Source organism: Saccostrea echinata, unplaced genomic scaffold (assembly GCF_033153115.1).
Source record: "Saccostrea echinata isolate AGI-Se365-2 ecotype Australia unplaced genomic scaffold, CSIRO_AGI_Sech_v1 ptg000015l, whole genome shotgun sequence".
In the NCBI taxonomy this organism is placed as follows: domain Eukaryota; kingdom Metazoa; phylum Mollusca; class Bivalvia; order Ostreida; family Ostreidae; genus Saccostrea; species Saccostrea echinata.
The window spans coordinates 16,106,308-16,178,396 of NW_026889764.1; the positions used below are offsets into that span (position 1 = coordinate 16,106,308).

General features: G+C 33.3%; 2 protein-coding genes, 1 long non-coding RNA gene and 1 pseudogene across 3 annotated transcripts in view; 1 reads left to right on the top strand and 3 right to left on the bottom strand.

Annotated features, from left to right (window-relative positions):
- Positions 1-10,122: 10,122 nt before the first annotated feature.
- LOC133187672 (uncharacterized) lies at positions 10,123-22,759 on the bottom strand (annotated as a pseudogene).
- Positions 22,760-26,064: 3,305 nt separating this feature from the next.
- Positions 26,065-31,594, top strand: LOC133187592 (uncharacterized). Its single transcript, XM_061323015.1, has 5 exons — positions 26,065-26,128; positions 27,968-28,034; positions 28,243-28,483; positions 29,955-29,969; positions 31,237-31,594. Exons 1-5 carry the CDS (start codon positions 26,100-26,102, stop codon positions 31,500-31,502), a joined length of 618 nt encoding a protein of 205 aa, XP_061178999.1. The 5' UTR covers positions 26,065-26,099; the 3' UTR covers positions 31,503-31,594.
- Positions 31,595-52,165: 20,571 nt separating this feature from the next.
- Positions 52,166-62,905, bottom strand: LOC133187586 (putative ankyrin repeat protein RF_0381). Its single transcript, XM_061323008.1, has 6 exons — positions 62,834-62,905; positions 62,322-62,482; positions 61,306-61,365; positions 58,877-58,936; positions 58,085-58,150; positions 52,166-53,526 (listed from the first exon to the last, which is right to left on the bottom strand). Exons 4-6 carry the CDS (start codon positions 58,899-58,901, stop codon positions 52,208-52,210), a joined length of 1,410 nt encoding a protein of 469 aa, XP_061178992.1. The 5' UTR covers positions 58,902-58,936; positions 61,306-61,365; positions 62,322-62,482; positions 62,834-62,905; the 3' UTR covers positions 52,166-52,207.
- A 118-nt stretch (positions 62,906-63,023) lies between these two features.
- Positions 63,024-72,089, bottom strand: part of LOC133187599 (uncharacterized) — an 11,836-nt gene continuing 2,770 nt past the window's right edge. Inside the window, exons 2-4 of the long non-coding RNA XR_009721217.1 lie at positions 64,567-64,641; positions 63,218-63,413; positions 63,024-63,125 (exon numbers count right to left, since the gene is read on the bottom strand). This is a non-coding gene — a long non-coding RNA (uncharacterized LOC133187599). The remainder of the gene's footprint in view (positions 63,126-63,217; positions 63,414-64,566; positions 64,642-72,089) is intronic.

Genomic DNA, 72,089 nt, shown 5'->3' on the forward strand with positions numbered 1-72,089 from the left:
CTTTACATGCATGTTTATAACAAAAAAATATCAACTTTTATAAAAAACAGAGAAATAAAGATACAGCTAGTACTCGTTCATGTCGTTATCATTAATGAAATAGGTGAAGATGACGAACAGTGATCGATCTAAAAAAAACATACCAACAATATAAATCTTTGAACAGGGCATAAAACGTATGTTATACCAGAGGTGAGACTAGGTTTCAAGGAAGAGTAAGCATCCACTGTCGACCAGTCACACCCGCCTTGAGCCCTATGTATTGATCAGGAAGACATTAATCCGTAATCAAATTTAGTATAAAACCAAAACCTAACACGTCAGTCAAATAACGACCCAGTGATATGTTGTATTTGTTAACAAGTTCAGTATAACTGCCATAGAATGTACTGTAATGAATATTGGAAGCTGAAAACGCAAAGAAGACCCAGATGTAAGGTTAGAATGGAATAACCTGTCCTTCCTTAAAGAAGACTAGTCCAAAGGGTATACATTAGACTGCATTGAGAGTTTATGGTCTTTTTGGGATGCAGAGCTGCAGTTAAATAGAAGCAAGAGATATTTGGGTAAGAGTAACGAATAAGAGAAAGGGTATTATAAAAGAAATAGGATTGCATCAGTGACAAGAATCCAGGGAAATTGAGGCGAGATTCTGGGGGCTGTAGATCTGAATAAGAACGAAACCCCCAGTATCCGCTATCAATAGGAACCTGGGGCAAGGTATACGGTGCTAAGTCTAACAGTTACCAAGTCATAAGAATTCATCCCACCATATATATTCTTTGATTAAAAATAATAGAAAACCCCAGATAGGTTTAAGAAAAATTATTATACTGTATATAGTCAAATAATTAGATCATAAACTCAGGTAGAGTGAGAGAAAAATTCATCCCCTGAGGATCCTACGCAGGGGTACACGTTACATTTTGGTGGCAGCGGTGGGATAGAAGTTAATAAGACAAAATTACTAGGTACCAGGTCCAGTTTAACAAAGTGACTCCCAGGAAGCCTGGGGTTTTATGCTCTATTTGCTTGGTTCGCCTTCCTTCTGAAGAAAAATGGAGAGATGCTAGCATGTTTAATGGCTGATCATAATCGAAGAAAATATGAATGCGAATTATGTGATCAAGCTTTTAGTAAGAAAATTATCTTAACCAGACATGTGAAACGCATGCATATGGAACAAGAGATCTCAGAATTACAAGAAAAGAGGCAGATTCAAGATTCGGCAGTGGAATCACCTATAGAAGAGGATTGGCTAGAAGATCCAGGAGAACTAATTTTTGCAGAATCCAACAAGGAGTTAGGTAGAACTCAGAGAAAAAGAACTGCCCCACGTTTGCCAGGTGTAAAAAGGAAAACAACAGACAAAGTGAACCAAGTATTTGAGGAAGAAATAATAAAAGACAAGGATGCGAAGAATGAAGACGAAGCAACAAATAGAAGATCAGACCAGGAGGCACCTGTGGAGAATCTGCATTGCTCTTGTTGCAATTGCAAGAAACAAGTTAAGACAGTGGAAGTAGCTACACAGGCCAACATTCATGTTGAAGAAGTAAATAAGAGAAGACATAAGAAAATCATAAGAATGATCAGAAAATATCAAGGAAATGGAGAAACCATTGAAAAATTTGAAGAAGACATTCGGTCTGATTAGAATTCCTCATGCACATCAAATTAAACTGACTATGTATTTCTTTCATTTTGTAACCAGGTGTTACTTTTACCTTTGATAAATAAATAAATAAATAATAATAAAACATACAAATATCTAAAGAGAAAACATGCGGACGCATGAAACCAGAGGCGTGGGTAATGTAATGGTTATTGGAAACTGAAAACGCAAGGAAGACCCAGATGTAAGATTAGAATGGAATAACCTGTCTTTCCTTAAAGTGGACTAGTCCAATGGGTATATATTAGACTGCATTGAGAGTTTCAGGGTCTTTCTGGAATGCAGAGCTGCAGTTACATGTATGTAGAAGCAAGAGAAATTTGGGTAAGAGTAACGAATAAGAGAAAGGGTAATATAAAAGAAATAGGATTGCATCAGTGACAAGAATCCAGGGAAATTGAGGCGAGATTCTGGAGGCTGTAGATCTGAATAAGAACGAAATTCCTAGTATCCGCTATCAATAGGAACCTAGGGAAAGGAAACGGTGCTAAGTCTAACAGTTACCAAGTTATAAGAATTCATCCCACCATATATATTCTTTGATTAAAAATAATAGAAAAACCCAGATAGGTTTAAGAAAAATTATTATACTGTATATAGTCAAATTATTAGATCATAAACTCAGGTAGAGTGAGAGAAAAATTCATCCCCTGAGAACCCCACGCAGGGGTACACGTTACAGTACGAAATGCTGACTTGAAACGAGGTTGTTTACTTCAAAAAATCTAATATTTAATAACAAAGGAATCTTTTGGGCTTAGAAATAGTACATGGATACACCACACGACATACAAGGCATATCTTAATTCTTCATTCAAATATTTAAATATTCCTTTGCTTATAATTGATAACAATAAAAATCTATGCATGACTGTTCGTATGTAATATTTGTAGATACTTCTAATTTGAGATAACCTTCAATGTGCATTGTGATTATGTTTTACTTCTCCTTTATACATGTACATAGACTCAACTTTTTATTTAAAAAAAGGAGGAAAGAAAACACATCAAAATTTAAGTAATATAATATAGAAACAGTATACATATGTATTTCGAGTATATTTTTCTACTTGCCTTTATATTAAGGAAATGAATGCACAACTGTATACTGTGTAAGGAAAAGATAATGGTAACAAAATATTTACGTAAAACAATTATTTGTAGACAAACCTTGTAGTAGGCATTAAATAAGCAAAATTAATCAAATGTACACCTATACAGTAAATTTTTCAAAGGTACTTACATACACTAAATTTTAGTTTCTCTTCTACCGTGTGTATCATGCTTTTGTTTCAATACTTACCTAACATTGCTATTTAATCTGCTGTGCACAAGGAAGCACACGGCGGATTACAGGTAATCGATATGTTGATAAGCTAACGTAAATAATGCATGTTAGATAATGTAAACATGTATATGGAAACTATCTTTCTTTTTTAAAATACAAATTACAATTACAAAAAACTATTTGTTTATAAAAACGATGTATTGGAATATTAAAGGACTAATTTGACCATGGCCATCTATTTACATAAGATTCAGACTACCGCTCTATCTTATTATAATGCAAATAAATACTGTTTTTTTTCCTTTAAAGAAATAAATTAAAAAACAAGTTTTAATCATCAATACCATTTTCAGAAGTCCAATGATCAAAGGGGAACACTCTTAAAATGCATGTTTTCCCTCCCTTTTCTGGAGTTATTTTTCTTGTTTTCCTAATAATTTTTTTGACATTTACAGTGAGTTCTGATGATGTCAAGAACTAAAAAAAAATTATGCCCATCTTCTGGACGTGACTCGCACTAAAGGCTGCTTCGTTTGATGTAATATCACAAATATCTGATTACAACACAACACAGTCTGAAGTTGAAAAAAGGTCATTTATTATTTAATGACAATTAGTAAAAAAATTACAAATATGACCTTTAGTTTGACAGGTTTACATTTTCAAAGCTTGCAGTGATACAAATATCACCACTTGCAATTACCAATTAAATTCAAACATTACTATGTAAAATGTTTACATCAAAGGTGGGGTTAGGTAAAAATGCCGTACAATACAGAAGAAGAAATGATGAAAAATACTGTTTAGTTATTTGCACCAACTGCGGAATTGTGTAGATTTCTTACAATAAAGGAGAGGTGGGAGGGCTGTTTGAAAGATAACTTGCAGCTTACACAAATAATATGGTGCTGACACCGATTCTACCCAAACTGATACTGAAGCTGTTCCAAAAAAAAAAAAAAAAAAAAAAAAACGCACAAAAATCTTAGAGTTATCTCGCTTGTCCCTCTTTAAATACACAAGAAATGGGCATAAAGTTATTTATGAACATAAATAGCATTTATGCCCATCTTCCTCACATGACTCGCGCTAAAGGTTGCTCCGTTTGATGTAATATCACAAATATTTAACAACAACACAACACAGGTTGGCGTTAAAAAGGTCATTTATTATTAAATGGCACTTTGTAAAATTATTACAAATATGAAATTAAGTTTGTCAGTTTAACATTTACAATGTTTGCAGTGATGCAAATATCACCACTTGCAACTTCAAAATAAATTCAAACATTACTACTGTATAAAATGTTTACATCAAAGGTGGGGTAAGGTAAAAATGCCATTTACTGCCAATGACAGGCAGAAATGACTGTCATTTGCAGTAATCCCCACCCAACCTTAGTGCGAGTCTAAATCTTCCTAGCCATGAAAAAGTCAAAAAGCAATTCTAAATACTAACCATGAAAAATAAGAAAATTTCAAAAATAACATCAAATTATTTTATTTCTTGTAAAACACTTCCACATAATTATGTACACAGTATTTGCTAGTTGCATAGTTACATCTAAGCTTTCACTACTTTTTTGCTGCAACCAGATGCTCCTTTCACCATGCTTGAAAATTTTTGTTTAAGCCAATGTCCTCTTTCCCAATGTACATAAAACATGTAAAAGTTGTCCATACACTTTGGCAATTGTTAGCTAGCCTCATAGTACCAATAACTCTCTAAAACTGATTTGATACTTGTTTTACAAGCAGATGCTCCTCTCACCATGATTGGGTGGATATCCATTATGTGAGAATAGTAACTAAGAAATATGATCGAAATTAACAAAAAGAAATACTTGCTATTTTATAGTAACACCACTCAGTTAACTTCACAATGTCGTGAATTCATAATCTGACTCGATGCTCCAGTCACCATGGTCATTACCTCAACCTCACCTCACTAGCAGCCAAAGTTTTACAAACGGGGATCGAATGTACATTTTGAAGACTTTTGATGACCAACGTCCCATTGCTTTCATTTTTTGCTCTGGAACTCCTTTAGTAGTGTTTAGAAAAAGCCATTGTAGCTGTTTTAATTCTAAAGCTCTGACCTTTGTGTCGATTTCAATCTACCAAACCAGTTTAATGACAAACATATTTGATCTGTAAAATGCTACCGTGACACCGGTAACTATCGTTAACTTCCCTAATTCAAGTAGTAATATTCCAACATCACCTTTATATGGTATTTATGTTTCCCAACTTATTCGATACGCAAGAGCATGCACTGAGTACAATCAATTTTAAACCGAGGCAAGAGGCTGACAAATACATTGATGTTACAAGGAATTCAATAACCCCATTTAATGTCAGTTTTGCGCAAATTCTACGCCGGTCGTTATTATGACCTTGTTTATAAATACAACCTTTTGTTGGGTCGTCTTTTGACTGATATATTTCGTACCATTATTTAAGTTATTGCTTTTATACCAAATTTGACTACAAAGTACTCCGTATACCTGATCAATACATAGGGATCACGGTGTGATCGGTCAACAGGGGATGCTTACTCCTCAGAGACACCTGATCCCACCTCTGGTGTTTTCAGTGGTCCTTGTTTTTTGCCCTGTTTACCAGCCTTTTTGTTTACTGGATCTATGAGATTGATCACTGTTCGTTATTTTCACCTTTAACACTTCACCTATTTCTTTGTATATTTCGTTAAACTCATTTCTTCATATTTTATTTCCTTGTTTACTTCTTCTATCAATAAGTGAAGTAGCATAGAGCATCACTGATTTAACTGCTAACGTATACTTAATTACATGGTATGTATATGCCATTCTTCGAAATTAAAACAATTTTTTTCTGTCCACAACGATAACCTTATATATAGAAGAAACCTTTTTCTGGTTTATAATATATGATTTTAAATTTTATTAATTTTGATTCCTGATAAATATGAATCAATCTTCCTAGTTATTATAATATACGTCAATTTTTTTCAGGAGGAAGGAAACACTTTAAATTCTGAACAATGCGGAAGAAAAGTGTAAGATTCTCAACATTTTAAAATCAAACATTGAGGAAGTTGGGAGAATGCAATCCCACTTTAAAACATGATTTGCGAAGTACAACATCTAATTAAGAATTTTTTTTACAACAATCTCCAATATGGTGTTTCAATTTCATAACATGAAGTTGAAATTGATATGAAACGTTCTAATAACAATGTTTGACCATACATGTAAGTCAAACTTTAAAACGATAAGCAAGCATTAAAGATTGCTTACTAATTATCTAGTCCATTTTAATTCCAAGCTTATTCTGTTAGAATTGTTAGAGACAACACCCAGCTCCAATTTTTTCTGGATTTCATGCATGCTTGTCCATCAAATTATTAATCAATGTCCACATGCCTTTTTTATAATTAATACTTATTAATTTATTATCCACCAATTTATTCATCAATCAAACAATCGCTTAGTCTGCAATGTACTATGTAGAGTAATCTCAATATTTCTAGGAAAAACTGAATTATCTGCGTGTCCTTTTCGCACAGGGAAGCCAGTCCCGTTTTGTTAAGGTTTTCTGCTATTTGGTGGTAGCTCGTCCTTTCATAATTTATATTAATTAATCATACTTTCTTGCAGGATTTTCAACCTGCTTTGGTCGATTCATCAATTGGTTGCTTGTTTATTTTTACTTAAATATAATGTAGATAATTGGAAGGTATTTAAGCCATTGAGATTATTGGATTTATGACGTCACTAATGCTAAAGTTTTTATCGAATATTGAATTGACATGATACTACTAACTGGAATGGAAATATATGATACAAAACCTTTATGCAGAATCTTCTGTTCGTAATTATTATTCTACAGTGTATTTTAGTAAAAGGAACTTCCATCCGTTGATTCTGTGAGAATTAAACCTGGCAATAAAATCCTACGCAACAGTTTTCGTATTGATGAGACATACGTGATGACAACTAAACAAAAGAACTATATAAGAAAAGATTTTGGTATTTAAACCTTGTTTCTGATAAAATCCATAACTAACAATTCTGGGAAATATACAGATGTTTTGTCAGAAAAGTGTATTTTTAAGGTAAAGTGGGACTTCACTACATGTTTTTAACCTTTTTTACGTAAGTTATTTAGATTTTCAGAAAATATGTTTCAGAAATGTTTAGAGAAGAAAATAAAAATTAAACTCACCGATATGCCTTGCATTTATCTAACTTTATGTAAATGCAAAATATGACACATACATGTACTTGATTACCGGATCCTCGTATTCTTAAATATAAAACAACAAATTTTATTTATAGCCACGCGTATTTCATTCTACTACACAGAATATCTACACTTAAAAAAAGAATGCAGAAATTGCTTTGGTCGAAAGACACACACTTAAACAAAAAGAAAAAAAGTAACTAATTTCTTTTTACACATATAAAAGATATCATAGATTATTTTTATTTAAACCTAAGAAAATCTATAACAGTACTAAGATTTAAAAAAAATCAAGAACTTTTTTCAATATGATGAGCCCGCCCGTCTTTCAGTTCTTAATCAGGTCTTTGATTTATTCAACTCCAGACAACAGACTATTGGTTGTTTATTTGTCCAGAACATTGTTTGTCCATAATAACATACATAATTGCATTTTATTTTACACGATATACTAATGAGAATTACTGACTTTAAAAATTATTATACATATACTTTTCAATACCAAACTATTTAAATAAAAATACAAAATCACTCATGCTAATGTGCAGCGATTAGTACGCTGTTCCTGCTATACTGCCAGGAGACTGTAGGTCACACGGGTCGAGAGTTCAACCCCAGGTTTGGGCGGAAAGGAGCGTATATATATATATATATATATATATATATATATATATATATATATATATATATATATATATATATATATATATATATATATATATATATATATACACGACATATATTTTAAACGACGACTTCGTTCAAGAAGTATCTGTTTAGTTCATTCAAAAACTTAAAATTTATATATTTAAACAACTTTAACCAGAGACAACTTGAAGGGGTTGTGTTCTTTTGATATCATAGCATATTGTTACATTAAAATCTTTAATATTTGGTTTAACTTTGTCTTCTGATTAAAAATTTATCATATACCTCAATTATCATATTTTCCTAAAGAATCTAATCCGGGGCTATAAATACATAAAAGACACCAGTCTGCGTAGCTAAGTGGTGTACGCTGAACTAGCTGCTATTGTGTTTGAGGTCTCCGGTTTAAGCCCCCCAAAATCCAGAATTTTTTTTTTTTTGCATTAATGATAGTCATAAGTACGTATTTAATTCCCTATTTTACTTAAGCTAGTGAATTTCTAATCATCATATTTCCCACATAATATACACATCAGAAACAAATATTACTGTTCAAGCCTGTCTGCTACCCAGATATATATGGATTTAACTTTACTTGACTTAATATAAAATAGGTTTTTCGACTATTTTGGAACGAAGAGATACATAAAGGAAATGTGGATTCGTTGACGACGTACTTAAGACGCAGCAGTAGTTACCGAAACGAATAGTGATGTAGACCTTTCATGATAACAAAAATCTTGAAAACAGTCAAGAACTAATCTTGATACATAATTCTGTAAAACGTCAAACGATTCAAAAATATAAAGAATATTTGATTTGATCATAGTGATATATTCATATGTGCAGAATTACTGGTTCTGAAATCATCAGAGACAAATATCTCGTATAAAGTGTTTCTCGTGAATTTATAGCCCGAACCATAACCAGTGCATAAGTTTACAGGTAAATGTTTAAAATGATTTATCCATAATTGATAATGTTCGAATTCCCCAGATTCTCAGTAAAGCATAATTCGATGCATATTCGAATAGTATGATTTTCCTCCACTCGTGTATCTTAATGTCTTTAAACCACCTGAGCCCTCCATCTTATACATATTAATACATAACACAGAAAGAAAAAGGTTATGTTGCACTTTGCCACCACTGTGACTTTATTAATTATCCCAAATTTAGATGACATATAATTACGTAGATCACATTAAATAGTTATGTAATAATAACCTTATTAAAAATTGATATACAATTATAAATATTTGATTATCTATCCAATTAATATTTTAAATCAATATTAATCAATAATTCCCATTACAGTAATTATCTAATTAATGATGTGATGACATAATTTCCAAAACATCTATTCCTTGTGGTCTGAAACCGCCATGTACTTGATTAAATCCAATCAATCAAGTTCAGACCCCAAGGAGAGAAGAAAAACAGCACCATAAAAATGAAATGAAAGTGGCAAAGTGCAGATACACCTAATAAGACCAACCTTTGCAGCGAAAGACATATGCTCTGCAAACCTCAGCCTTATCTCAAAAAATGCAACTACTATTCATGGTAGGTGAGAATACACATATGCCCCACCCAAAACATACATGTTCTATATACTTCACAATTTTAAAATAAAATGTTATCTTAACTTTATAGGTAGAACATGTATGGTAGGAATAAACATATGTCCCACCTTGATGCAATGTTATCAGGAAATATACATATGTTCCTGATGAATTCGATTTTGTATTTATTACACAAATGAAATCAAAATATAGTAACCCTTACTATAGACAAACTAAGTAGGAATAAACATATGTCCCACCTAGTTGCAATGTTATCAGGAAATATACATATGTTCCTGAGTTCACACTTTTGGATGTCCACATACCAATCACCAATGTCACGTGCACTATTAAGTTCTCCATTCGCTTGCTCACTCGGTAGAGCCTGTAAATTCCTATTGATTACTTTCTGGTAAGATGTTATTTCTCCAACCCTTAAAAACCCATAGAAAGCCAACAAGAACATTGCTTTGAACATGGCCGATTCAAATGCATTAGAAACTGTAAATGGTAAAACATCGCATATTTGATGTAAAATATTTTTGGTAATAGGTATCCTAACATCTTGTGAAGGTTTCAGTTTGCGGGTTGATAACAGTAATTTTTGTATTAAAAAGGATGAGCATGGATCCCCAAAATTGTTAAGCTTATGAATGTAACTAATAGCTGAGAGGTATGCGACATAATATACTAATATATGTTGTTTAACTGGAAGTTCAACCTAAAACCCATATTTCTTTGCAAGGTTTTTAAAAACTGTCCATGCATGGGAGTACGAAGCTATTGAGGAACGTGTGAGACTGGAATCCAGGAGTCTCTGGATGTTACTTGTTAATTCGGAAATTTTGGAAGTGGAGGCACGTTGACTGGGTTTCTGTCGGCCCATGGCACCATTAGTAAGAACTGATTTACCTTAGAACGAGAAAGACAATCACATAGTAAATTTTCTTTTGAAGTCAAATGCTTTGCTCTGAAATAAATGTTATATTGTAAGCATGTCAATACTAGTTTTCGCAAAAGAAACATAATATGTTTATCTTTAGACGTTTGCTTATTAATGACATGAACCAATGCTTGATTGTCAGTGTTAAACAAAATGAACTTATTTGTCATAAATTTAGACCAGACTTGTACTGCCAGGACTATGGGATACAATTCTAAGACTGTTATGTTTTGGTACTGCCAACTACTATTCCATTCTCCTTTAAACCACTGACTACCAAAAACTGCAGCATATGCAATGACACCTGAGGCATCAGTATATAACTTTAATTCACTTGAACTCAACTATTTATCAGGGAGAAACATTGAAGAACCATTGAAATGGCAAAGAAAATCCAACAAAACATTCAAATCCTCCTTAACTTCTTTTGTCATCCTAATTCTGTAAAAGTGCTTTTTGATTCCAATGGTCAAATCGATTAGTCTTCTTAAAAAGGCTCTGCCTGGCAATTCTACATTACAAGCTAAATTCAGTAAACCTATAACTGACTGCAGTTCTTTTAATGTGAACTTAGTTTGTTCCAAAGCAAATTGAATTTTTCTTGACACACTTGAAAATTTTGTCTTTTGGAAGTCTACATTCCATTTTAATTGAATCCAATTCATAACCCAGATGGGTTATCACCTGTTTGGGACCACATGTTTTTTCAAGTGAAATAGGCACCCCAATATCTGTACACATAGCCAAAAAAGTTTTGAGCTTGTTAACACATTTTGTCGGTGATTTGCCTACAATAATAAAGTCATCCAACACATGTGAAATGCAAGATATACCCAATTTATTTTGTGCAATCCATTGCAAAGCTGTTGAGAAGCGTTCAAATATTTTACAAGATGAACTTAGACCAAACTGCAGACAGGTATCAAAATAGTATTTGCTTTCCCATTTAAACCCGACAAACTTAAACTGTGTGTGGTGTAGATTAATTATTCTAAATGCCGACTTAATGTCTGTTTTACAACAGAATGCACCTTACCCACATTGTTTTATAAAATGAATCGCATCTAAAATTGATGAGTATTGAACAAATGACTTATCGGGTGGTATGCCATCATTGACAGATTGGTTTTCTGGGTATGATAAGTGATGAATCATTCTATATTCACCCGGCTCTTTCTTTTCAACTAAACCTAATGGTGAACATTGTAAATTAGGAATTGGCTTACTTTCAAAAGGGCTTTGGATCTACCAGCCAAAATTTCTTTTTGTATTTTTTTTATCAATAATTTCAGGTTTTGCAAGAGCAGAATTCAAATTCTTAGACTCTATTCCCGGACATTCTCCTTCGAATCCTAAATAGAACCCATTTGAAAAACCGTCAATTAAATATTTAGTTTCATCTTTATCATAACCAGATAACCAGTGAGCAAGTCTATTTACTTTGATTTGCGTTTGGCCCTTGCTTAGCAGTAGAGTTTGTTTTTGTTTGGGTATGTGACAGTATTCTATGTGTGTATAATGATTACTCCCTATCATTATTATGCATGATACAATGACACGTGTTCAATAAAAGTGGAAGCCATGCAAAAGCCATGCTTGTTGTTCCTTATGAATTCAAGAGTTGATTTATGAACAAGTACATCGTGAAACATGGTGTCAGAAGTGTTTACTGAATCCTTATGGTGAGTCAAACGTCTTGATTGTCTGTCATTTGTTTAAATTGCTCCAAATATTGAAGAATCTACCCGATTTTCCTTTGGACCGAATTTCCTCTGTTCGTAACAAACAATGCCTGAAAAGAATGAGCAAGTTGAAGCAGCTCCTGCTGCAGTACAAAATTTACACGTTTTTCCTATGAATATACCATTTCCTAAGCCCTTAGATTTGAATGGTGACCTCGCTACCAATTGGAAACATTTCAAAAGAGTGTGGGTTAAGGGAGAGAGATACCCAACTCAGATGTGCAACATTTCTCACTTGTCTAGGATCTGATGGTTCACACGTTGTTGATGGACTAAAATTTGATACAGATGACGATAAGAAAGATATTGATAAGGTTATTACGGTACTTGACACTTACTGCGTAGGTCAAACAAACGTCATATATGAGCGTTACACATTTAATTGTAGAAATCAGGAACAGTCTGAACATATAGATGCATATGTTGCAGAATTGCGTACACTAGCGAAAACATGCAAATTCGGAGACATGGAGGATGAGATGATAAGGGATCGTATCGTTATCGGAGTTCGAGATAACCATACCCGTAAAAAGTTGTTACAGGAGAAGAAACTGGACCTTCAGCGTTGCATAGATATATGCCGGTCGAATGAGAAATCTGAATCTCAACTCAGATCTATTGCAGATATTCACCATGTCAAGGTCAAACAGAAAGTGAAACAAGACAATCATGGTAAAAATGAGAAACGTAGAGACAACCGCACACAAACCATACCAACTGTTCAGTCTTGTCGTTACTGTGGGAGAACACATCCGCGCAGTCGAGAGAAATGCCCAGCGTTTGGACAGACTTGCAACTTATGTGGCGAGCAGAACCATTTTGAGAGGAAATGTCCTAAAAAAGAGCCTCCTAGAGCAAAACATCATGAAAAACGTCGTGGTACATGGAACCGCAGAAAGTCCCGAGTTCATGAGATTGAGACTCGTGAAAGTGACTCATCAGAAGAACTCGTTCTTAGTATTGAACAAGTGCACTCGCTATCATCAAAACGTCATACGGCTGTTATGAATATCCATGATAAATATGTGGAGTTTCAGTTGGACAATGGGTCTACAGCTAATATCTTGTCAGCTCATGTGTATGTACGTCTCACAGGTGACAAAGAATTCAAGAATCTCAAGAAAACTGATGTTACCCTACATATGTACAACAAATCGGAAACCAAGGCTTTGTGAACCATTAGAATGTCTGTTCGAAATCCGTGTAATGGAAAGAAGTATAATCTAGAATTCGTTATTGTGCCAGGCAAAGAGCTACATTGTATTTTGGGTAAGCGAGCTATTGAAGGAATGGAACTTATTACTGTGCATACTGACAAATTCCTCACAAAGACACAAGTTCAGAATGACGTCATTTCACAGATTGACATTAAAGAAGAAATAAATGAGAAGTATGCAAAAGTGTTCAAGGATCTAGGTAAACCGGATGGAAAGCTTCATTTGGAGGTCAAGGACAGTGTGCGACCTGTACAGTTACCGCCTAGGAAAATACCGTTAGCCTTGAAACCAAAAGTGAAAGAAGAGCTAAACCGACTGGAGAAGTTAGGTGTCATTAAACCAGTTAACACACCAACCGACTTGGTATCTGACTTAGTGGTGGCACCTTAACGCAACGGTGACATTCGCCTATGTATTGACCCGAAACCACTTAATGAGGCATTAATGCGGAACCATTACCCAACACCTACTATAGAGGATATTCTACCCGAATTGCATCAAGCTCGTATATTCTCCATTGTTGATGCAAAGGATGGTTTTTGGCACGTTGAGCTTGACAGTGATAGCAGCTACCTAACTACATTTGCTACGCCATGGGGCAAATATCGCTGGCTGAGGATGCTATTTGGTATCTCTGTCGCACCTGAGGAGTTCCAAAGGAGAATGGACGACGCCTTAAGTGGCATTCCAGGTATCAGACCTATACATGATGATGTGTTAATTTACGGATGTGGTGAGACAGATGAAGAAGCTGAAAGGGATCATGATGTGAAATTTCGAGCCCTAATGCAGAGATGTATGGAGAGAAACATAAAGCTTAACCAGAGTAAGATAAAACTTAAGCTTACATCTGTTACTTATCTTGGATATGTGATCAGCAAGGATGGGTTGAGTGTTGACCCACAAAAACTCAAGGCGATACATGAAATGCCTACCCCAGAAGACAAGGCAGGAGTTCAGAGATTATTGGGAATGACAAATTTTGTGCAACGTTTTGCACCGCAGTTGTCTGAGATCACCAGTCCACTTCAAGATCTTCTGAAAGCAGAGACTCATTTTGCATGGGATCCGGATATCCACGGACAAGCATTTGACAAGGTCAAGGACACATTGTCTCGTGCACCTGTTCTTAAATTCTTTGATGCAAAGAAGAAACTGACTTTGCAATGTGATGCTTCTTCTACTGGATTAGGCGCATACCTTATGCAAGATAATCATCCTATCGCATATGCTTCACGTTCGCTGACAGCCACAGAACAGAACTATGCACAGATAGAGAAGGAGACCTTAGCCGCAGTGTTTGGCATGGAACATTTTGAAAATTATAGATATGGACGACATGTTATGATACAGTCGGATCATAAACCCCTAGAAATCATTGTACGTAAAAAACTGCATAATGCACCCAAGCGTCTGCAGAGAATGCTATTAAGATTGCAGAAATTTGATTACAGCATTGAGTACAAAAAAGGCACAGAGATGTATTTTGCTGACACCTTAAGTAGGGCCTATCTTATCACTGACTCTGATTCATTTGAGGAGAACATGCATGACATACACAGTATCAACCACCGCACCTACTTAGCAATATCTGATGAACGATATTCACAGATAAAGGAAGCTACAGAAAAAGATGAAGCTCTACAGTTGCTGAAGAAGATCATACTTGATGGATGGCCTGACTCTTCGAAAGAAGTCCACCCTGATATACAAGTGTATTTTCCGTTTAGAGAGGAGTTAGTCCTTCAAAACGGTGTCATCTACAAGGCCGAGCGAGTTGTCGTTCCTAGATCTATCACACATAGTATAGTACAGCGTATACATAACTCTCATATTGGTATCCAAGGATGTATCCGTCGTGCCCAGGACTATGTCTACTGGCCAAATATGTCGAAGGACATTGAATCGTACATTGGTCAATGTGCTGCATGTAATACTTACCAGGATGATCAACAGAAGGAGCCTATGATCAGCCATGAGATTCCTATTCGTCCTTGGCAAACAATAGGATGTGATCTGTTTGAATGTGAAAGCAAAGATTACCTCATACTCGCAGATTACTATTCAGATTACTTTGAGGTGGAGAGATTCATAGTAAAACAGGAAGTTCAATCATTCGCATGATGAAATCACAGTTTGCACGTCATGGAATCCCAGATAGAGTAATATCGGACAACGGACCGCCATTTGGAAGTCCAGAGTTTGCAGAATTCAGTAAAAGTTATGAATTCGAGCATGTTACATCGTCCCCTAGATATGCACAATCTAATGGCAAGGTGGAGGACTCTGTAAAGATTGCCAAACGGCTTATTCATAAGTGTGCAATGGACGGTAAAGATCCATTTTTAGCGCTTCTGGATCTACGCAATACGCCTACTCAAGGAATAGGCTACTCACCTGCACAACGGATTTTTGGTAGACGCACCAAAACGCTATTACCAGTAGCTGAACATCTACTCAGACCACGTTATGCTGACCGCACCAGGGAAAAGCTTTATGAACGCAAGGAACATCAGACATACTACTATAATCGAGGAGCTAAGGAGCTGAAACCCTTAACAGAAGAAGATACCTTTCGTATTAGACCTACAGGAAATGAAAAGGGATGGAAAAAAGCATTTGTTCAGGAACAGAGTGATATACGTTCGTACAAAGTGAGAACCGAGGATGGTCGTGTATACCGACGCAATCGACGTCATCTCCGATTTAGTCGAGAACCATTCCGCCCTGATCATGAAATTTCAGAGCCTGAACTGTTGACTGAACAATCACAGTGCAATGATGACCCAGTTCCTATAATAGTCAGCAATGAACCAACACCAGCTCCACCAACATCAGAATTACGCAATACACAAGATTCCGTACCCGTTCAGCGTCCCAAGCAACCAGTATCATCAAGTCCAATGAAAACACGTAGTGGTCGTGTAGTTGTGAAACCAATGCGTTACCGTGATGTGTAGGGCAAAGGTAGATAGTGAAAGAGGTAATAATAACTCCTCGTCTACCTATTTCTAAGTTTAGCTTAGACTTCATGTAAATAATTACTTGCCTTAGTTAAAACTTACTGTTGTAGTTTAGTTTGCAAAGGAAGACTGTGTTGAGGGCATAATAATCCCTAGTCTCCTTAACAGGGCAAATAGCCTTGTATTTGCTAGTCAGTCTTGATTGTTATTAAATCTTGTTTCTCATTCTCTGACATAATATTGCATGTTGAATGTACACACTGTTTGTTTAATGTTTAATTATTATAGTGATTTGGTCATGGTTTTCAAACACTCAAATGGACAATCATTCAAGGACAGTAAAGTTTCAGTATTAGTAGAAATTTGTAAACTTAACATTTTAAAGAAAGGGGGATGTGACAGTATTCTATATATGTATAATGATTACTCCCTATCATTATTATGCATGATACAATGACTGCTCCCTTGTCACGTGTTCAATAAAAGTGGAAGCCATGCCAAATCCATGCTTGTTGTTCCTTATGAATTCAAGAGTTGATTTATGAACAAGTACATCGTGAAGGTAGACTGTTTATTTGTGTTGCCTGTTTGGTTTTGATATTTTTGCATGACACGAAAGGGGTGCGTAGTTGGTTTTGTACAGTAAATAAATGGATGAACCCCTGCACAGTTATAGCATCTATGCTGGAAACGACAGGACATTCCTGCCTGACAGTGTTCACCTGAATGATATTGGAAGCAGGCACCCTTGGGAATAGATCTATACTGTAGGTCTTTACTACCTTTGCTTGCTTTCATTATCTGGGTTGTTGCCAGTCTGGCATTGACATACAACTCCATGTGGACATCCCCCCAGGCAACTTGTCCCTGAGCAACGAGCATTCTAAAGTCTATATCATACCCTTTCCAATTGCCCTTTGCATCTGCTATCTCCCTGACTGCTTCTAAATGCTTTGCTAGTTTTGCCTGTTGATCAGTGTATTTCATGCAATAAATTGCAGAAAATCTGTTCCATGCAGTAAGCCAGTCATGCATGGAAGAGACAGATGCGTCATTTGATGAATTATTCTCCACCTGGTGGATTGTCAACTTACAAGGACTGTCGCCATCCTAAACTTGTAAAGAAAACATACCTCTCTTCTGCTTATCTTTTGAAAGAAGTTTTATGAAGTCGACATACTGGTTTGACCATATTTTGGACTTGAGTTGGTCCGATACCCTAGCATCTATTGGGGCTGATGTACAAACAAAACCACTGGGACTCTTATATTACCTGCTATTTTTTCAGTATATTTAATTACCAAGGCTTCAACAGATCATTGAATAGCTTGGTCATTGGGTGTACTTGGGGCAGTCGATTCTGACCCACAAATAACAGAATTACTTAAGCTTGGATCATTATTGACAGAAGCCCCCGAAGCATTATTACTAATACTCCCCTGACTAGTGGATGTTGTGCTGCTGGTCACATTACTTATTAACGTTGTCAACTCCTCTCTGATTGTAGCAGTGACCCGCTCGGTTACTTGTCTGGTAATGGTTTCCAGGACATCAGGGGATAGAGGCGTACAGTCCCTGAAACGTTCTACTTTCCCATTTTCCGTTCGTTCACCGTTCGTTCACCGTGCGTTCACCGTTCGCTCTCCGTTCACAGTTTTGCGTTCAGCGTTCACCGTGCGCTCGCGTTCACCGTTCACAAAGCGTTCACCGTTCGCTCTTCGTTCGTTCACTTTGCGTTCACCTTGCGTTCAGCGTTCACTTATCGTTCAGTCTTCAGTGTCATTCGGAACTCCGAAGTGAAAGGACTTATCTTTTTTTAAGTAAGGATTTACCGGTTTTGAATTTGATAAATAATATACCGTGTTTAAAGAATCATTATTTCACGGGAAAAAATATATATCTACAATATTTATTTTTATTATTCTAACATAGCTGTTAGGTTACAGTCCCTGAAACGTTCTACTTTCCCATTTTTCCGTTCGCTCACCGTTCGTTCACCGTTCGTTCAGCGTGCGTTCACCGTTCGTTCACCGTGCGTTCACCGTTCGCTCTCCGTTCACAGTTTTGCGTTCACCGTTCACCGTGAGCTCGCGTTCACCGTTCACAAAGCGTTCAGCATTCGCTCTTCGTTCCGTTCACTTTGCGTTCACCTTGCGTTCAGCGTTCACCTATCGTTCAGTTTTCATTGTCATTCGGAACTCCGAGGTGAAAGGACTTATTTTTTTATAGGGAAGGAGTTACAGGTTTTTTAATTTAATAACTAACATATCGTTTTTGAAGAATCATTATTTCATGGGGAAAAATATCTACGATATATATTTTTATTATTCTAACTTAGCTGTTAGGTTATTTATTAAATTACTGGAAAATAAATGTTGTTATAAGCACATTCTGTACCTATGTAGAACGATGCTGAAATATTAAATTTAACTAAGGGCAATGTGCAAATACTTCAAGCACTGCAACATTTTGTTGTTTTGTTAAAGATGACAAATCGTTAATGGTGTTATAATTATCCAATTCAAATAATTACGCAGCAAAATTACGAAAATATTTATTTCTAACACGTTTTTTAATTACTACAGAAGATATGATAGAACTAGTTCTGAGAGTTATACATAGTACTGCGGATGTCCTGTTAATTTATTATCTTTGGAGCGAATTAAATTGATATTGTGGTTAAAGGAAATATTTAATATTTAAAATGTACTGCACTACAGAATTTTCTCTACTATAATATGTAAAGTCTATAGTTATAGAGAAAAAAATTCTCTCTTCACCGCAACTTTATATGTTTGCCATTCGATATGATTAATACCCCCCCCCCCCTTTCCCCCTAAATCGGTTACTTAGTCAGTACTGCATTTCCAGAATATTTTAATAACATTTTTTAAAGAAAGTTAAGGTCTTTTTTAGAACAAAAATTTCAGTCTCAAAACAAACATGCATCTAAAAAAGTCACAAAACAATAGTTACTGTAGTTCAAAATGTACACGTGTCGGCGGTGGTATTTGAAATTGGCAGAGAGTATGTTTCAAATTCAAGTGTTAATGCAAAATGTATTTTATTCATTTATTATTCAAATGTTGGAATCAAATCTAGAAATGATAAAAATAAATGTTATAACTTGTTGGAAATACTCGCACTCCGTCTTCGATGTGACGAAACTTTCACACCTGCACAGTGTCGAATGATTTTGATTGACAGGACAAGCACGTGGACTTCGTGTGAAATCGAAGCAGGAACATAAAAACGAGTATGACTGTCAAACAAATGGATATGATTTTGTTGTTACTTTCACTGTCTGATATATTTAGAAAAAAAAAATCAGAGTTTTTGTTTGATATAGGTACAAACATTTAGTGAAGCCTGAAAGGGGGGGCTAAAACGGAATCTCTCTCTCTCTCTCTCTCTCTCTCTCTCTCTCTCTCTCTCTCTCATTTGTCTGTTTAATAAAAACTATAACAGCATATTACTTAAATATCAAGTTCTGAAAATTGAATTTATAACAAATAATATGAATATGTATCTTTGTATTATCTTGTCCGAGTATAACCACGGCCATCTACATATACATGTAGAAGTCTGCTCAATAAATCATCATGAAAAATAGAAATGTCACATAATATGTTCTTATATTAAAATACGAGCGTATAGGTACAAAACGTCCACTGACCTTTGTAATTAATTTTTTTTCATTAATTTACACGAAATCGCCTTGACACGGAGATATATGAATGGATGTTACAACCGCTTTAATTCATTCTATAAGTCAGAAGTTTTCTCTGATTTGTTATCAAATAAGAATAAACATTTTTATTTTCCAACTAAAAAAATATCTTTTTCTCGATAACAATTGCAATGTTTTAATGCAATAAAAATCGTGTGATTAAAAACTTTATGTGCATGCATCGTCTTTCTTAGGACAATTTTGGAGAATTTATTTTATTAACTTAAATATTCATTCATTTATTGGTTTACTTATCTATTATTTATTTATTTATTTATTTATTTGGCACCTGAAAATATAATACAATAAAATAGTTTCAATGCAAGGAAAAGATCAGAGGCATTCCGAATATATCGTTCATCTTGCGTTCACCGTTCGTTCACCGTTCACTTTGTGTTCGCGTTTGCGCTCCGTTCGCGTTCAGCGTTCACTCACCGTTCACACATCGTTCACCAAGTTGCGTTCAGCGTTCACACATCGTTCACTCACCGTTCGCTCTGCGTTCGTTCAGCGTTCGTTCACCGTTCGTTCAGCGTTCGCTCACCGTTCAAGTGGGAAAGTAGAACGTTTCAGGGACTGTATTTATAAAATCTATTTGGAAAATAAATGTTGTTATAAGTACATGTATGTACCTATGTAGAATGATGCTGAAAAATTAAATTTAAATACGGGCAAAATACTGTTACTTCAAGCACTGCAATATTTTGTTGTTATGTTAAAGACGACAAATCGTTAATGGATAGATAATAATCGAAGTCAATTAATTTACCAACTGCAGGAAAAATGCGGAAATATTTATTTCTATCACATGTTTTTCAAATAATACAGAAATACATGTTAGAACTTATTCTGGGAATGTAAAACAGTACTGCGGATATCCAATCAAATAAATATCTTTAGAGCGAATTAAATTGATCGTGTGGTTTAAAAAAAATATTTGTTTAAAATGTAATACATTAAAGAATTTTTTTTCTACTTCACATATATAAAGTCTTTAATCAGAGAGAGAGAAATACCTTTATAACATGATTATCATTTATATAACCAAGGTGATTCTCCAGTAATGATGTTTTTCACCGTAACTTTATATGTTTGTCATTCGATATTATTAAGACCCCCCCCCCCCCTTTCCCCTAAATCGGTTACTTAGTTAGTATATCCAGTACATTTTAATTAACATTTAAAAAGAAGTTAATGTGTTTTGTAGTACAAAAATTTCAGTCTCAAAACAAACTTGCATCTAAATAAAGTCATTTAACAATAGTAGTTCAAAATATACATGTGCCGGCGGTAATATTTTAAATTGGCAGGGAGTATGTTTCAAATTCAAGCGGCTTAATTATTCCAAGTATTTATTCCCAATATATTTTATTCATTTATTTATTTATTTATTTTTAGAAATGTTGGAATCAGATCTAGAAATGATAAGAAAAATGTTAGAACATCTTGGAAATACTAACACTTTGCCTTCGGTGTGACGAGACTTTCACACCTGCACAGTGTCGAATGATTTTGATTGACAGGTCAAGCACGTGGACTTCGTGTGAACTTGAAGCAGGAAAATAAAAAAACAATTATGACTGTAAAACAAATGGATTTGTTGATAAAAAATGGTTACTTTCACTGCCTGATATATTAAGAAAAAAAATTAGAATTTTTGTTTGATATAGGTACAAACATTTGAGGAAGGGGGGGGGGGCTAAAACCGAATCTCTCTCTCTCTCATTTGTCTGTTTAATAAAAACTATGACAGCATATTACTTAAATATCAAGTTATGAAAATTTAATATATAACAAATAATATGATTGCCTCTTTGTATCATCTTGTCCGAGTATAATCACGGCCGGGAAATGTCTACAGATAGATGTAGAAGTCTGCTCAATAAATCATCATAAAAAATCAAACTGACACATAAATATATTATTGCATTAAAATTTTAAACTACGAGTGTATTTATGCAATACGTCCACATACCTTTGTCAAAAAAAAAAAATTCTCATTATTTTTCACGGAATCGCCTTGTATGGCTGTTACAACCGTTGTAATTCATTCTATAAGTCCGTAGTTTTCTCTTCTAAAATCCACATTATTTGTAATGGTTTTATATATCAAATAAGAATAAACATATTTATTTTACAACTAGATTAATTTCATCTGTTATACTACAGCGTTCGGTAACAATTACAATGTTTTACAGCGATAGAAATCGTGTTATCAAAAAGTTGAATTTAAACATCGTACATATGTGCAGAAAATATTGTAAGAAACTTAAATTAATAATTTTACTTAATGTGCATGTATCATCTTTCTTAGGACAATTTTCATTGATTTGTTTATTTATTTATTTTTTTAGCACCAGGCATTCGAATACAATAGAATAGTTTCAATACAAGGAAAAGATCAGAGGCATTCCGAATAAATCGTTCATCTTGCGTTCACCGTTCGTTCACCGTTCACTTTGCGCTCGCGTTTGCGCTCCGTTCGCGTTCTGCGTTCGCTCACCGTTCACCGTTCACACATCGTTCACCAAGTTGCGTTCAGCGTTCACACATCGTTCACTCACCATTCGCTCTGCGTTCGTTCAGCGTTCGTTCACCGTTTGTTCAGCGTTCTTTCACCGTTCAAGTGGGAAAGTAGAACGTTTCATGGACTGTAGCTGTCGCGACCGCTTCCATATTTGTTGATACCCGTCGTCTCTTGTTTTGTTGAGAGGCGGGAGTTGGCACTGTCCGAGATTTGCTAGATATTCTCTTTGGTGGCATGATTATATTTGTTGAATAGGTAACTGAAAGTTCAATAAACTGCATTTGGTTAGTGTACATATTCATAGAAATTGTTCTCTTCCATTGATCACTATAAATAGAAAGCATAGTATATCAACATCCGGTCGCTATAAACAGAAAAATAGAAAATTATCAACCGTTGAAATTCCGGAATACTGATCTGTAACAATACTGTACACTGAATTGATTACGAGCCTCCGATGGCAAAACAGAGAGATTTACAGGAACAAGCCAGTAATTTATTTGATTAGGTGCAGTAAAATGATCCTCAGCGAACCATAAGCAAGGATTTTATTTATTTATTTATTTTTAAATTTTATCCTTTTTTTTAAATTTTGTTTTATTTACTTACTATATTCTTTATATTCGGAAAAATGCGTTAATGCAAACAGAGTAGGATAAGCCTCGGGGAGGCATACAAAATTAAACCATCTCAGGAAACACACAAGTAAATTGTGTTAATTCCAGTGCAATGAGATGAGCCTCAGGGAGGCATACAAAAATAAAACCATCTCTGGAAACACACAAGTAAATTGTGTTAATTCCAGTGCAATGAGATGCATTATATGAGCCTCAGGGAGGCATACAAAAATAAAACGATCTCAGGAAACACACAAGTAAATTGTGTTAATTCCAGTGCAATGAGATGAGTCTCAGGGAGGCATACATAAATAAAACCATCTCAGGAAACACACAAGTAAATTGTGTTAACTCCGGTGCATGAGATGAGCTTCATGGAGGTATACATAAATAAAACCATCTCAGGAAACACACAAGTAAATTGTGCTAATTCCGGTACATGAAATGAGCCTCATGGAGGTATACATGAATAAAACCATCTCAGGAAACACACAAGTAAATTGTGTTAATTCCGGTGCAATGAGATGAGCCTCAGGGAGGCATACAAAAATAAAACCATCTCAGGAAACACACAAGTAAATTGTGTTAATTCCGGTGCAATGAGATGAGCCTCAGGGAGGCATACATAAATAAAACCATCTCAGGAAACACACAAGTAAATTGTGTTAATTCCGGTGCAATGAGATGAGCCTCAGGGAGGCATACATAAATAAAACCATCTCAGGAAACACACAAGTAAATTGTGTTAAATCCGGTGCAATGAGATAAGCCTCAGGGAGGCATACATGAATAAAACCATCTCAGGAAACACACAAGTAAATTGTGTTAATTCCAGTGCAATCAGATGAGCCTGCAGGAGGCGTGAAAGATAACTAAATAAATAAATAATTAAAATCCTCTCAGGGAAATACAAGTAAATTATTGCGATTCTAGTTAAATAGCATTTGCCTAAATTAGGAAAGAATTAAAAACACACAAATTGTATTAATTCAACTCCGATGATTCAGTGCAAATGACATGAGTGAAAGGGAGGCGGAATAAGTTATTAAATTCTCATGAACCATTTAATAAATTGTATCACTCCCGTCAATTAAGCCCTAAAGCCGAAATAAAAGAAATAGCAGTGTGTTTAGGGACTGTTTTTATTATCATTATTTTTTAAATCCATATCAATCCATATTAATTTATACATTTGTACGTTTTTAGATCTATAATATATATATATATATATATATATATATATATATATATATATATATATATATATATATATATATATATATATATATATATATATATATATATATATATATATATATATATATATATATATATATATACTGTATATATATCTATCTATCTAATCAATTTCTTCTTATTTTCTTTTCCTTATTACACACCGTTTTTTATTTATTTATTTATTTTGGTCAAGAGTTTAACTGTTTGTTAACCGAATGAAATCTCAATCGTCAGCACATTCATCGCATTCTAGATAAAATAAGACCACGCAAACTCCGATAGAGATGGACATTACCCTGTTTATTCTGATGGTCGCCGTCTGGAAGAAATTTATGGCTACACGCCTTGCAAATCGGCGATTGGAAAAGGTCATTATGCTCCCAAAAAGAAGCGAATTTGATGTCTTGAAGAGAAGTCTTAAGCAGAGCATTCACTTCGTCTACAATATCATTGTAATGAAAACTTCGGTAACCGTTGAAACGTGGCAATAGTTTGCACACATGAATTTGGGAAACTCCATATCTACGATGGAGTACCGAGACAATAGATTCTAAGTTCCCAGCCAATTCTTCGGGTGAACTGACGCGTCGAACGTCATTACCTCCAACCATCATGATTATTTTATCGGGTTTAACTCGTTCAATGAAATGGGCATCCTCACGGAGAATGCCAGATACAGTGCGACCTCCAGCACCTCTAAAAATTATTTGATGTGTGGCTTGGAGGCTAAGATCTTCATTATATCTATCATTCGCTTCACTTTGAAGAAATTGATGGAAGCGGCGAACAATAGAATGACCCAATATGAGTACATTGTTTGAATCCATGAATGAATATAAAGACAAAATGATCTTACCGCTTAAAATCGCTTAAAAATTTTCCGTGTATAAAATCGCCGGCGTCCTGTAAGAAAGTGAGAACCCACGCTACATCTAAAAAGACGCACCCACAGTTTTCCCGCGAAACGATTCCATTGGTTCTGCCTTGCGACACTGACTTAACTGACCATATAAAAAGATGCCGGCGTAAACTGCAAGCGCGATAACTCCAGCAAACTGGCAAATGTGACAAAATAAATTATCAATATACATGAAGTATTTTAAGAAACCTTAAAATTCTTATATATGTAGAAAAAGTTCCGAACATTTGTTTCATAAAGATGGTAATGCAATGTGCCAAGCAAATCTATTTATAATAACAATACTTTCCATTTAACTGGTTGTAGGCGATAATACCGGGAAAGGGCACTATACCTCTTTGATTGTTATCAAAATTAGCATATTTCCATTATCATTCTTTATTTTCCAAAATTCTTAATGACAATCATATTATAATATGATGATGTGTTCTTGTGTATTTATTGGTTTTTAAATTAGGGAAAAATCAGTATATTTATTTAATTGGGAAGTTTTTATCTTAGATTTAACTAGGCACTTATCATAAAATTAAACTTAATGATCACTAAATGTTATGCCTCGTCAAACAGTATTAAAGAATTCACAAGTACACCTCTTAAAAATTACTTTTGAGTGAATTTTTCACACGTTAAGTATACAATATTTTCTAAACACTTGACACGAGATATAAATCAGAAAAATATGGGGAAAACAACTTCACAGCCTTAGTTATAGATCATATAAATAGCTTGGTTTGTTTTACTTGCACTCAAAACTGCGTTTTTAGGATCAAAACTCGATCAAATCTATTGAATACCAACTGAATGACGATCAGAATTATAGAAATGTCTAAGTGAGTATGATTTAGTTATCTAGTTCGGTAGGATTAAGTTAAGTCTTCCATAACGGTAAAAGGCATATTGATTTTGGCATTATTGTCTCTTCCGTTTGTCTTTCATGAAATCGAACCTTACGCATACTAGTATATCTCGATTCCCTTGATAGGAATTAATTCATACTTTAGCATATTGTTGTCTAGTGTTGTCAACGAGTACGCGGTTAACAGGGTAACCATCGAACGATGCTAGTACCGATTACTAGAACTGCTACTCGGTTACTCGGATATGTAAAATTTTACATTTTAACATGTTTAAATCAGCAGGAAAAATGTAACTTTGTTTTGAAATTTCCTTATTTTATTTACCGTTATTTAACGATAGACTCTACCTAGTGTTTTACAAATACGATCAATTTGTTTTGATAAGTATTTCACAGTTTATCTTATTGGTGGCTTTCATTGCCTAGGGGTATAAGTTTTGAAGGCTTGTGTTAATTATAATAACTTCAAACAAATCTGCGCTAGGCTCTAATACAAGATGAAAGAGGACGCCGCCATATGCATCAAAATAATTTTAAAATGACTGAATTTAAATCCGTTTGTTTGTTTATTTATTCCTTAAGCAATGTGGCTTATCAGATTACATTCTCATTAGACAATTACAAAATACAAAATGTACATACGTAAAATATTTACATACACTTGTTCTAACATAATATTATTTTTGTGCACAATATTTCCAACTAAATATTACAGAAAAAATCCTTAGTTTACGGACATGCTTTCTGTAGGAATTTCCCTATATTTCTTAATTTACTAAGTAAGGTGTTTTGAAATATTCGAAATGGATTTAACATAAACGAGTGGGACAACAAATATGCTAAACCACCTAAGATTGAAATTTAACACTGAAACAAGCGATATATTAAAAAGGACATCCCGCAAAACAGCAAACTATTACGGGATGTTCGAGAAAAAATATTTAGAAGATAATTAATAATGTGAATTTGTAAATAAGAATAAAGTTCATAAGCAGTGCATTTGTGTTTTATATATTCCGGTATACAAATGATAGATTTATATAGAAATGGCAATGACGTTGCATATTATACAAAATGTATTTCAGATACCATTGAACATATAGTCGCCCGCGTGGCGCAGTGGTTAGAGCGCCTGCTCTAGAGTCGCGAAGTAAGGAGCTGATCCTTACGTCGCGGGTTCGAATCCCACTGTGGGACGTGGAGACCGGTCCTTCGGATGAGACCGTATAAACCGAGGTCCCGTGTCGCAGTAGGTGCTGGCACGAAAAAGATCCTTCACTGCTCAATGGCCGTAAGTGCCGAGTATAGGACAAAATTTGCAGCTCTCCACCGGCAAGGGGTGGCGTCTCCATATGAGTGAAAAATTCTCAAGAGGGACGTTAAACAACAAACAAACAAACAAACAAACAAACATTGAACATATATACCGCGAAAGGATGATTTGAGATCTAAAGAAAAACCACCCGAGTAACCGGTTACTCGATCGGAAAAGTAAGCGAGTAACCGGTTACTAAAAATCGTCCGATTTGACAACACCATTATTGTCCACCACCCGTGTCTTGATTTTCACCTAGTCATATTTCTACTGCAATGGCCATTTGTGTAGTCAGATGCTAAGTGGAGTCCAGTCTAAAACTCAAAAAAAAAAAATGATTGGAATTGCTTTAAGCTTTTAATTGAAAAAAAAAAAAACATTAATAATACTTAGTCTATAATTCGATATACATCGAACTCGATACTTCAAGCAAGGCGTGATCTCTTTTTAACAGTTACCGTTTTACCTTTAGAATACAAAAATATCTTTTAATTTTAGATTTACCACGAAATTAATCGGGGCTTTTTTTACGTGTCTCATAACATCCAGCGGAATGCTATCAAAGGTACAGTATAAAATATATATTAAATGATGTTTTGGACATATGATTGTTCTTCATGAATCAATCACAATTAATAATTAGCCAAATGTTATTAGACATTTGTACATTTCACAGTAATTTTATAGTACGTAAAGTCTAACTGGAAGCGGAAAATAATAATGGCTCAGAAATGCTTAGTAAACATTAGTGGCTAGTATACATCATATTTTAGGATGTTGGGACAGATCAATCAGTCAAAGTTTTGGAAAGCATTTTAACGGGCTCTTCCAAAGCTAGGACTGACTTCATGGAAAAGGTCTTGAATCAACTGTTTGAGGAAACACTACTGAGAGTGGAAATGGAAAAGAAATTAAGTCGTATTGAGAAGACGCTTGCAGAATTCAAGATCAATATGGTAGATTTTAGTTTCACTGTTATGAATCTAACCAGTATGATGGATTCAGCACAGAAAGGTACATCTAATTCTTTTAATAATAATTTGAATGGAAGTTAAACAGAGTGAGCAATCATCCGTTCCGTAAATAAGTTTGAAAGTTGTGTATGGGTAATTCAAAGTGCCGATATACAGCATATTTTTGACATTTAATTCGTACGTATATGCGCATACTATTTAGCATGCGCACTGTTTGTCATAAGACAATATGAAAAAACCAGCATTAAAATCCACTTGACCTTGACTTGACTTACTTTTGCAAAAAATATCTCGGGTAGATTAATTAATCTTAGGACTTTTGAATTTTGAGAGGCAGGGTTTAGATAATTAGCATTTATACATGTTTATGAGCTCATGTTAGTGTACTTTGAAACCGTTTGATATTCAGTTACCACACAAAATTATATTTAAATACTATGAAAATACAGCAGGATACAATGGATCGTGTAGACTGAGAATTGCAGTAAAGGACAAACACCACCAAATCTTTTCCCATGGACTTCCATACAAAGCTGAGCCCCTGTCACAAATTCATATATTCAATTTTGGGCAAATGACTTCCTTGCCATGAAAGTTCGAGACCTTGCAAAACAAAACATGCCAGAAAAAATATACCGTGTCGCTGCACTTTCACTTTCAAATTCCATTTGTTTACAACTAGGTGCGTTCAGCACCAAATGAAAATCTCTAACCAAAGTGCATCCCTCCCTTCAAACTTTTACCTGTAACTCCTATATATCTCAAAGAAGCCTAAGTCTTGATATGAGATTTTTATCACCTTTATTTCACTTGTCAAATACATAACAAATCTTTTCTCTTAATGACCAATCATGTGCCGTGTAGCATTTTCTTCTCCGCACAACTTTAGGTGTCCAAAATGTCTGCGCCCATGTATAAGGTTATGTAGGTGTTTTTCCTAAAGACAGATCTGAAATCTCTTTTGAATGACTATTGGAAACACGTTTAGCTCATGAAAAAATACTTTGAAACTGTGTGATACTCAGTTACCACACAAACTTATATTCAAATACCATGAGTAAAGACAAACTGGAATCTCTTTTGGAGGATTGTTGGAAACATGTATTAATGAAAAGACAAATAGGTATTTCTAATAATTTCAATTTCATTATTTATTTGAGGGTTATGGAACTATATTTTCGCTGGTTGTCAGATTCTATTGCAGTCATACTATCCATGGATGCCATTTTTTCTCTGTAGGCAAATGCATAAACTATAAGTCTATTATGCTTATAGTAAATAAAAAAAAATGACCACTCTTAGATTTATTTACACCTTTAACGAACTTACAAAGCAGGCGGCACCTGCATTCCTTGAAACACTCCAGTTAATGATATCTTATGAATTCTTAATTGAAAATTACAAAGATGAAAGTCTAAAATATATAATACAGATGTATTTACACGTTTTAATTTCGATCCGTGTTTTGATGTCGCAAATTTTCAATTCAGTTTTTCTATTCTAAATTTCAGAGAAAAAATTTCGATGTAAGTGTTCATTGACATTCTACCAATTTTCTGGTCAAGCTTTAAGCATATTACATAACTTTGTATAATCATATGACAATCAAACAGAAAGGTAGCTGTTACATTTTAAAATCCACTGGAGGGCAGATAAAAAACAAGTGTGAAAAATTCAAACATTTTTTTACAGGATTTATGATACAAAATAATGATATAGAAATTTTAAAAAAATATATTGCTTAAACACAAATGTATTTGATACACAAAGTTTTGTAAAAAGGCCATCCATATATTACATTCTCCCCGAAACATAAACAGTCATATTTATATTGAAATTCAATATATATATATATATATATATATATATATATATATATATATATATATATATATATATATATATATATATATATATATATATATATATATATATATATATATAAACGCATCTTATGATATATAGACAGGAATGCAAAACAGACAGATAACATATTATCATTTGTACAAATGCCTTGCGATGAAATACTTGACAAAATCACTTTCCAAATATTTACCATTTTTTCCATTTATGTCATGCATTAAGCGCATAGTTGTACTTATCTAAATTTTTATTGTCCTTGACGAATGTTCAAATAATCATAGTTTTGACTTTAGTAGGCAGCATGATAAAAAAAAATCATTCTAGCGGGAGTTCATACCAATACACAGGTATCACGAAATATATGTAATGTACACTCTCTAGAAAGAGAATTATATAAAATAGTTAGAATATACATAATATTCATACCTTCAGTAGATGTTAACCAAATTAATATGTATTTATACATTTATATTGCTTCAGTTATTCAGCATGCATCTGTTTTTGCCTGAGAAGACTGTTCATTGCTGCCTTGCAGTATACTTAGAGAAAGTGTCTTGTCAACAAAATAATACGCTTAGAATACATGTACAAATTAACCAACATACAAGTAGTACATGTATTTAAACTCAGAGTCTTTAAATTATTACTTTGATTAGTAAATTTTTTTATGATGTAGTATCTAAAAATTAATTTTTTTTAGCATTTGAAGTTTTCATTAAATGATTTTGTTGGAAATAATTTTATTTAATTTTCATTTGTAGTCACTGCTAAGGCTTTTCTTTCTTTTAAAAAAGCTATCCAACTTTGATAAAATATTAAATATTTACAACTCGGTAATCTACAAAATTTTGCAGACATTGAGTGTTTATTGACAATAGAATTACACTTTGTGTTTCATAAACATTTCCCAATTTTGTAACACTATTTTAGGTGAAGCTGGAACTACTGGGCAAATGTATATTAAGCAACAACCACTGTGGCCATACGTCCAAACAGTGACATTCCGTGAACCTTTTGCTAAAGAACCTGAAGTTACCTTCGGTTATGCAACACTTGATTCTGATCGTTTGAAGAATGTGCGAGTAAATACATTCGTTCAAAACATCACTAAGAGTGAATTTACACTCACTATCCACACTTGGGCGGATACCATTTTGTATGGAACAAATGTCAGATGGATGGCTTGTGGAAAATAAAAGAAAAATAGGAAAACTTTGCTACAAATCTGACAAAGTTTGAAAAATGTTTTCATTCGAAACTTAAATAAAATTTAAACCATCTTATAAAATCTTTGTATTAATCAAGAAATGAAATATAAAATCAAATTAATCAAGAAAACAAGAGATCAGTCAAAAAATAAATACATATTAAGTGTCAATTCTTTATGGTTACAAAGTAAAATTGTGAACAAGTTCTTTTGGACATACATTTTTAGTCGATCTCTTGTAAGTTTTATTTTTTTTTTTGTTGTTGTTTAACGTCCCTCTTGAGAATTTTTCACTCATATGGGGACTCCACCACTTGCCGGCGGAGGGCTGCAAATTTTGATCTATGCTCGGCACTCAGGGCCATTGAGCAGTGAGGGATCTTTTTCGTGCCAGCACCTACTGCGACACGGGACCTCAGTTTATACGTCTCATCCGAGGGACCGGACTCCACGTTCCACAGTGGGATTCGAACCATCGACGTAAGGATAAACTCCTTACTCCGAGACTCTAGAGCAGACGCTCTGGCACTGCGCCACGTGGGCACTTGCAAGTTTTATATTTGTTGACAAATGAATTTGAAAAGGATTTGTTTTTAAATTTTCTTTTTTTTGAATTTGTTCATATCATTTATGTAAGAATATATTTGTCAATACAGCTGTGTTCCCAATCCCTTTATCCTAAAGTTATATTTTACCTGTTGAGTAAAACATTTTCTTTAATCTGTGTGATGGTTTTTCACAAGAAGGTTGGGGGAATTTTAAAAAAATATATGTTTCGTACAATTCACTATATTCTGTTTGACAAATGAATTAGTATCTGGTTAAATGTAAATGGGACCGAGTATGAAATTCCAAAAACACAACATATACTATAAGAAAAAAACCTCATAAATAATCAGTTATCAATCAAAAAACATATTAAATAAATTGTAGTTCATGATAAAAGTATTGTTAAAAAAATTTAAGGAGTTTGTACAATTTACGTCGGATGCACTTTTTAACGTAAGTTACTCGTAATATGTATTCATTGTAATTAGCTATAGTTTATACAAAACAACTTTTGCTGTACCTTGTAAGTTTGCAGAAGTTGAAGTACCTATTGCTCATTCAACCTTAACTGTTTCCGATTCCTGCAAATTTCCTATCTGATGCGCTCAGTTCTTTTCTTCATATCACGGTTAGGCATTAAATTCATTTCTACAAACGTAAGCAAAATAAGTAAGGTTGATCACCAGTTCTTATAGCGATTTAATCCCAAACTAAAAGCTAAAACATTCAAGATAATAAGCAGCAAATGGTATAGGACGTCCCCATTTTATCCGCTTACCAGTGACCCGTCACTGATCATGTGTGGGAGGTCTTGTATGAGGAAATCTCTTTAATATATTTAATTTATATTTTCCAACATATGTGACATCCTTAAAGATAACGTTTGTTCATGAAAACGGTTTACATAATGATAAGTTTTCGTAAAATGTCAAGAACTACTTTTCGTTGAATAATTACAAAAACTAAGCAGCAAAGGATAGGATACAATATCCTTTTTGCTACTGTCTTACTTTCTAATTTTGAAGCCTGCAAATAAATTCATTATATGTCTCAATATTCCAAAGTCCAACTGCAGGGGACAGATACATGCGTAGATTTAAAAAAAAAACGCCGTTTAATACAATGGAAATATTTTCAAAGTGATAGATTTTGCTTCCCATATGGATATTTTCCATGTTGTGGTTTTTAATCTATTTTTCACTCCTTTCTGACAAAGCATCGTCCACTATCTTGAAAACTTGTTCATTCTTTGCGTGATCTCTGTCTTTTCTGAGGCTATTCTCGGTTATTTCAAGTTATTTCAAGAACTGCTCTATACTCATTAGAAAGAAGGTGTTTATTAGCCGAGTATTTAAATGATCAGTGGCTATAGTTAGAATGGAATATCCGTTGTTAGTTGTGGCTAAAAGATTCATTTTACGTTCATGGAGCATGTCAATTATTTCCACCTCACTTCCGTCTCCTTTATTCTCGACGCCTAGATAATGCGCAGCGGTCCAGCCATGGTTTGTTGTTTTTAGATCTAACAGTCCCCAGTTGGGATCTTGAGAAAATCTCTTAGCTACAAAGTTGCAGATCTTCACCTGCTTATGGATGCATGCGATGTGGAGTAATGTCTTTCCTTCTTCTGTCAGCGAATCGATTTCAATTCTCTTCGTTTTAGGTAATTCTTTAAGAATTTCTAAATTGCCTCCTTTTGCTGCATAGTGTACAGCATTCCATCCATGATCATCCTTGCTTTTAAGAAGTGACTGAAAGTGGCCAATTAGGTATGTGACAGTACTCCCGCATCCATATTCACACGCAATGTGCAGAGTGGTTTTATTCCAGTGCGTTTTGGCTTTGATTAAATCTTCGTGTTTGTTTTTTTAGAAGTTTTAAAACTTCCACATTATTTGACATAGCAGCATAATGAGAAATATTCCATCCACTTGAGTCAACCTTCTCAAAATTTATCTGTCTTTCATTTTCTATTACGTGTCTACAGAAATCGTTTTCTTTCTTCATGCATGCGATGTCTAAAATGGCTAGACCATTCCTCGTTAACCTCGACAAATCAATGTCAGCCTCCTTTAAAACTTCAAGGATCCGTAAATCTCCATTCCATGCAATCCAGTGAAATCCAGTGAAATGGCTCAAATTCACCTGTGCCATTGCTTGCATTTTTTTTATCTTCCTTTACCTTAGAATGATCGAATTCCACCATACTTTTACTAATAATTTTTTTTCCGTGTTGTGTAATTAGATATTAACTTAACTCTTTTTGTTTATATTTTATAGCAAAATGCAGTGCATTTTAACCTCGATGACTCTCATTTTGGAGTTTTGCGGGTCAGTTGTTAGAATTTTTCAATTATTGTGATTGATCCTCCTTGAGCCGCATAATGCAATAACGTACACCCATGAGCATCATGTTGATGAAATATTCTATTTTTCTTTCTCGATCGGTATAACTTTAGATTCTACGAGATATTTTAAACCGACATTAACACCATTGAGACATTGCCTCTTTAAGAGATCAAATAGCTGTGCATCCTCGACAGTGAAGTCGACAAAAATATATCTGCCTATGTCATCTGTAAAAAATAAAAAAAAGGAAAATGTAGAATAGAAAATGCACTTCAGCTGATTTAAGCGACATTTCTCTTTTGAAATCAATGTAAAATAGTTTGTTGAAGTAAATACATGTAACTATCATAATGATTAATAATTAGCAATAAAATACCAGTAGCAATGACAATTAAGTCAGTGATAGCATGCTAACTTTCGTCAGTTTCGTTTTAAATCTCAAAACAATGTCTCAAAGAGAGGCTATACAGTATTATATATATCTTTGTATTTTGGAACGTGTTGATGACCTCTATCGAATATTTAATATCCCCATTACATTACAGTGTACCAGTCTTGAATGTTTAAAATAGGGTTAAAATAATAAGGGGTCTCTACGAATTTTACAGCGGGGAGTATTTTTATTTTCAATAATAGCTTTCATAGATATTGTACTCCAAATGTGTTCCATATATAGGCTAGTAATCAATCCAATCGTTCTTGGTAAAGAAAAAAAACTAATTTTTTGAAACCTGTTTAATCGGTTTCCACCTTCAACTTTCCTTATTTATGTAGTAAATTTCCACTATCACTTGCATATTGTGTGTTTACGTCTTCCAACGTATTCGATACTCAAGAGCATGATCCGAGTAAGATCATATGCTTTAAACTGAAGCAAGCTTCTGACAAATAAGTTGATATATATATATTATAGCGATTCCAGCAATTTCATTTAAAGTCAGCACTTCGTACATTCTAGTTCGTTATAACAAATTTGGTAGCAAAAACAACCTATCATTGGGTCGTATTTTCACTGACAAATTTCATACCACTAGGTAGGCCTTTGTTTTTATACTAAATTTGATTTCGGACTACTCCGTCTATCTGATCAATAAATATGCTCAAGGTGGGTATGACCAAATGACAGGAAATGCTTACTCCTCCTGAACACGCGATCGCACCTCTGGAATTTCTGGGAGTCTGTGGTTTATGCACTGTGAACAGATTTGTATTGCTTGTAGGTATTATTGAGATCAATCACTGTTCTTAATTTTCACCTATTTTATGAAACAGCTAGCATGTTTCAGCTTTGGCTTATATTGTTGAAGAAAAAGGGAGAAAGACATTTACATGTATCAAATGTAGTTTAGTTTTTTTTATAGGACCATGGCTGGAATGACTCTTTATAAATTAAAGCAAGCGTTAGATATATTTTTGACTTTTTTTGATTGATTGATTGTTGTTTTACGTCCAATTCGAGAATTTTTCACTCATATAGAGAAGTCATCATATACCGGTAAAGGGCTTCAAATTTCAACCTTTACTCGGCACTCAGGGCCATTGAGCAGTGAGGGATCTTTATCGTGCAAACGCCTGCCAAGACACGGGGCCTGGGTTTAAAGGTCTTATTCGAAGGACCCGCAACTTTCACCTTAAAGTGCCGAGCGCTTGGCGAAGGAACAATTGCTACCTATTTTTTTTATCGACTTAGGTCAGTCGTAGCAGAGATTCGAACTAACAACCTTCCAATCACGTTTTAAAACTCCTTATACAGGTATTAAATATTTTATAAAACTTTATGTAAATTCTCTTTGGCAAATTTACTGGGATTTCCGTGATACAAATAAACTTTATGCTATAGAAAATAGAATTAACAAAACGTGCGACTTAGGTCTAAAACGTCAAGATGACGTTATTATTTCAAGAATACGTATTGGCCATTCAAAAATTGCCCATGCATACTTGCTTAACCATGAAATTTAACCATAATGTATATCATGTGACTGTCCGTTAACTGTAAGTCATATTCTCTTAAAGTGTTCCGATTTTTCACCTATTCGAAAAAGACTTTTTAATAAAGTCCATTCGATGCCAGAACTATTTGCAAATATCAATGTTCATACAATCTTTAGTGAGGTTATTTATGAGAGACTGGCTATTATAGTAAAATTTAGATATGTTTAAATCCTGTAAAAAAGATTTTGAACAATGTTTATTTTAATTGTTTACATATTTTTAACTTTTCAGTCCGTCGGATGGGACATTAAATGGTGCCCCTTGTCGAGGATTGCAACCCCTTGGTACGTAAAAGATTGTTTTTCTGGTTTTCGAAAAAGAGCAGGATCACTGGATGCCGCTAGAGAAACTAAAACTTTTCAAAACCGATGAAATAGATTCTCCTGCCGAAATATAGCTGAAATATTGCCGACTCGGCATTAAACAGTAATAAATCAATCAATCAATCATCAGATGCATACAGGGTTTATATCTCTCAGTTGATTCGATACGCAAGAACATGCTCTACGTATGAACAAATTCTTAAACGAAATAAGTTATTAAAAAACAAGTTGATGAAACAAGAATAATACCAGTCTCGTCTAAAGTCGTCATTTCGTAAGTTCTATGATCGATACAATGACCTTATCAGCAAATACAATTTATCCTTAAGTCAAATGCTGACTGACGTTTTTTACTCATTGTTAGGCCATTATTTACACACTGAATTGTCGACGGATTTTTCCGTTATTTCCCGATCATGACAAGGAGCACACGACGGTTGTGACCGGCCGGCAGGCGATGCTCACTCCTCAATGGCACTAGATCCCACCTCTGATGTTTGAGAGGTCCGTGTTTGCTCTCCTCCAGAATTTGTATTATATAATGAACATATTTGAGCTTGAATCTGTTCGTTATCTCCATACATTATATATATATATATATAGAGAGAGAGAGAGAGAGAGAGAGAGGAATTTCAATAAAGAAAGCCTTAAATAGCTTATTCATTGGTTTCATCCTGGTTGTTTACTATATGTCGTTTGCATCAAACATCATTATAAAGATGTAGTAGATATTGATGAAAATAAAATATAACAAATATAAATTTTCAGAGACACTTTTATTCCAGGTAATAAAATGAAATATGAAAAATGGAGTACATAATTTTTAAAATATGTAATAGGTTACAAGTTGTTACATTAGAAATGTGTTTTTTTTTTTTTTTTTTTTTAAATTTTCTGATTCTCTAAAGCCTTTTAAAATAATATCAGTATTAGATTCTTTTCCAAATCAATTCAAATCCGTTGATGTGGTATTCGTTATGTACATGCTACCCATTTTATATTATTAAACAGTAAGTGAACCTGAGAAAAAAATGTCTGTTGAAAAACAACAACAAAAATCTATGAAGAACAGTTTTCTATATCATACATAATAAGCAATAATGATATGCACTATAATTTGATGTTATTCTATCAATCTTATTTTATCAATTTGTTGTCATTTTATTCAAAGTATCGACAAGGATTTTGAGGATGCTTTCATCCTTTGTATTTTTTCTACAGTCAACAAGCGATTCCTTTGAAATGCCCAATCTAGCTCTGTATCCTTTATTAGACAAAAGATGCTTTACGAGGCATACATTTAAATGATCGATTGCAATGTCAAGGACGGACCATCCTTGTTTGGTCTTCGCAGATAGATTTGCTTCATAATCCATCAGAATATCTATTATTTTTTCCTCACTTCCATCACCTTTCTTCTCAACCCCAATATAGTGTGCAGCCATCCAAGACTGATTTGTTGTCTTCTTATCAATTAGGCATCTTTTCTCGAGATCATTATAAAATGTATGGGCTACATGCTTGCAAATCTCCACTTGTTTATGAGTGAATGATATGTGCAGTACTGTTCTCCCTTCTTCTGTCAGAGATGTAATGAGCAAACCTTTTTCGTGCAGTAATTGAAGAATTTGTAAATTCCCACCCTTGCTTGCATAATGAAGTGCATTCCACTTAAGATTATCGGTGCAATGCAGGAGATCTTCAAAATGATTAGTGATAAATTTAACATCAAGATGTCCATATTCACAGGTGATGTGTAGAGTAGTTCTCATTGTTTATGTTTTAGCTGTGATTAGGCTTCCATTTTTGGATTTTAAAAGCTGTAAAACTTTTACATTATTTGCATATGCTGCATAATGAGCAACATTCCATCCACACTCATCAAATTTAACATTTTGTATTATATTTTCATTCTCTATCATGCTTTCACAAAACTCGTATTTGTTTCTCATAACTGCTATATCTTATATATTCAATCCATTCTTTGTTTCTGTTTTTAAATTAACATCAGTCTGTCTTAAGACAGAAAACATACTTAAATCACCGTGCCATGCAACCCAGTGAAATGGTTGAATTCCTTGAGATGTAGAAATGGAATTTTCCAGTAAAAGTTCCTTGTGTTTACTTATCAAGAATTCACTCATGTCTTTCTGTTGGTATTTTATTGAATAGTCAAGAACTGTCTGTCCTTGAAAACATCTAATGTCAATTTGTATATCAGTATTGGTTTGCATTATTTCTTCAAGTATTGCAATACATCCTCCTTGGGCAGCATAATACAATAACGTGCATCCAGTTTCATCTCTTTGACAGAAAATTTTATGTTTTTTCCTTTTTTTTAACTCTTGTGTCATTCAGATAATTAAACCCTTTATATACTCCATTTTTACATTGTCTTTTCAAGAGGATAAATAATTCTGAATCTTCCACTGTGAAATCAACAAATATTCCTTTGTCACGGTCCACTTTAAAACAAAAGATAAAGTAAATATTACTCATTTTAATGACGATGCATCAAGATTTCAATTTCACATGTTAAAAATACTAAGCATGCTAAATACCAAATTCATATTAACTGATGTTAAGAAACTAACATTTAAAAGAAGTACAAAAATTAAAATCAGGAAACATCAAGGAACCAGTAAGCAAATTGAGGTTTTCAGATCAATTGTCTGGTCCATAATTAAACTTAAATTTACGAGGGAAAAACTTATATATTGGGATTAAATAGAAATATCAATGTTTTTATTAAATTGAGTCTCTACATAATTAATGCCACTGTCGAATAAGGCTTCTCTAAAGTAAACTTCTCCCGAAAGGTTCACTATATTGCATGTATTAGTAATTAAATACTTTGAAATCACTTATTTCCATGGGGTTTGATTTTCCCTGTTTTCCTGGTTAAGCATGTCCACCACAAAATGTAAAATTTCATACATTAAACAACTGAAGATTCCTTTATCCACGAAATTAAATTCCCACGATTCAATGTTTTTTCCTCAAATCATGAACATATGTTCTCCATGAAAATAAGGCTTTCCTATATTCAATAGTATTCTCACAGTTGGCGATTCCCTATTTACATGTACATGTAGTTACATGCATCATTCCCCATGCATCGAAAAATCACCCCTAAGGATTTTCTTTTTCTACGAACAAAACGTTCCATTTACCAAGATATTTATGTGCTATTTGGAATTCAGCAAGTTGATTGTTATGATTTTAATTATCATACCTTATGAATTAATTTCTTACAAAAATATTTTTCTATATGCAGTTTTTATTACTTTGCTATAACATCCTAATAATATTTAGTTTTACATTTTTAAAAAGCTAACTTCTTTAAGATATAGATGAGTTATGTTTCATATTATATTTTGTAATCTTATATTTAAAAAAATTGATTAGAGTTTATCAAAAAAAAATATCATTGGGAGCCCAATCAATACAATTTTTTAAAGTTAATCCGTTTATAAAATGCTTTATTTCCTATGTAGCGCGTAACACGACCTTTGATTGGTTACAAAGTCGGGTGTAAATTTCCGTACACCAGACTTGAGCCGGGGGGAAAACGCGACGTCACAATGCATAGTTTCTCTACGATAAAAAGCAAATAAAATGACGTCACGATGCATTGTAGGACATAGTAAATCTTATCGATACTTTGAAACACAGTTGATTGGACTTGTTTACAAAGAATATATTTGGGTACATAGGAAATAAATTCGTTATCCAGGTCAAGTCAAGAGTGTACGGGGATTTACCCCGGGTTTTATTCCATACACCCTTCGGCCTCCGCGTGTATGGAATAATACCCGGGGTAAATCCCCGTACACCCTTGATTGGACCAGAATAACTAATAATGTAGTCCTTCAGGAATATTTTGGTATATAGTAAATCTTGCAGGGTATGGTTTACTGTGAAGAAAACTATTCTATATGATCACGCTGCTAACTGGATATTACCTTGGTATAGATTAAATGATTCAAGAACCAATGGAAAAAAGGAGAGGATATTGAACAGTGATTGATGTGACAATTCCTTTAAACAATACAAATTATGAAAAGTGCAAAAAGAAACGGACCCTTAGAAACCGGTAGAGTTTATTTCGTCGTTGTGATTTTTATATATATATATATATTAGGGATGTCAACGAATATTCGAGTACTCGACTATCGTTCGGTCATACCGACTATCGACTAAAATTTTTTTAGTTGGTTATTCGTTAAAAATGTGTTACCTAATAGTAATTTTAAATTCAAGGTAATAAACTTGGATCCGCCCATTTCATTTATTTACAGATCAATGTTCTCGTAAGTAAAACTCAGGATAAGGTTTTAACTGTTCAAAGGAAATTATGTATATGTCGATTTATGTTCGGCAAACACGCCTCCAAATCTACAGTTTTGGCATACTTTAAAAGATGTCAGGGTGGAAAAACAGTGAAAAGTACGTTATCAAGTTTATATGAAACTGAACTTGTATTCTGCAGTGGAACATCAAATATTACATGTATGTATCTATGTCGAATCCGTCAAACATATAGAGTCTTCAGGTAAAACTTTCCTAGTAAGTTCTCCGCAAAAATGACAAAAAAGCAGAGCCGGAAAGAAAAATGTTGCTAACACAAACATGATTATCAAGGATTGTCTGCAATGTACCTCGTTTTGTTGTAAATGGAGAGGGCGTTCTAGAATTGTTTGGCTTTGATTTAAATTATAGTTTCAACCTGCAATTCCATAAGATTTGACGAAATGCAACTATTCATAAAGAATGATTAAACAGCAGTTACAAAATTGTAAATATATGTAAATTGGGGGATGATATTAATATCATACAGTCATTTTAAGATTGTATTGATTGTTTGTACAAAATCTCATAATTAAAATTTATCGTGAGTTCTCTTTGATTTTATAAGAGGCACGCTTTAATTGTTTACCAGTCATAGGTCTCTGACAAGACGCGTACAAATGACTTCAATTAACGCGTACATGTACCAGACTTATGAAAAGAAAGGACAAATGCCAGTATTTGATATCCTGCATTTAGATAAAATGTGAAGTAAATATTATATTTGAAATCAAATACATTGGATACATGTAGATGTATTTATTGTACAACGTAAATGTTTACGATTCAGAGATTCGTTGTATAATGGTGATAGCGTAGTATAAATATTGTATGAGGGGCATTTCAAAAGTTCTGGCAACTGGTGTGCGGTAAATTAATGAGCGTACAACTAGTCTATAAAAGACAAGTAGTGAAAATGACATTCTAAATTAATTTAAATTTCAACGAATATTCGACTATCGTTCGACTAAAGCCTCCGACTATTCGACTAAGCTGTCCGAATAAAATTGACATCCCTATATATATATATATATATATATATATATATATATATATATATATATATATATATATATATATATATATATATATATATATATATATATATATATATATATATATATATATATATATATATATATATATATATATATATATATATATATATATATATATATATATATATATATATATATATATATATATATATATATATATATATATATATATATATATATATATTTCATTCTTCATAATTTGTTAAATTACTGCCCTTGAAATTCTTTATACATTTGTTAATTTACATTCCCTTAAACTTCTCTTTACATTTCTAATTAATACTAGCCCTTAAATTACCTTGCTATTCACGTGAGCGGTAGAATGACTCTGCACGGTTCGACTATTAATATTACATGACAACATGACAACCCTCAAATTGAACACTCTCCAAGAATAATAATAAATCGATAAATTATTGGTAAGCCATTTACTTCATTCCAAAAGAATAGAATGTCACACATAAATAAGTAAGCCACTGTTTGGGGCTTGTAAACTGTGAAGCAAAAATTGAAACACATCGATATTCTTACTAAATGGATACATATAAAATGTGATCAAACATAAAATAAAGTTTATAACACGAAATAAGGAAGTATAATCTGTGAGCATATACTCCGTCCAAAGACAATGAACAATATGGGTAACTCTGACACACAGGTACGTAAAAATTCCAAACCAAATAAAATGCGCTACATAAGACGTCAATTGATTGTCATTGTGAGCAATAAACAAAAGAAAATTACTACTCATTGGTACATATAACATGTATGAATTCTGTTACAAAAAATAATCGATTTCTGTAACTCCGACTCATAGTACATATACCAATGATGAAAATCATATATGGTACCAATTTTGATGCACCAGATGCGCATTTCGACAAATTATATCTCTGCAGTGATGCTTATGGCGAAACGTTGGAAATTCGAAATATTTAATTTAAAAAAAAATGAAAAGCTGAAATAGCGGGTGCCAAGAAACTCTAACAATTTGTGCAACTCACACTCATTTGAACACATAAAAACTGTACCAAAAAATGGGTAACTCCGACCCAAAGTACCAATAAACTATGTAGCAAAACAATATGACTAAATTATATCAATAGGTACCAATCGACTCTTTACCAAAATAAATATGTGGGTAACTCAGACTCATTGGTACATAGAATCTCTGTATCAAAACAATAAACCACATGGGTAACTCTGTTCCATGGGTACATATTAACTCTACTCCAAAACAATAAACAAGGTGAGTAAATCTGTCTATTAGTACCAATAAACTGTTTGCCAGAAGAAAACTTAAGCTACATAAGACGCCAGTTGATTGTCATTATGAGCAATGAACAATACGGGTAACTCTAACTCATGGGTAAATATAAACTTTGTACCTAATCAATAAACAATTTGGGTATTCCGACCCAATACTTACATCTTTACTGTGTACCAAATAAATAAACTCCGACTCAATAGGTACATGTACCAAATTAATAAACAATATTAGTAACTGCGATCTAATAGGTAAATGTGCCAAATCAATTCAATAAACAGTATTGGTAACTCCAACCCAATAGGTACATGTACATTTGCGTGCCAAATTAAAAGCCACATAATACATGGCTGAAGTGATATGTAGAGCTGAAAAAAATGGCATTGATTTTTTACTTTTGAGTTAGAGAGGTCCAGATTTCTAAAACATTGTCAATTAGGTCCTGTTTAGTTTTTATTTGCAAAATCCGTTTTTGAATTTTTATTTTCACAGTTCTTCAAACATTTTTAATAATGTTATTATCTGGAGATTGTGGGGGTCATTTCATGGTGTTGATGCCATTTTCAGTTTTCCACCTACAAGTTTCTCTAGATATAGGGACGGGTGCATTATCTTCCTGAAAGATATATGGTCTGTCCTGTTCATATTTGGCAATAACTGGCCAAAGATTTGCATCAAAAAATTCAGTGTACTTCCTGGAGTTAATATTCCCCTCTATAGGTGTTAATGTGACAACAGCACCATAGCTGAGGCACCTCCAAAACATAACACTTAGCTGTGGAGTCTGTTGGTCACTGTTAATTCGAAGACAGCACGGTTTCCATTTTTTTTACTAAAACAATTTGTGTTTCATCAGAGAATATAACTTTGGACCAATCACAATTTACAGTCCAGTGTTAATGAGATCTGCAAAAGATTCTACGCAAGATTCTGCGCTTCAGTCTGTTTTGTTTGGAAATGGTGGTTGTCTTCTTCACTACTCTCCTGTGATACCCATTTTCATGCAATTTCCTTTTAACTGTGCGTTTGGATAGCTTCTGTGATGTATTTTCATTATAAACGAAGGCCGTTCAAAAATTACGCGGACTCTGCTATTATTTAATCTTACGGACGTCAAATAGTAATAAAATTTCACAAAAACATTTCTTAAAGATTCCAATAAATTGTTGGTAAAATATTTCGCGATATTATTCGACAATTTTCTCAAAGTTGTCTTTTTATTGTTCTATTATTATGGATGTAGATTATTTCTGACGTAATATTTGAAGTATTATTTATCTTTTAATATAGAGATTTTTTTCCGATATGAATCTTAAAAAAAAAAAAAACTGCAAAAATGACGTCTCGTGAATTGACGGAGCAGCGCACTTTTATCAAATTCTGTGTAATGCTCTAAAAAACGCAAACATAGACCCAAAATATACTTGAAACGTGTAGTAAACCAGGGGTATTTCCGACATCTGTCTACAAATAACAAAAAGGTTTTTTTAGACGGTTAGACCCAAGTAAAAGACAATCCAGGAGGAGATGGGAAGAAGATCATCAACGAAAGCTCTATCTTGACTGTTAATAACATGAATGAGAGAGACCAACGTCACACAATATTTCAGAAATATCGGCATTTTTGGGGGTTTAAAACAAAAACGAATATACTATAATAGTTTTTTTTTTTTTATAGATTTTAAGTTTGACCAGAAATGGTATATAGATGTTAATGCTGAGTGGATAAGGTAACCCAAACTATAGTATCAAACTATGAGGGAAAATGCTGAGAAAATGAAAGCTCACATTTTTTTTTATAATGCCCGTGACGTCGAAGATTTTACTGCACTCTGACTTCATGATATGTCCTGTTAAATCACCCAAAATTGATTTCAATTTACAACATTTTCATATGGAATTTTGATGACCATAGAAGTATAGTTTCTTTTATTTTATGTGTCACATTTTGCCTGATTATGTCGCCAAGTATTTTTTCTGTGCAACAAGTCCGCGTAATTTTTGAACAGCCCTCGTAGATTAGAAAGATTAATTGATTACTTGTTGTTTAACGTCTCATTCGAGAATTTTTCACTCACATAGAGACGCCACCGTACGCCGGTGAAGGGCTTAAAATTTAGATTAGAAATATCTGATAAAGTGCTTCTCCGGTTAACTTTTACGATATTCAAATGCCTTCTGTATGATCTTTCACTACCCTGCCTTTTTCTGCCACATTTGGACTTTCTTGCACTTCCTTTTGGAAAACTGATCTTTTTCTGGCTTTCGTTCCTTTTCAAAAAATGACACACTGTAAATATATTAATTCCTAATATTTCCCCAATTTTCCACCACTGTTACCTTCTTCTATTACTTTTGAGTTTTAGGATCAACATCTTTTGTTCGTCTGTCAAATCCGTTCCCCTGGCACCAATTGCTGTATTCTGAAGGAGACAGGTTTATTTGTTAACAAAAACTTAAGTCCCTTTCATCAGGCAGTAAGTGACAACTGAATTTATGCCTTGGTAGAAAAGTTCTGGGTCAAATAATCTTCTCATTAGTAACATTTGGAAACGAAAATGTACGTCTGTAATACTTGAAAAGTGAGTCAGCCATATTGTGCCTTGATTTGGCACATATCTGTAGCTACTGTGTACCAAATCAAGAATATGGGTAACTCCGACCAAATACGTACATATCTACTGTGTGCCAAATCAATAGGAAATTTCAAGCCACTGGTACATTTAAACTCTGCACCAAAAATAAACCATATGCGCAAACAAAGTCTGTATATTGGCAATAATGCGTAATCCAAACAAAAAACTACGGCGCATGATCATATGTACTATGTACAAACTCAATCCAAATCCACTATGCAATATATTTATATCTGTTACCAACAGGATACTTTAAAATGCCCTGTACTCTAAAAAAAAAACATGAATGGATATCCAACAAAATGGATATATATAAATTGCATTAAATATTTACTTATTCACGACAAACGAGACCAAAATGAGAACATCAATATTCATTTCTTTTAGAAAACTTTAACCCATACAGGTAAGATATTGTTATTCAGGTACGCTATCAGGAAACTACATTTGGCAGCAAAATAAAATGAATCACAACGTACAAATTATTAGCATTCGCATTAAGAATCTCCGTTCATTAAATCTAAAGAAGTGTGCATGCCCATAAATACAACATGAATCAGGTCCAATCATCAAAAAAGTATACATCACATGGGCACTGTAATATATATACAATTGACCCGCGCACTTCTACCACCAACGTAATCAGTCTAGTAAAAATGGAATAAATAAAACCAAAAGATCACAATCTATACTAGACAGTATTTTTTTTTTGGTTTCTTTATTAAACGTCAGCTACTCGACAGAATTAGAAAATAAGCCTAACTAACTTTAACGATCACAAAAAGTTGTAATGTCTTCAAAATAGCGCATAGTTTGCATACAGGTAAAATGACATATGTAGACTGTCTTATCTATCTTTCGTTTAGCAGACCTTAAAACGGAATGCGCCTATGAAGTCAACACGTGTTATATTACATGTACATGGTGTACAGTTTGAAACCCAGAATTTAGGTACAGTCCCTGATACGAACTACTTTCCTTTTTTTCCATTCGCTCACCGTTCGTTCAGCGTGCACTCACTGTGTGCTCATCGTTCACAGTTTTGCATTCAATCGCTTGCGTACACATTCACAAGCTTTAAACGTTCGTTACCCTTTCATTAACTTTGCGTTCAGTGTTCACTCATCGTTCAGTCTTGTTTTTCATTGTCTTTTGGAACTCCGAAGTGAAAGGATTGATCTTTTGAAAAAAAAAGAAAGATCGTGTTGTCAATGGTCTACAGGTTAAGAAATTCATAAATAGACATATCATGTTTTAAAAAATTATTATTTTATCGAAAAACTAACAAAAATATTTGTTACTATTTTTGTGATATGATTCCTGAAAAATAAAATATCCAGGAAATTTCAGTATGTATAAAAGCACAGTATCCAAAATGAATTTGCTGTATTGTGAAATAATGGTAATAAAAAATATTTTGGCATTTGAATAGAAAATGTTTTAAATGTCATATTCATGGTTTTTATCCTTTTGGTTACCAAATATCATTTTAAATAAGAAATCATTATACATGTATAGGTTTTAAATGCAATGTGTATTTTTTTCAAATACTGTATAGCATTTGACGCTCTCTGCCGCATCAATTGTTTATGATTAGCGCATTTAGAGTCAGCTTCTTAAAATAGTTTTAATTAAAGAATCATATACGAGGGGTGATCAAATAGTTCGCGAACTATCTCTAAAGAGAGTTAATCTATATTTTCAAAGCCACGATTTAGATCAGAATGAAAATTGGAACACATAAAGTCAAAAACATGTTTTATTAATAGCAGATGGTAATTTATGTTTTGCAGCATGCTTATGACGTCACAATATAAAAGTGACGTCAATATGTAGATGACTTGTGACATAAAATGGTTGATTCAGTCGTACTCGAGCAAGGAATGGCTGTAAATTTAACGTATTTCCTCTAAATTCCTTTGAAATAGCATATAACAATTTATTCAAGATTAATGAAGACAAGGGACTTGCCAGAAGTTCAATCATTAATTTGATTCATTGTTTTAGTGTAGAAAGGGAGATGGTTAAAAATTATTTTAGTTCTGGTGCCCAGTGAAATTAAGCTGAGAAAGAAATGTGTCCTCTGCTCAGAAATTTGTTATAAAAGATCGGCAAGTTACAGTTAGAAATATGTTTGAATATCTTAAATTAACAATAAAATAATTATTAAATCCTTGAAATATCATTTACTTTAGACTTTAAAAATGTCAGAGATGACAATAAAAAGCACCCATGTTTCATTCACATTCGATAAATGACGCACCAAAGACAGAGAAGTCGGGTTGTAATAATCACCATGATCTCTTTGGGATAGATATCCTTATCCAACCATTTTATTGCCCAGATTTTGCCATTTGTGACAAATAGACTATACTTGGTAAAAAAAAAAAAATCTGCATGGTTAGGAATATAAGACTCGGAAAAATCTTTTAGCTTCTGTGAATTTAGCTTCTGTGAACAGTACGTCACTTGGCCGCCTGAACCACAAGATCCGCGCATGGGCAGAACGGTGGCAGATGTGCATTAAAACTGAAAGGGACTACTTTAAAAATTATAAACACTGAAACCTAATTTTTTACATATATGGAAGTAAATCAATTAGTTCGCGGACTTTTTGATCATCCCTCGTATAAGCGAGTTCTTGAATTGGCGGAAAAGAAGCAGCACAAAAGGCGCTAAAATATGATTTCAGCAGAAATAGATACATAGACAGTGTGAAAAAAGGTAGGAATGTTTTGAATCATTTCTGATTATGTTAGGCCTTGAAATGAAATATATGGAGATAACGAACAGTATTCAAGCTCAAAAGTCCATTAATCAATACAAAATAGGAGCAGAGCAAACACGGACCTCCAAACATCAGAGGTGGGATCAGGTGCCATGGAGGAGTGAGCATCCCCTGCCGACCGGTCACACCCGCCGTGTGCTCCTTGTCATGATCGGGAAATAACGGAAAAATCCGTCAACAATTCAGTGTGTAAATAATGGCCTAACAATTAGTGTGAAAAACGTCAGTCAGCATTTGATTCAATGATAAATTGTATTTGCTGACAAGGTCATTGTATCGACCATAGATCTTACGAAATGATGACTTTAAACGAGACAGCTGATATTCTTGTTTCATCAACTTATTTGTCAATAATTTACCTCGTTTTAGAAATTGTACATACGTGGAGCATGCTCTTGTGTATCGAATCAACTGAGAGATATATACCCCGTATGCAGGTGATGAAGGTATATTGCTGCATAAGTAAGGGAAGTTGACGATTGAAAAGTTAAAGTCATCACGTTTATCATAAAGCTTGGTTGTTAGATTACCATTAACGTCTTTTTCAAGTAAAATATCCAAATATGAAACAGATGTGTCAGACACTGTGGTATCTTTTATCTCAAGTTCACAAGGATATATCGTATCGACATGAGAATGGAAATAGTCATTGTTAATTGACAATACGTCGTCGATATATCTAAATGTCGAGTTGAAGGCCACAGCAAGTGTTTCTCCTTTTCACGTACAAGATTTTGGAAAAATTCTGCTTCATATGAATACAAAAAAGGTCTGCTAATAACGGGGCGCAATTGGTACCCATGGGAATTCCAAAAGATTGTTTGAAGACCTGGTCTCCAAAAACCACATAGATATTGTCAATCAGAGACTCAAGCATCTTTTTAATGTCAACTTCAGAGTACTTGTGTGAACAATCAGAATGTTTTTTGACAAAATAATTTTTGCAAATGACCAATGACAAGGTAAGTATATTTACGAGTTCCATTTTTATTGAAAAAGCAGCTGTCAATGATATCAAAAAGCCTGGACTTTAATTTATCGTGGGGAATGGTTGTGTACAAAGTTGAAAAGTCGTAAGTTTTTAAGCTGTTAATTTTGGTAAAATCTTGTGATTTCAAATTTTCCAAAAGTTCCTTGGAATTTTTAAGTATCCACATCTGATTTACACCACTTCTCGAATATATTGTTGCACAGTACTCTTGAAGTTTCTCCTTCACCACTGTTAACATCTTAGTGAGGAGTAAAGATAGAGGCTTGGTTGAACATTTACTGGAACCCGCTATGTATCTTTGTTTGTAAGGATTTTTATGAAGTTTCGGAGTCCAATATAAATATGGTAATTCAAATTCATTTTGGTTGTTTGGAATATTAAAAATATTCAAAACTGACATATGATTTTGAAGAATTTCTTCCTTAGAAATGGAACTATAAGTATAAGTTGGATTACCACTTGTAGAATTAAATCCAAGTTCCTCTAAAATACATTTAATATAATGAGCCTTACAAACAAAGACAATGCTGTTACCTGCTTTGTCAGCAGGGACCAGTACGTACTGATCATGTAATCTATCTAATTCTTTTTTCACTTCTGGATTATTGAATACAGAAGGATAGATGGTTTTCATATTGCCTCTCAATCTTTTAATGCGCGATTTTAACATACCTCTGATACATTTAATCCATTCTGACAAAGTGTCAAGGTCTTCTTTTTCATGTCTGGACCATCGCCTGGCGTAGTCCTCTACAGAATCCATAATATTTATGAAATTCCGACGCCAGTTGAAGGACCTGGGTTCCCTAAATTTAGGACCTTTTAAAATTAGTGATCTAAGGTCCTCATTATTAACTATATTTACGTCACCAGTAATAACGTGTTCAGCAGGACTATAGTTATAGGGCGAAGAAGAACATGAACACGATGGAGGATTATGCTTCAGATATTCGATATCCAGGCCCTGTAAAGTTTTCTTGTAATTAAAAAGTTTGGAAGCAATAGTCGATGTATATTTGTAGGAAATACAAGGTGGAGTCTTTAACTTGAAATATGGTGGAATACAAGACTGGACCCTTTTGTGATTAAGAATATTACTTATATTAACCGTGTCAATTCCTTTGTTGGCATATTGAAGTTTAAGGAAAAAACGGATTGTTTTAGCTGCATTTTCTTCAGTAAAACGCGGGGGTTTAAAAAGCCTATGATTGGCAATATCCATAATTACAGATCCGAGCCTATATTCTGGTGTCGAGGAATCAAAAAATGGACTTTCCTTGACCTTTTCAAGAAGACTATGTAAAAGTTTCAAAGGGACAGAGTAAAGTTTGGTGCGAATATGATGTAGACCTAACTGTTGATTTACGTAAGGTAGTAATGAATCAAAAGAGACATCGTGTATTGAAGGTTTATTGTAAGACCGATGCCCATGACTACGCTTACGTCTCTGTGTATGGTTAAAAAGTCCCATCACATTTACATTGTTACACTGTGGACTGGAAAGATTTCCAACACTATCGACATTGTCATTACATCCATAGGGAAAGGCTGTCCCTAGCTTTCTTATCCAAAATTCTTCTCGTTGTCTACGGAAAGGTGTGCTCAGTGATAGACTGTTTGTGTGGTGGTAAATCTTTTCCAGAATTCTAACTTTCATTGACAAAATAGAATGATCAGGTAAATTAAAATGTTTGTATAAAAGTTGCTGACCCCCATTATTTAGCTGAAATCTATGACCTGATGTTCTTTTATTGAGTGATCCCTTGGTTTCACCAACATAAACAAGTCCACAAAGATTACATTCTATTCCGTAGACAACATTAGAAGATTTGCAGTTCAGATTTTCCCAAGTTTTGGTACAGAAGCTCTGTCCAGTAAGATTACTGGTGAAAGAAGTTTTAGTTATCAAAATGTCACAGGTTTTACAGTTTTTCGCAGAAAATTTTGAAATAGAAGACATGGGATCGGAAAAGGAGTCTTCGAATATATCTCTAAGAGAAACTTTACATTCTTTCAATTTTTTGTATGAACTGTTGGTTTTATACCAAAACTGGGAATCTAAAGACTGTACATATGACATATGTTTAATATCCCTGAGGATTATCAATAATATCAATACATTCTCTTGCAAATCACAGCTAATCCTTTGATCCGGTAGTCTTGAAAATAATGTCAATACATTCTTTTGCAGTCATTGCTAATCGTTGATGCGATAGCCACCATGTACCTGCTACCTAGCTTTCTTTAAATGATTGAACCATTAAGTGAACATGAAAATATGTCTGAAAGTTTATTCCAAAATAACTCAAGAATATATGAAGAAAACACAGTTTTCTAGTGCGACGGCTTGAAAAGCATTAAATGTTTCTTACTTCATGTAATAATGTATTATTGGTTTGTCATTTCATCCAAAGTATTGCTAAGAATTTTTGAGATGCATTTATCCTTTGTTTTGTTTATGTTGTCAGCAAGCGATTCCTTTGAAATACCAAATTTGGTTCTATAATGTATACTAGACAAAAGATGCTTTACGAGACGTACATTTAAATGATCGACTGCAATATCAAGGACGGACCATCCTTGTTTGGTCCTCTTATACAGTTTTGCTTTGCAATTCAAAAGAATATCAACTATTTCCTCCTCACTTCCATCACCTTTCTTCTCAACCCCAATATAGTGTGCAGCCATCCACTTATTGTTTGTTGTCTCCTTATTTATTAGCCATTGGTTCTCAGGATCATCATAAAATATGTGGGCAACTTGCTTGCAGATTTTTACTTGTTTACTAGTGCATGCTATGTGCAGTACAGTTTTCTCTTCTTCTGTCAGAGAGGCAATGTCCATACCCTTTTCCAACAATAAATGAAAAATTTGTGTGTTTCCACCCTTGCTCGCATAATGAAGCGCATTCCATTTAAGGTTATCCGTGCAATTTAGGAGATCTTCAAAATGTTCAGTAATAAATGAAGCAGCTTCAAAATTCCCATACTCACATGCGATGTGTAGAGTTGTTTTCATTGTTTTTGTTTTAGCCATAATTAAGCTATCATTTTTCGATTTTAAAAGCTGTAAAACTTTTACATTATTTGAAAATGCTGCATAATGAGCAACATTCCAACCACATTCATCTTGTTTATCATTTTGTAGCATATTTTCATTCTCTATCATGCTTTCACAAAATTCGTATTTGTTTCTCATGATTGCAATATCTAACAAATTTAAGCCGTTTTTAGTTTTCGTTTTTAGATCAATATCAGTCTGTGTTAAGACAGAAAACATACTTAAATCACCATGCCATGCAACCCAATGGAATGGGTTGATTCCTTGAGATGTAGAAGTGGAATTATCCAGTAAAAGTTCCTTGTGTTTACTTATCAAGAATTCACTCATGTCTTTCTGTTGATATTTAATTGCGTAGTCCAGAACTGTCTGTCCTTGAAAACATCTAATGTCAAGTTGTACTTCATTACTGGTTCGTATTATTTCTTCGAGAATTGCAATAGACCCTTTGGCAGCATAATGCAATAAAGTACACCCAATTTCATCTCTTTGACATAAAATTTTATGTTTTCCTCTTTTAATAACTCTTGTGTCATTTAAATAATGAAACCCTATATATACTCCATTTTCACATTGTCTTTTTAAGAGGGCAAATAATTCGGAATCTTCAACTGTGAAATCGACGAAAATCCCTTTGTCATTGTCCACTAAAAACAATTGTTAAGGCAAATATCATTCACTCTAAAGTCAGTGCATTAAGATATCTTCAATTTCATGTCAATATAAAAACAAGAACTAAATACCAAATTTCTAATTCATTAATGCTATAAAAAATAATATTAATAAGAAGAATAATTTAGTAAAATTTAACTCAAGCGAAAAAGAAAAGCAATAAAAAAAATATTCAAAATCAATGGTAACTAATTAACGTACATTTATTAAAATATGAAATTATTTATCAAAAAAGAAATTTCAGTATTTTTAATTTCTTAAAATGGAATTTTAAAAGGTTGATGCCGCTGTCAAATAAAGCCTAGGTGAATTCTCCCCTGAAATGATTACTGCATATTAGTAAATTGTCTCGTAGGGGATGACTCTCTATTCATGAAATAAGAAGATAATGAACAGTATTCAATCTTGAAAGTCAAATGAAACGATACAAATTTGGAGCAGAGCAAACACGAACTTTAAAATTTAGAGATGGGGATGACTCTCTATTCATGAAATAAGAAGATAATGAACAGTATTCAATCTTGAAAGTCAAATGAAACGATACAAATTTGGAGCAGAGCAAACACGAACTTTAAAATTTAGAGATGGGATAAGGTGCCATGGAGGAGTGAGCACCCCCTGCCGACCGGTCACACCGGCCGTGTGCTCCTTGTCATGATCGGGGGAAAAAACGGAAAATCCGTAGACAGTTCATTGTATAAATATTGGCCTAACAATTAGTATGAAAAACGTCAGTCAGCATTTAACTCAATGATAGGTTGTGTGTGCTAACAAGGACAACGAAACTGTTGATATCCTTGTTTCATCAACTTGTTTATCAATAACCTGCCTCGTTTTAGAAATTGTTCATACCTAGAGCATGCTCTTGCGTATCGAATCAACAGAGAGACATAAACCCCATATGCAGGTGATAAGGGTATATTGCTACATAAGGAAGGAAAGTTAACGATTGAAAAGTTGAAGTCATCACATTTATCAGAAAGCTTTGTTGTTATGTTACCATTAACGTCTTTTTCTAGTAAAACATATTATAAGAAACCGATGCGTCAGACTCTGTGGTATCTTTTATTTCAAGCTCACTGGGATATATCGAGTCGACATAGGAAATGGAAGTAACTATTGTTAATTGATAATACGTCGTTGATATATCGGAATGTCGAGTTGAAGGCCACAGCACATGTTTTCTTTTTTCTCATGTAGAAGTTTTGAATACATTCTGCTTCATATGAATACAAAAATGGGTCTGCTAATAACGGGGCGTAATTGGCACCCATAGAAATTCCAACAGATTGTTGGAAGACCAGATCTCAAAAACTACATACATATTGCCAATCAGAAATTCAAACATCTTTTTAATATCAACTTCAAAGTACTTGTGTGTACAATCAGAATGCTTTTAAACAAAATAATTTTGCAAATGACCAATGACAAGGTAAGTATATTTACGAGTTCCATTTTTATTGAAAAAGCAGCTGTCTATGATATCAGTAAGTCTGAATTTCAATTTATCGTGGGGAATGGTTGTATAAAGTGTTGAAAATTCGTACGTTTTGGTGTTATTGGTTTTAGTAAAATTTTGTGATTTTAAATTTTCTAAAAGTTCCTTAAAATTTAAAAGTATCCATATTTGATTTACACCACTTCTCGTATATACTGTCGTACAGTACTCCTGAAGTTTCTCTTTCATTACAGTAACTATTTTAGTGAAGAGTAAAGAAAAGGGCTTGGTGGAACATTTACTGGAACCCGCTATGTATCTTTATTTGTAAGGATTTTTTATGAAGTTTAGAAACCCAGTAAAGCTATGGTAATTCAAATTCATTTTGATTGTTGGGAATATTAAAAATATCTAAAACGGACACATGATTTTGCAGAATTTACTCTTTAGAAAAGGAGCTATGGGTGTAAGTTGGATTTCCACATGCAAAATTAAATCCTAGTTCCTCTAAAATACAATTTAAATAATTGGCCTTACAAAAACAAAGACTATTTTATCATTCCCCATGCGTAAAAGATCAGCTTTCCGGAATTTTTACTATATAGAAAACGCTTACATTTATCAGGATAATTATTTGCTACTCGGAATTCAGCAAATTGATGTTATACGAGGGTAGTTCAATAAATAATGCAACAAACAGTATATCATAGTAAATGTAAATCTATTCAATTTTATTTTTTTCACAGCTGAAACGTTCAATGAAAGAGCTCCTAATAACAGAAAACCCCATGATTTTTCCTATTGTCCTCGCAAAGAAATTCACTTTCAAAGTATGCATGGTCACTACACTGAGCTGAAAACTGTTTAAAATGATCTCTGCCGAGAAGATGAACATGAGAGTGGAAATGAAAACTGCTTTTTTCATAAATCGCCGAAGAACTCATATTAAAGATATGATTTTTATACGTGGAAAGAAAAATCTTTGACGGTCTAAAGTTTTCAGATTGATTCAGAAATTCAGAAGTAAAAAGAAAGGAGAGTTAAAATATAAAAGTCAAACTGGTCGATCAAAATTTGAAGGGACACCAAAAATTACCGATGGTATGTGCAACATGATATATGAAAATGCCAGATTTAAATCCAGAAACATTGCCAGAACACTAAGCATTTAATCGTCATAACATGTTTCTGACAACGGAAATGAATATAATATTTCTATCAGATATGTGTCTTATTTTCTTAAAATAGTCTAAGAGAAAAATTTGCATTAAATGTGCCAACGGTCTTTTTGAAAACAAATATTTTAACAAAATAGAATATTTGTTAAAATCATGGAGATTATCATGATACAAAAGACAATTGATATACATGTTCTTGTAGGTCCTGTGTTGCGGAAACGCTCTAACAGTAACAACTGAAAAATTGATCCCAGATAGTTTTATTCAAAGATAATAATATCCAAACTATGATCTTTTGATTTTATGTAAAGTTACATCAGAGGCTGCGCATATAGTGTGTTTTGTATCTATTCACAGGTATTATAAAAAAATTGCACCAAAAAATGTCATTTCTTGTTCAATTTATTCTTTATAAAAATGATTGTAATTTAATTTATTTTTTGTCATATATTTGGATATTTTATTAGGAAAAAGACATGAATGGCAAACTTACACCGAATCTTTGTGAAAAACGTGATGACCAAATTTTCTTTCGCCAATTCCCTTATTTGTGTAGCAATATACAAGATTCAATGTCACCTGTATATAGAGTTTATCTCTCCCAGTTGATTCGATATACAAGAGTATGCTCTCTTAGTATGCACAATGTGCAAAACAAGGCAAGCTACTGAGATAAAAGTTGATGATACAAGGACATCAACAGTTTTGTTTAACATTTCGCAAATTATATGGTCGATACAATGACCTCGTAAGTAAATAAAATCTTTCTACTTTAAAGTATTATCGTACATGTTTGCCAATCCGGACATTATTAAGAAAATTATAGCATTTGTCTGCGAACTTTATGGAGAACCCTCAAACATCGCGGGTACGTTAAGGCAGTACACAGATCATATTTCGGCGAATTTAGACTTTTTTCGTAAAATGTAACATTGATAAATCGGAAAAGCCATAGATAAAACATTTACTATTATTATCCATTGTATAGACGTCATTGAGTCTTAGGCTAAAAGAAGCACTCCACTACGACGTCATCACGTGACGTCTATAAATAGAAAAATTGCCTTAATGAAAAAGTGAAAAGTTCAACACTACCCCGGGTATAATTGATTTCTTTTTGTGAAAATAATTATGTAAAAACATCACTGGACCATGAAAAGTGCTGCTAGAATCCTACTCTCCAAACACAGAAAAAAATATTCCAGAGTTTCGCATGAAACCTTACCAAAATTTTTACATTTTATAATTACGATCAAGGAATTATCATCAATTTATGTTAACCACACGATTCTAGCAGCACTTTCCAAGTACTATAGAATACAAGCTTTCGATACAAACAAAAAATATGTTTCACAGTATGCGGCGTAGTGTTGAACTTTTGCATCATTGTTGTTATAGAGCGACAGAGGAAAGGCTGATCGGGATTTCAAAGCACTGCCTGTGTTCATTACAAGAAAACATGATAAGAATATATCAGCGTACCTGATTCATAATCTTTAATTCCTTATGAATCACACATAACATCCAAGGTATATGCTTTAAAACTCCCATTTCATATATTTGTTTACATGAATTCTCGTCACGTTTCATTTTACTCGGCAAATATTTGATCAATAGTTATGACGTCATGGGTTTGGTATTTAGCCCCCGTGATAAATACTTAGCTATTTATACCACCCAAAAATGACATGAATTAGTTTATATTATGTTTTTGAATGATTCCATTCATTTCTTGGACCTTAAATTAAACTTTAAATATAGCAATTAAGAAATCATTATTTGTAAAGATCACGTCATACAGCTTACTATGACGTCATATTGTAAAGGCAAGTAGGATATCTCTGGGTGTAGCCTTAACATACCCGCGATGTATCTCATGTGTAAAAAAACAGAAGGAAGGCGTTTTTTAATTCTTACCTGACATATGAGTCTTAATATCGATTTGACGCTTGGTATCTTTTGATGTACTTCTATCGGTCAAATCTGTATTGTATACAGAAAATAAACATTATTCTATTCATGATTTTAATAGGTTTTCATATTTCATTAAATAAACATGTACATGTATGAACATGTAGTAATTTATAACGGTTCAAAGAAATTCTATATTAGCACCCCTAATCAAAAATAAATTTTCCATTAAAACTTCTTAGGACACATATCCTAGTTGATCCTTTCATATTGGATGCGATTTCTAAGTTGTCTTAAAATACTTTACCGACTTCCGTAAGAAAAAAATCAAAAGTACTATGACTCTAATGTATTTTATAGTAAATGAAAAATACATTTTTCCCTGTCGACTCAATCTAACTATCGGTGAAAAAATAGTACGTTACAATATATGTATATCCAGTCCAGTTTATCCATATTCATTTTCTACTATTGATAATTGACTGCAACCGGAAGTTAGATTTTTTCGATCCGCTTTATTTGAGGTATTAATTGACTTGTTTATGCTTCTTTAAGAGGCATGTGCAAGTACAAATCAGTGTTCATATTTAACTATTTCGGTGAAATGATTCATGGATGGCATTTATTTCAAAGTCTAAAAATCCCCAACAGATTCCGTGAGAATATTCAATAATATCTAAACTGAATAGGAAGTTCTTTGCCATAGTATATAGGTACAAGATTCTTCAGTATTTGAGTGAGTATATTTTTCCAATGGTAGAACAAATACATAACTTATATTTAAAAAAAAAAGATAACCTTCACTACGAAGATCTGGCTGCATATCTCCATTGGAAGAACCAACTAATGGAATAAATTCTGAATAAAAAAAAAAAATTACTATTATTATTTCATGTTGTAAAGGGCATTTCCTACAGTAAATACTTAATTCTGTCGAGAAAGAGACACTAGGCATTTTTTTTTATTTTTTCGACAGAGCTTTAATTCCTGACGATTAGACAATACATGCATGTAACACATACTATAACTCTAATTCAATGTCCTTAGAAAAAACAAGATGTGTTTGTGAAACACTGATGTCCCCGTATGGCAACTCATATCAAAACTTTTTTCAAATACAATTCAAATATGTTGGTACCCAAACTAAGGTCTTGTCTCGAGTTATATACCATTGAAATATGAAAACACTAGCAGCTACCTTGAATAGATATGGAAAAGGTTAAAGTTTTTCAAAAGTAAGTCAAACATCAAGTTCAAATGGATAAAAATTAATCGTGCCCAAGGAAAGGCCTTCTAACAATAAATACACATATGAAATATGAAAGCCCTGGCACCAACCGTTCAAAAGTTATGACCAAAGTTAAAGTCTTTCAAAAGTAGGTCAAACTCCCAGGTGAAAGGGTCAAAGTTGTTTGTATCCAAAGGAAGGTCTTGTCACAACGATTACATATGTGAAGTATGCAAGCCCTAGCACCAACCGTTCAAAAGTTATGGCCAAGTTTAAAGTTTTCCAAAAGTAGGTCAAACTCCAAGGTCAAAGGATCAAAGTTGTTGGTATCCAAAGGAAGGACTTGTCACAAGAATTACATATGTGAAGGACGAAAGCCCTAGTACTAACCGTTCAAAAGTTATGGCCAAGTTTAAAGTTGTTCAAAACAGGGTCAAACTCCAAGGTCAAGGTCAAAGTGTCAAAGTTTCTGGTATCCCAAGAAAGGTCTTGTCAAAAGGTATACACATGTGAAATATGAAAGCCCTGGCATCAATGGTTTAAAAGTTATGGCCAAGGTTAACGTTTTTTCAAAAGTAGGTCAAACTCCAAGGTCAAAAGGTCAAAGTTGCTGGTATCTGAAGGATGGTCTTGTCACAAGGTATACACCTGTGAAGTTTGAAAGCCCTAGCACCAACTATTCAAAAGTTACGGCCAAGGTTAAAGTCTGAAAAAATATTGCAAAAGTGGGTCACACTCCAAGGTCAAGGTCAAAAGGTCAAATTTTATGGTACCCAAGGAAAGGTCTTGTCACAAAGAATACACAGGTGAAATATGAAAGCCATAGCTCCAACCAATCAAAAGTTATGAGCAAGGTTAAAGTTTTTGCGGACATACAGACAACTAGACAGACAGACAGACGCACGGACGGACAAGGCGAAAACTATATGCACCCGAATCTTCGATTACGGGGCATAAAAATTCCGTTGTTATTAGCCTGTGCTTTAGCAAGATTTTCAATCTTCAACAAAAACTAAACTTGACTTCTTTAAATATTTCCCATAAGGATTTGAGGTTTAAATTAAATAAAACTTTGTTGATATGACCTTTGAACAATTGAGCAAAATCTCATCTTCTAACTCAGGGAAACTTTATTTTTATAGTAAAATCTTAAACTGTACTGATTATAAATTGCAGGATTACTTAAAGTTTCCTTTGAAAAAGCATGAAAGATAACAGCTGACAAAATTAAGAATCAGTGCACATTCACTATTCATTGAAACAGGTAGATGCTGTAAACCAATAATTCCTAAGGAAAAACGTTTATGCTATGCTTGTAAATTATTGGTTGAAAATGAAAAAATATTTTGTACTTTACTGTCCTGTGTATGACAATCTTCGATTTCAATATTGTGATATTTTTCATGATAAATTATACTGTGGTACTGATTCCATTAAAGAAATTGTTAACCCATGTGGTTATAATACTACAAAACGTTTACGTATCTACTTAGATAAATGCTTTATGCAGAGGAAACAATCCCAGAGTCTATAAGAAATTGTGTAAAATTGAATTGCATGCAATTATAATATTCTTCTTCTTTTTTCTGTTATCTGTCATTTGATTTCTATTTTTGACTGTATGCCAACATGGTGATGTCAATAAATTGAATTGAATTATTTTAAATTAAAGTGTTTATAGCTAGGTGGACGCTTATTTATACATGTCATACCTTGTAAAAGAATATACATATTCATAATTTTAAAAATGTACTCCTTTGCATGTCAAAAGATTTCATATGAATACATTGAAGATTTTTATAATGCATTTCAAATCCACTGTGTTAGCTTCTTGAATGCTTCGAGAACAAAATACACTCATGTATAGTATTGATTTTCATTCAATTTCATGCATTCGAAATTAAATAAAAATAAGAAAATATCTTCTTTTCTTCAAAAAAAAAAAAAAAAAAAAAAAAAAAAAAAAAAACACCAATACACACATATTTTTGTAACTAACCTTCTCTTTGTTTATCTGTCTTAACTTCTTCATCCCTATCTTCAAATGGTGGAAAGGAATCTGAATTAAAAGTAATTATATTTATTTTACTTTATTTTAATTTGTGGAAAAGGCTTTTCCATAGTGATGGCTTAAATTTTTAAAGGAAAATACACACAATTTTCGTTTTTCTTTATTTGACTGTTTCATTTTTTGATGATCATATAATAAGACATGTATGTGGTTATGTCTTGATTCGATATCCATTTGAAGGTAACATTACAATTATCCGTAGTGACCATGTGCTCTTTATTTCTGTGCTTTCTTTGTATGTAGGTCGTAGCCTACATTGCCAAAGGTCAAACATAGATTTGGTTTTCATCATTGATGAAATACTTAACTGAATTGTGTAATTTATTGATGCAGTAAAACTTTATTGAGTATAGGATTAAATAGTGGATACGCAAGTATTAAGATATCGTTAATTGATAATAACTTTTTAATTTTATCTAATTACCATAATACACGATTGATTGTAAGTAGTTTAACGTGCAGTTCGGGAATTTTTCTCGGTGAATTTTTACCGGTGAAGGACTTCAAATTTAGATCTATACTCGGCACTCAGGACCATTGAGCAGTGAAGGATCTTTATCGTGCCAACACCTTCGTGTCAAGGGTCCTTTATTTAAGGTCTCATCCGAAGGACTCGCAACTTTCACTCCAAAGTGCCGAGCATTTGGCGAAGGTACAGTTGCTGTCTATTTTTATCGTCTTAGGTCAGTCGCGGTTTGAACCAACGACCTTCCGATCATGGAGATTATCATAATACAAAAGACCATTTTTATTATCTAAAGTCAGTTTTATTTAAGATTGACCGGGAGATGTGAAAAAATATGGATATTCAATGTTTCTTCTTTAATTTACCCAGTAGCTATATATTTCATCCTGAAGAAGAGATAAATATTAGTACTTTTAATATATGTATGAAATCGGAAATAAGCTACAAATCCTTGGTTTAAAAGAAGCCAATGACTTACTTTGTTTATGAATCTTCAGACAAAGGATGACAAGAACTAAAATCGCTGCCGAAAGCAAAACAGAAATAGCGATAACCGCAACAGTTAAAGCTGTAACGGTGTTTTCTCAATTGGTTGACTGCTCTACTGGACAGGTACACTTTACCTTTTCTTTTTCAATCCTAAAAGTACAACACATATAACAAAATGTGGAACTTTTTGGAGGTAGGGTGTGTGAAGGGTTTCTGTCTTGATAGTTCTTACTTAATTCTAGATACATGTAAACATTGTCTCCTACAAAGACATGGGGATAGAGTTCAAACATTTTTTTTCTTAAAGAAGAGCAAATATAAAGGCATTCTATTGAATCAAATAGGGTTTATAATATTTTTTGTTAGATTATAGAAAAAACCAAATGATATGAAATAAAGAAAAACAAATCCTTCAGTTATTAAAGTGCATAAAGTTTGTGGAATTTTGAGGAAAATTTACCTGTGCATAAAATAAAATCATTTGACCTGACTTGTACTTACTGCGCTTGCATGAAGTAGCGTTTTTTCAAGCAACTAAGATCTGCTGCGAAGCAGTTTTCAGCAAGACTTAAACATGCTGGATCTGTAGGAAAACATTAAAATCATATGCAGAATGTAATTCTTCAGAAAAATATATTTTTAATACTTTTTTGATTTTTATTTACTTTGCACATTGACAACCTACATTTATAAATTTCATTGCTGAAATAATCCTTGTCAGGACAACCATAGCTGAAATGACCACACTTGACGTGGTTTAGAATTCCAGTATAGGCGAGTTCCAAACAATTCCCTAAAAGTATGTGCAATTTCAATGCATTTTATCTAACGTTCAATTATCAATATAATGGCAAAAATATAAACATTCTAGAAATTAAAAATTACCTTTTTGAAAAGGAATACGTCTCCCTCTCGGATAACAAAATTCTATAAGAGATGAGAAATTTTTATCAGGGACACAATGTTACCCATGTGTATCGTTGCAATTTAACCTAACAGATGCATCAGACAATTCTTTGGCATTCGTTGGACAGTTTTCTCTTGAATAAACGGGAAAATCATATCCTAATGAGTCAGTCATCTAAAAAATAAGAACATGAAGCATTAACATAATTGTATTAGATGTCAGTATATATATCACCAAACCCCATAACTCCGTCACTACCCTAACTGTGTCACTTTCGGGAAACTGTTTGTAACGAATGCGATTGTGACGTCATTTTTACATGCTGATATTTACAATCAAATGCCGATAAATTTTTACAGTCAAGTTTAAGAATGCGTCAAAAATGAATAACAATTACACGTGATATTATATATATATAAAATAAAAAAAACTTTAAAGCACTTTCTTGAAATATATCAACCATTCTACCGGCCTTCATCAGTCCTGTTCATTTAAATGCATAGCAACTAACATTGAACAACGTATAATGACGTCACAATCTACATAAAAGAAAGATAACGTCAAGAATAAAAATTGCACGAAAAACATCTGAAAAGATTGCGAAAGTTGCAATAATAAAGTAATTAGATGATACATATATGTGGACTCTAAATAGCGTAAAGTAAATTCTTACATAAAAATAAACATATGTACAAAATGTACACACACGCAAAACTGTTCTTTAACATTGTTGAGGGACAATAGTGCTCCCTTTTGTTTAAACCAAATGGTATATATTAAGTATTTAACATTTTCTTTTATAGATTTTCCCTATATTTCCGATAAATGTCATTATTGTACAGTTTTTCAATACCTATAATATTGTAATGTTTTAATGTGTGGAATTCTGAGTAAAAATGGGCAGCCACAGGGTCACAGAGTCATTGGTTTCTCTAGTAATGAGTGAGAGATTGAAGACATGTCTTCGGTATAAAGTCCCCCCCCCCTCCCATTTTCTCCAAAATACACAATCGTAGATAGATATATAGATAGATAGATAGATAGATAGATAGATAGATAGATAGATAGATAGATAGATAGATAGATAGATAGATAGATAGATAGATAGATAGATAGATAGATGGATGGATGGATGGATGAATGGATGGATAGATAGATAGATAGATAGATAGATAGATAGATAGATAGATAGATAGATAGATAGATAGATAAAATATCTTTACTGCCATTGTATATTCTCTGTTTTTCGCTCAAATAAATATAGAGACAGTTTGACTATTTTTATTTAATAAGAAAGTTCGCATAAAATTTCAATTGTAGCAATTACCTTTGTGTTGGCTAACTGTAGCGCAACGTACAGCAGAACATGTAACGCAGGCATATCAACACTGCTTAAAGTTCCCTGCAAACAAAATATAGTCCATTATGTAAGTTTCTTACTTAAATTTTCATGAAACCATTGGGATTAAAGGTTATTATTACAAAATAATATTTTTTTCATAAAACGAGATAAAACAAAGATGCTCCAAAAAATTCTTAATGTTTACATAAATTCTAGTTTAAAGATTGAAACTTGAAATACATTTCTATTTCACATAACCTTTTCAAATTTCATTGGTCTCATGATTAACACCAAAGTATGCAATTTATAATGACAAAAAGGGATGTTAAAAATCAGTTTAACACCTGTTGTCATTGCGGTAAGAAAGGAAATTATTAAGTATACATTGTTCGTGATTTTTTTTCTTCAAAGGAATCTTTTTGGAAACCACAGAGAAACCCACAGATGATTTCATATTATTTCAGTAAAAACTATAGTCGAAACCTGTTCCAGTATTAAGTTTCAGAAAGTATTTAAGTTTCTTTCAGAATAGTAATCAGCGATTCATACTATTCGAAAACGCTAGCTTAAAAAACCAAAACCCTTTGCTAGCACTCGGTAATTCGTCAGATTTCTTTGCTTTAAGATGATATCTATAGATGTATGTTATTTACATCGTTTAGTCGTTTCATTATTCTAAATCCCTAAGCGCTCGCTTTCCTTTCAACTAACAATTGTCTTTGGACTTATTTTAGTGGTACAAGTTAATATTAAGGAAGCGAAGAAGTCAATGAAGAAGTTCAAACTTGTAACGTTAATTAACTATAGTACATGTACATGTACGAAGGTTGTACAAAAATTCCGTGAACTGAGCTTATATTTAACAAACATTAAATTAAATGTATTTCTGTATTTTTTAGGTTGGACAAAGTAAAAACGGTTAAATCTCAATTTTCATTACTATTTGAGTAGTAAATACTTTCTTGTATGACTTAAGATATCATATACCGATTTTTCAATTGCAATTTTTGTGTGCCTTCTTACACCAGACAGTAAAATATTGAGTTTAAACAGGGTTCATTTCTGTAATTTCTCAATTTTTGTCCATAAATTCATTAGCTATTGTTAGTTTTATCTATGTACAAAGTTTAATTGTTTCATTTATAATACCGGCTCCTACAAAACTACGCTTGTCTATGGAATTTTGGGACAGCCCTCGTACATCCACATTTATGGGCAATATTAAACATGAGTCAGCGTTATCAACAGAAAACAAGCCATTGAGAACGGCTGCGTTAAGCAAATTGAAGGGAAGCAAACTCTACCGAGGGTCTGGAAGACTGAAACAGAGTCGTGGGATACGGAGTAATCAAGGAACAAGTCTTACCACGTTCAGCTTGACAGAAAAATGAGAGAGTGTGCAGTTCAACTATGACGAATACATCAGGCAAAGATGGGACACTTTAACATACAATTTTTATGTATCATAGAAAAATTTGATGGCAAATTGTCTTCACAGTTCGGAAAACATTTTTAAATGAATACATGCGAAGTAGTGAAAAGGGAATGTTTACTGCATTTGAACTAACGATACAATCACTTAGGAATGAGAAATATGAATTTTGAAGTCACTGTATAAGATACTGTCAGTGGAATCACGTGAAAACACGAAAATGGACACTTTCGTTGGTTCACTGGATAGTCCTGGCAAACGGGGGAAAAATGTACATAAAATTAGTCACAGCTAGTCACAGCTAAATATAAGAATTTAACGCAGTATATGTGATCCCAGCACACACTGTAGAGAATATAAGAAAAAGTAGTCAACTCGAATATTCGCTTCCAGATGTCTGGAACTGCAATGAAGAGCGAAGGATGAAAATGAATTTTGGAGAAGTCACAGTAGATATTCTTAGGAAGACATCGAACTTTAACTTAGGAAAGTTAGGAAAATTTATATACCTAGCTAACATAATTCAAAGACAATTCCTGTTACAGAATTAATACATTTAGCAACATGCACATGTAGTCACTACTTATGGCCTTCGTAAGATTCAATGACAAAGTGGAAATGAACTTGAAATATTCGAAAGGGAAATGGACTTCAGTAGCATCGATATATGGTGTAAGTATATTGTGTCCAAAAAAAAATAAAAAATAAAAAAAAACATGTGCAAAACTAATTACAAACAAAATTTTTCTCTACTACTTTTCATAGTTATAAAAAATAGACAGTATGTATCAGGTAAAAGGTAGTCATAGAAACATCTTGATACATGTAGTATACGTATTTATTACAAAATAATTCTGCACCAAGTAGATGTCTGTTTTTAATTTATAAACTTAGCTAATCATCGTATTTTAGTTTAATAGTAAACCCTTACATCTAATCTAAGCTTTTTCCAATCTCCGTTGAGATTCTCATTCAGAACCCCTATGTTTAGCATAATAAAAATCTCACAATGTCTCTCTCTGGAATACGTGCAATGTACTAAGACTTATGCTAGTGTAAAAAAAAATACCACACTGAGGAAAGCCATTGTGAGATTTGCCATCTCTATTCCAGTGCATGCACAGATTCCCGGATATCAGCGAGTCACATTATGTGATTTATAAGAATTATTTAAGAAATAAATAACAATGTTAAAAACTTCTCTGAGAAATGAACTTAGCTGGTCAGGTGATTACATGTAAATCCTGTGAAGTCCGAATTGCTTCTCAATAGATTTAATCAAGTACCAATCAAGTTCATTTCCTAGCAGCCGTTACGGTAGCCCAGCCGGGAGAGCGCTCGCTCCGTGATCGGTAGGTGGTGGGTTCGAATCACGGCCGCGACTTACCTAAGGCGATAAAAAAAATAGGTAGCAACTGTTCCTTACGCCAAGCGCTCGGCACTTTGAAGTGAAAGTTTCGGGTCCCTCGGATGAGACCTTAAAAACTGAGACCCCGTGTCATGGTAGGCGTTGGCACGATAAAGAACTCTCACTGCTCAATGGCCCTGAGTGCCGAGTAAAGGTATATTGAAGCCCTTTGCCGGTATATGATGACGTCTCTATATGAGTGAAAAATTCTCGAACGGGACGTAAAATAACATACAATCAATCATTTCCCAGTGACCTTTTTAAGTATTACACGAACGGCTCGCCGAATCATTATGTTGTGACACGCATTGACCAAGTAGTTATTTGGTTATGAAAGTTCGCCTAGCTAACATTGAATGTTAGCAGTCGAGTTCAGGAAATGTCTGTTTTTAATGATAAAACGAACAGTGATCGGTATTGAGAATATTCTTACTATTGTATGTGTGTGTGACGTCGAAAGCAGTGGTATCGTTTGTTTCAATTCACATACCTTTAAAGGAATTTTGGGTTTTAAAGAAAGGTATTTTAATACTATTATTTAAGCCATTCCTCACACATATCTAATGGGCATCTGTTGATTGAAAAAGAATATCCATTTGTTTCAATTATTTTATGTTTTGTCATGTTTTGTCATCGCTATCAAGGTAGAAATTTCGAAACTAGTCTCACTGTGACATGAATATGTAGGCAAGATATCTTTCCGTATGAGTCGGTGACACTATGACCTCAAACCCCTGATAAGTTCATACAGAATTTTCAAAAGTTCATCTAATGAAAATATTTGCAAAATAATGTAAGTACATACACATAGTTAAATGTACAAATTACTATGCAAAAGTCACCCATTAGTTAGTGGTATGCATCCATCAACAAAGTTTCAGATATTACAGAGGACATAGACATAAAACAACACAACCAGTCCTAATTATCATGAATTCATTATAAAATATAACTTTACAGGGCCTGATATTTAAAGACAATGTGACGTTTTCAATTTGTATGAAATATGCATGAATATATGAATAAGAAATACATGAAACGACATACATATTTTGTCTCTTAATTCATGTGTTTACAATTGATATAAAGATAGAAGAATAAATGTAGAAGTGTATACACCCCAATCAAAAGGTGTAAGAATAAATATAAAAGTGTATACACTCCAATCAATAGGTGTAAGAATAAATGTAAAAGTGGTACACATACCAATCAATAGGTGTAAGAAGGTAAATGGGACTAAAAAAAATAAACGATTATGTACAAGCTAATTTAAGACAAACCAAACGATAACATAGGCATTAAATAATCAAATTAATCAGCTATACATTTATACAGTAAAGCAATTGACAGGAACTTATATTCCTTAAGTTTAACTATCTCTTCTTTCGTTTGCACCATACTGTTACTTAAGTTAACTTTAAATCGTGTCTAAACATTGCTATTTGATCCACAAGGACACAAAAGGCGGATTTCAGTAGGTTATTGATATGATGATAACTTAATGTAAATATTTACAAGTTAGAAAATGTATACGCCAAGGACATCTTTATTGAAATTCAAAATACAACTATAACAATGCCAAAATTGTTATCTTATTCAAGGATATTCAAGGATATTGCAAATAATTTTGAAGAAATATTTATTACAAATATAGAATAGAGTTTATATTCTTGCAAAATGTTTGAAAAAATCTTCCAATTCGTGTAGTATCATTACCTATGGCTTCAAGATTTAATGATAAGTGACCTTGAACTTGAAGTATTTGAAATGGAAAGACCTCATAAAATCGATATTCGGTATAAGTCTGATAACACAAAACAAAATCCTGTTTATTAAAATTATGAAGAGACTGAAACTAATTTTAAAAAAATAGACTTCCTATTATTTTTGGTTTTGAAATAAAGATACTAGGTTTCAGGTTGAAGGTAGTTATTGAAACATCAATTATGACGTTTGACGGCATTACAGCTTTAATAAGCGGAACATTAAAACACGTCAAGAAAAATGAACAAATATAATTATATAGAAACAACAAATTAATTAAAGAAATTTTGTACCGGAAAACAAACAAGTATTGATTCTACAATAAGGTGATGTTATGAGGAATCAATAAACAGTCCAGGTTTATTGAATATTCTGAGTATATTGTTCTAATTGCCTTTATATTAAGGAAATAAAAGTACAAGTGCAGACATGCCCAATCTATACGTGTTAAAGGTCGGTAATGGTGACAAAATAGTAATAAAACAATTATTGGTTGACAAACCTTTAAAGAGAATCAGAACATATTCGGCATTAAATAAATAAAATTAATCAAATATACTTTATAAGTAAACATAGACAAGCATTTACTTACATTTACTAAAGTTTATTTTCTCTTCTATCGATATAATGCACAATGCTGTAAGTTACCTTTAAATCATGTCTATACTTATCATGCTATTTTATCTGTGGTGCACAAGGAAGCACAAGTGGATTCAGTTATTGATATGTTAGTAAGCTAATGTAAAGAATACACGATAGATATTGTATATACATGTATATGAAACCTATCTTTCTCTTTAATTCAAACCACATCTGCAACAATGCAACAATTACAAAGAGTTATTTACTCACAACCATGAATTTGAAAATTCACAATTGTATAGAGATAACTTAATCTTCTATTTAAATCTGAACACGATTCGTAAAAGGGAGATCTATGTTTGTCCGCCATTTTTCTCTGCATTTTCTGTTAGCTGTTAGCCCTACCTAAGCCGTTCATCTGGACTCGAGTCCGTGTAATCAGTTTTCACCGGTAAGGACGGACCTATTCTACATAGCTATTGTAAAACTTTCGGCAATTAGAGTAGCATAAGAGTTGCATAAAAATAGAAAGTTTTGGAATTTATAAATCTCGGGAGGGGGGGGGGGGAAGCGCGTAGGATAACAATAGCAAACAGATGCTGGGCATGGGTGCAGTGTGGACTTTTCACCGCTGATACGAAAATTTATAACTTGTTTATAAGATGCTAGTGTAGTCAAGAATGATGGTATAACCATTTAAAGAGTTTGAGGCGAGGGACCAGAGAGGTCATGTGTCTGTATAAATTATCTGCAAGGAATAAAATGTGGGTGAATAAAAAAATGACCAAACACATATTTATGAACCTGCACTAAACATGCTGAAATACAGGCAATGAAAACAGATTTCTATGTCTCAGCATATGTCTTTAGATAGTGTCTAAATATCTGGCAAATATCTCATTGATATCTCAATTCACAAAAAGTTACGCCCAAAAATGATGCTAAAAATGTCAGGAGTGCAACACCTTTTTGTGACATTTTGAAAACTCAATATTTTTTTGAAGATCTGTGGAAAAAATAATAATGGTTTATGTTGGAAATAAAGACTTTCCTGATAATATTCAAAGTATTTAGAGAATTGGAAAAGTTTTCAGTGTTGCAAATGAGACAAATGGTTACAGAAGATTTTTTAACAAGACAAATCAAAACTGCTTCAATCAAAAATGTCCCGGAAAATGTCTTATTGTCTAATTTTAGACAATTTTCAATTTTCGGATAAGAAGTGCACACGCGACACTCATCATATTGTAAGATATTAGTGTGCAGGGTATATCTAATAACTGGACAAAACTAGGTGAGTGTCCTTCATGCACTTCAATTTCTAAACATCGATTTATAAATTACACCCTCTTATATTTTCCCCTAAGCCTAATGTTTAAGCATTTGAGGGTGCATCTAAGTGTATGTCAGCTAAGGTTTGAATTCATCTCATATTAACTTTTGAAATATTGATAACAACAAGAGGCCTAAGGGCCTAAACGGTCACCTGAGTATAATACAGCACTGAAAAGGATCCATAGAAGAAAACAAAATCAACTGATAGACGAAACAATGTTGCCCAAGAATTTCAATAATCTGGTAAAAATACCCTAAGGCTTGCTTATTGTAACGTGTTAGACCCGAATGATCACCTTAGGATCATACTTGGTTTTCCCAAGTCTTACAGGGATGATGAACGCAAAGTATACAAATATAATGGACACTTGCCTATTGTGTAAGGTATTCAATATATACAGATATGTTTTTGTCACTTGCCTAGTGCTACAATTCAGTACACACTGACTTGGATATACAACATGGCTATTTGCCACGTGTCACAAATTACAATAAGTCACCCTGACTCTCTGTGGTTTTTTATTTACTTTGATAAAGTATCAAACAACTTTCCCAGTCTCTTGTCAACCATGACGCTACCTGTGACAATAACTCATCTACTGTCAAACAGAACACCACAGTGTAAACATACTATGTACAATTACAACTTTTGCTAAATATATAGATAATCTTTAATTTATGTCAATTTTTTATATTGCTTTCCAGGTTAAAATCTGACTTTGAGAATGCTTTGCTCATTTAAACCAAACATTTTTTTTGTTTCTATATATATATATATATATATATATATATATATATATATATATATATATATATATATATATATATATATATATATACATTCTTTCTTGTATTCTTATTCAATCAAATAACCTCTTAATTAAATTATATACAAGGATTTCTTGATTAACAACATCTAGCAAAGGGGAGTAACTGTCAGTTGCTTCACTTATTATAATTTGTACTCTGTTTGTCTCCTAGATACCC

Coding starts and splice junctions, on each gene's coding strand:
- LOC133187592 (XM_061323015.1), top strand. CDS start 26,100: ATGACGATCAGAATTATAGAAATGTCTAA. Junction 26,129..27,967: donor AGAATTATAGAAATGTCTAA/GTGAGTATGATT, acceptor TTTTAATTTTAG/ATTTACCACGAAATTAATCG. Junction 28,035..28,242: donor CCAGCGGAATGCTATCAAAG/GTACAGTATAAA, acceptor ATCATATTTTAG/GATGTTGGGACAGATCAATC.
- LOC133187586 (XM_061323008.1), bottom strand. CDS start 58,901: ATGCAGCCAGATCTTCGTAGTGAAG. Junction 58,151..58,876: donor GCCAGATCTTCGTAGTGAAG/GTTATCTTTTTT, acceptor TATACAATACAG/ATTTGACCGATAGAAGTACA. Junction 53,527..58,084: donor TATTAAGACTCATATGTCAG/GTAAGAATTAAA, acceptor AATTGTTTTTAG/TGGACAATGACAAAGGGATT.